Source organism: Coptis chinensis, chromosome 3, assembly GCF_015680905.1.
Source record: "Coptis chinensis isolate HL-2020 chromosome 3, ASM1568090v1, whole genome shotgun sequence".
In the NCBI taxonomy this organism is placed as follows: domain Eukaryota; kingdom Viridiplantae; phylum Streptophyta; class Magnoliopsida; order Ranunculales; family Ranunculaceae; genus Coptis; species Coptis chinensis.
The window spans coordinates 112262282-112333795 of record NC_141458.1 but is presented as its reverse complement, the minus strand read 5'-3'; the positions used below and the strand labels follow the sequence as shown (position 1 = coordinate 112333795).

The 71514-nt window shown below is 35.8% G+C and overlaps 4 protein-coding genes and 2 long non-coding RNA genes across 47 annotated transcripts; 5 read left to right on the top strand and 1 right to left on the bottom strand.

The window, feature by feature from the left end:
- Positions 1-14320: 14320 nt before the first annotated feature.
- On the top strand, positions 14321-14880 carry LOC147513046 (uncharacterized). Its single transcript, XR_015217327.1, has 3 exons — positions 14321-14364; positions 14447-14578; positions 14703-14880. It is a non-coding gene; the product is annotated as an uncharacterized LOC147513046 (long non-coding RNA).
- A 2841-nt stretch (positions 14881-17721) lies between these two features.
- Positions 17722-18681, top strand: LOC147513045 (uncharacterized). The gene is made up of 2 exons (XM_086598849.1): positions 17722-17865; positions 17974-18681. Exons 1-2 carry the CDS (start codon positions 17722-17724, stop codon positions 18679-18681), a joined length of 852 nt encoding a protein of 283 aa, XP_086454975.1.
- Positions 18682-20860: 2179 nt separating this feature from the next.
- Positions 20861-21471, top strand: LOC147513044 (uncharacterized). Its single transcript, XR_015217326.1, has 3 exons — positions 20861-21010; positions 21130-21195; positions 21313-21471. It is a non-coding gene; the product is annotated as an uncharacterized LOC147513044 (long non-coding RNA).
- A 1765-nt stretch (positions 21472-23236) lies between these two features.
- Positions 23237-31409, bottom strand: LOC147513043 (flavin-containing monooxygenase FMO GS-OX-like 3). 4 transcript variants are annotated; one of them, XM_086596032.1, is made up of 8 exons: positions 30712-31409; positions 30437-30507; positions 29867-30019; positions 29647-29729; positions 28813-28945; positions 28527-28700; positions 28071-28266; positions 23237-23599 (listed from the first exon to the last, which is right to left on the bottom strand). In XM_086596032.1, exons 1-8 carry the CDS (start codon positions 31259-31261, stop codon positions 23529-23531), a joined length of 1431 nt encoding a protein of 476 aa, XP_086452158.1. In that variant the 5' UTR covers positions 31262-31409; the 3' UTR covers positions 23237-23528. The 4 variants fall into 4 exon arrangements, with proteins under 4 accessions (XP_086452158.1, XP_086452159.1, XP_086452160.1 ...); XM_086596033.1 differs by having other exon boundaries at positions 23237-23587; XM_086596034.1 differs by having other exon boundaries at positions 28527-28637.
- A 131-nt stretch (positions 31410-31540) lies between these two features.
- LOC147513042 (uncharacterized) lies at positions 31541-49514 on the top strand. Of its 36 annotated transcripts, XM_086596049.1 has the most exons (21): positions 31541-32256; positions 32742-33007; positions 33116-33267; positions 33378-33431; positions 35310-35556; positions 36074-36167; positions 37122-37259; positions 37815-37873; positions 39558-39617; positions 40174-42009; positions 42114-42238; positions 42637-42705; positions 43096-43399; positions 43476-43573; positions 44296-44396; positions 44679-44843; positions 45093-45352; positions 45666-45791; positions 45960-46052; positions 47189-47277; positions 47507-47710. In XM_086596049.1, the coding sequence occupies exons 16-20, from the start codon at positions 44733-44735 to the stop codon at positions 47202-47204; spliced, it is 606 nt and encodes a 201-aa protein (XP_086452175.1). In that variant the 5' UTR covers positions 31541-32256; positions 32742-33007; positions 33116-33267; positions 33378-33431; positions 35310-35556; positions 36074-36167; positions 37122-37259; positions 37815-37873; positions 39558-39617; positions 40174-42009; positions 42114-42238; positions 42637-42705; positions 43096-43399; positions 43476-43573; positions 44296-44396; positions 44679-44732; the 3' UTR covers positions 47205-47277; positions 47507-47710. The 36 variants fall into 36 exon arrangements, with proteins under 36 accessions (XP_086452175.1, XP_086452171.1, XP_086452188.1 ...); XM_086596045.1 differs by lacking the exons at positions 35310-35556; positions 37122-37259; positions 47507-47710 and adding exons at positions 48623-48656; positions 48770-49514; XM_086596062.1 differs by lacking the exons at positions 35310-35556; positions 37122-37259 and having other exon boundaries at positions 41684-41717; positions 41896-42009; positions 42114-42173.
- A 4722-nt stretch (positions 49515-54236) lies between these two features.
- LOC147513041 (adenine phosphoribosyltransferase 4-like) lies at positions 54237-62832 on the top strand. Of its 4 annotated transcripts, none has more exons than XM_086596031.1 (6): positions 54237-54614; positions 54706-54816; positions 59006-59098; positions 60899-61048; positions 61539-61597; positions 62613-62832. In XM_086596031.1, exons 1-6 carry the CDS (start codon positions 54533-54535, stop codon positions 62685-62687), a joined length of 570 nt encoding a protein of 189 aa, XP_086452157.1. In that variant the 5' UTR covers positions 54237-54532; the 3' UTR covers positions 62688-62832. The 4 variants fall into 4 exon arrangements, with proteins under 4 accessions (XP_086452157.1, XP_086452154.1, XP_086452156.1 ...); XM_086596028.1 differs by having other exon boundaries at positions 54368-54614; positions 62634-62832; XM_086596030.1 differs by having other exon boundaries at positions 54393-54614; positions 60905-61048; positions 62634-62832.
- The last annotated feature ends 8682 nt before the right edge of the window (positions 62833-71514 follow it).

Sequence of the window (71514 nt, the reverse complement as noted above, 5' to 3'; positions counted from 1 at the left end):
CGTATTGGCCGCCGCTGTGGCCTTCTCCACGTACCCCGTGTACAATGCCACCTCGTCATTAGCTTCCTCCGATGCCCCAACCAAGACCATTTTCTCCAAAGTGACCTGATCGTGCTGCTTCTTATTTAGTTCGTCATAGCTAGCCTGGAGTGAGACTTTAACTATATGAACGTTCTCCAGCTCTTCTTTCAACTTTTCTCGTTCACTCTTCTCAGCCTCAGTGATCCCGGCTAGCTCTTTTAGTTTCTGGTACCCAGAAAGTACCTACATAGCAACAGTATACGCACACATCAATACATTGGTCTACATATACACAGCTAAAATAACACAAACACTTACCAGGCAAAACCCAAGATCCATTGCCCTCACGTTCGCAGCAAAGCCCCCCATGGCATCCAAGTTCTGCCGATCTCTATCAAGAACAATGCTACCTAACAAAGAACTCGCAATTGGAGCCGACTGGAAGCTACAGTCAGACCTTGTAACGCCCATATTTAAAATACGTATTTATTTATTAATTAATTAAATTATTTATTTAAAAATCGGCTGGATTGGATTTGGGATACGCGGGCCTGATTTCTGGGACCGAGTCTGTGTTGGGTTTGGGTTTCAGACCCAAGTATATAAACACATTGTTCTAGAGAATATGGTTCTTGGAGAATAAAAAAATAATAAAAATGGAGGCAGAGATAAAAGCTGGATTGCCGGAGGGTGGAGCGTGATGGTTCGGACTACGAGGGATTCGTGAAGCTGTTAATTAAGGTGAGTAGTTTAGTTTCATTTTTCTTGTCTATACAAAGAGACGACTTTACTGTAGTACCACGTTTACTATATGTTTTCGGTTCATTTTTCATTTTCTGCTCATTTTCTGTTCAGCAACGTTTCTTCTCGTTAATGTTAAAACTTGTTAGAATTATAGAATTGTCAAAAACTCGTTAATGGTTGTTCATGGTGGCGCGAGCCCAGTGAACAGAGAAATCATCTCTGTACATTGTTGAACCTTTTATTTTGGTATTATCGGTTGGTTGACGTTGGGGGTTAAGAGGTTGACAGTGGGGTTGTTGTGTATGGAGAATAGGGTTGCTGTTGGAAGCCTCACAGAAGCTCTGTCGAAGCTCTGTTAATGGCGGCGCCCAGTTTTATTTCGAACTTTGTTGTTGGTTGGTGGGTTTGGTTGTGTATTTGCAGGGATTGATTGATGATTGGGGATGACTTGGTGGTGGAGAAATGGCTGCCAAAGCTTGGTTGGAGGCGTTAATGGCGCCGGTGGTTGGGATGTTTTGGTTTAATTGGTTGTGGTGTTTTGTGGTGATGTGTTGTGATGTTGGTTAGTGGTGATTAAGTGGGTGAGGGCGGTTGAATATGGTGCTGTTGGAAGCTTGAAGGAAGCCATTAATGGCGGTCCGAAATTCCTTCCAGATCTAGTTTTGAGGATGGGTTATCGAGTTAGTGAATGGAGTTTTTGCTTTTGTTAATGAGATAGGGTTTGTAACAAGGATTAAAACCGCGGGGCTGTATTGGGTGGTCGTGTGGAGGATTGTGGTGGCCGGATTTTGGTGGCTGGTAGAGCTGCTGGAGGAAGGAGATGACGACTTGGGCTTGGGCCTGGGTAGGTTTCTCTTGGGTTTGGGTTGTTTTGTTTGGGCCCGGTTTGTTTTAGTTGTTTGGGCCAACCTTTTATTTGTTTGGATGGGCCGGATTCTATTTTAGTTGGTTTGGTCCATTTTCTTTTAAGTCTTTGGGCCAGAACTTAGATTGTTTTGTTGGGCCGGTTTCAGTTTAATTTTCAGGCCGAACTCAGTTGTGTTTTGGGCCAGTTTCTAATATTGTTTGGGGCCAGCCCATAGGACTTAATAGAGATCCAAATGGGTCTTTCAATGTTTAGACTTCCGGGTTTTAAGGTTTGGGCTTGGCCAGTTGGGTCCGAACCATTACCTTGGTCATGAGCCCATGAGCCATGCGTATTGCCCTTAGCCATGAACCATGGCGACGACCCTGAACCTGTTGAACTTGGAAACGATAGTTTGACTTTGACAATAATAGTTTGACTTCGACCATGATGTGTTGACTTTGACCATTGACCGTTGACTTTGACTTTTTCCAGTTTTTATCATATTTAAGAATATGGACAAATATAGTAATAAAATATTGTCGAAATTATATAATGTTGTTTGTCATTATCTAATTAAGATTTGACGTGAGTAGTGTGTAAAGCATATATATATTGGGCTTTGATGGTGGGCTTTTGACTGTTTAATTGTGCTACGTTGTATGTTGTAAATTGTATGGACAAATCAAATGTTAAAATGCTGTGGAGGCTTGTATAACTTTGGTTGTCAATATCTAATTAAGATTTGACGTTGATATTGTGACATTATATAATATGTTGGGATATATATATTAAATGCAATAGTTTTGGAGAAATAAATGTATAAACACTCCATTATTTTATATGTGAGATGCTACTATGAGGTAGTATAGTATGTGTGGATATTTTCCCACGGGATTATGGCTTAGTGCAATAATATATTGGCACGTGAAAGAATGAAAGTGGTTATGAGATATAATTAAGATATTTCTAAATATTGTGGCTTAGTGCAATAAAGTATTTGACTTGCACGTGATATAGTGGAATGATTATGAGTCATAAATGTATGACACCTGAATAAATTACGTAACGAAAATCCTAGAACCTGACTACCACAACTCATGTGATTTGCCCTGTGTGGGCGTATGTGATGTGATTGGCCCTTCTGGCGTTTCAGTGAATCTGAATGGCCTTCGGGCGTAAGTAATGTGATTGGCCCTTCTGGTGTTTCAGTGAATCTGAATGGCCCTCCTGGCGTAGCCGAATAGTGGCTTGATTATTCCCGTTTGCAAAATAGAACGAGACGCTAGCGATATTTTATGCCGAATAGTGGCGATACTTACATAATGGCTTCCGTGTGAGGGTTACCGGTGTCGCGCATCCCGCCGTGGTAGTTACGCACGCGGAGTGGTACATTATGTAAGGGGAGGCATGGATGGATGTACACGTTTGTTGGGTAGCGTATTGATTGGTAGCCAAGGAAATTAGGTAAGACATAGATACGACGTGATTTTAGGGACACGCAAAGAAAGCCTGAAATAATATAATTATGGTAATATGTTGATTATTTGTTTAGTTAGAACCTAAGGCGCCTCGATGGAGGAACTACATGCCTTATTTATTATGCGTATAGTTTGTTGTGTGGTTAGTGGGAAGTTAAGGCGCCTCAGTGGAGGAACTACCTACCTAACTTATTGTACTTAAGGATGTTGTATTAGTTGTTAGAAGTTAAGGCGTCTCGGTGGAGGAACTAACTGCCGTATGGATTGTGTATATATTTGGTATAAGTATATGTTGTATTTTAGAGCTACTCACACCAGCATTTTTATAATGTTGACCCGATTTGCATGTTTGCTTATCGGGTGTGTTCATTAAATGAACACAGTTGATAAGTCTTGACAGGTTTAGTGTTGAAGAAGATTGGTTGCTGCTTGTGGTTTGCGTTAGCGTCGCATTTCAAGATAGGCCTTGTTTTCCTTTGAGGTGATATAGATTTTCAATTGAGATAAAGTTATTTGCATTTTCATTTGTTAATTTTTATAATGAATATGACTTTTGTTAATTTGAAAATTTTATTGATTTTTAATTATCCGCATATTTAAACTGTTTATGGGTTTTTGGAAGTGGAGAGTGCGTCACACCTCGGAGATCGAAGAGTCGGGAACAAATTATGTTTTTCCGAATTCTGTCAAAATTCGGGGTGTAACAGACCTCTTCACACAATGAGTTTCACTAGTGTCTGGATCGACATAGGTAACCCCGTTCTCAAGAGCACCACCCTTTCCTTTACCCAGACCAGCCTTGACATTAACCTTGCTAGAAACCTTTTCTTTCCCTCTCCCACCAGGAGCAAAAACAGCAATAGTATTCTTCCCTTTCTAACGAGGGTCCAGGTCCAAATCGCTTAGATCGACTCTCTGTATTGACCTCAACCGGCCACTCGAGCTCTCGCCAGTACGTCTACCCGACCTACCACCACGTTGGTGACTCAAGTCACCCCTCACAATACTCTCCGAATGAGTTGCCTTCGACGCCCTATCATCGGGAACGTCACTATTTCTTTTCAATAGGCTTTCGGGTTCACGAACCACCACACTCATCTCCTCCACATCCATCAACACCGGGCCCCGCCTCAGAGCGGGATCCCTAGAGCTTGGTTCAGAACCAGAGTGGTGACCATTCCCACCAACTCGTTTGGGTGTACCACCATCACCACCCCCGGACCCATCTGCATTACCATCAGAGCACAATTGGCTAGGACGCAGTTTGCTCCTTTGTTCCCTGGTCATTATACCACTATCTTCTCTATCCATCTTAATTTCAGAATCAGAAGTACTATCGACTAGCCCATGAGCTCTCTGTTTCTGTTTCTTCCTCTTCGTCTTTATCTCCCTCCCACCTCTCTTAACAAAATATTCGACGATCTCACCAAGCAGGTTTCTCTTCTCAGACTAACTTAACCGGGCGAATCTCTCGATCTCACCCCTACGACCTTGATGAGTGATAGCGGCCTCTGTAGAGAACAAACAATCAAGATTAATACAAAACTCAGTACATCAAAAGTAAAACTACCGAACTAAAAACCTACCATTAAAGTTACAGACTCTAGTCTTCGCCCAACTTCCACCAACACAAAAGTTACCAATAACAAGCAATGGCGTCCTCTCCCACAGTTTGTTACTGATGCCATCTAGAACCGCTGACTTCTTAGTCAAAGTTTGGAGGCTAAAATTGTTCGCACTAGATCGCTTCACAGTGAAGTGCTCAACAATGTCCTCGACCTTAATCCTATAAGAGCCAGACTCGTTCAACAGGTCAAAAACCCTAAAAAGACACTAGCTATTCCCAAAGAACTGGCAGGGAGCTATATCACAAAAGTTTAAGAATTTGCATGTCAACTTTGACAGAGGCAAATGCAAACCAACCCTCATCTGACCATGGCAAACAACTATTCCACCACCACGAGGAACGTAATCCTCACTGAACACATTCACATCCTCACCTATATCATGAATTTCCAGGTCAGGTATGTCTATGTCATACCTCAACCTTAAGTCTCCAAAGCTCTTAACAGCCAACCGATCTATAACCCCTAGCATACCGCTCGACGACAACCCCTCATCACCAACATCAATCTCCACAACAGACTCAGAACTCTGAACCTCCTCTGAACTCTCTCCTCTCACCGACCTTACAACGACCTCCTCCGATCATGTATCATCAGAGTCTGACATACTACAAAACAACCAGACACCACTACACTAAAAAGACAGAAATGCAAGAAAGAAAGAAGATGACTAACCTGGAGTTTGAGAGACGAGAAACAAGAGACAAGCAAATAATTTTTTTTCTCTTTCCTAATCTCCAAAACCCTCTTAAACAAACCACCGTTCCAGTTCCCAAAGCGATGAGAAATGATTGTTCATGTTCCCAAAATGACATGTCTTGTTAAGCTGAATAGCTACCTTGATTTTTGCTAGCACAAAATCCGAAGCAGTTCCAACTTTTCAAATAACCTACAGCTAGCATCTCACTCGCCGGACACGTGCATGCCAACGGAGGCTCTTACCAGGTTGTTTTCCAAACACACAACTGATAACCGACCTAGTAAGAGGGGGCTATGTGAGGTACTAATATACTCGGGCATATTATCCACGTGTACTGCACATACCAAGCTATATCTTAACCAGTTCGCCATAATCTATAGTATCGAATCTCGAGCTACAAGACAAGTCGACCATCAGTGCTCACTCTCGATTTGATAAACGACCTCTCGATAGTTTGCCACCCCTCGACTCGTAGGTCGAATCATCTCTAAGTTCGCTCAACTACATATCCTCGAACTGAGGACTCTTCTCATATTTGTAATGACACGTAACGCTCGAGCACAGCTACCACCATCAATACTGTGATTTCAGGGACGCTCATCAAAGAGCTCTCATAACTCACCATCATGGTTGACCGCGCGCATTCAAAACCTGATATTGACCTGAAGCGGGAGAGGAGGAGACGTGGGCATCTTGCCTATATAAAGAAAAGGAGGAACTACGTCTGACCTGATTCAAGTCTCCCCCAGCAGAGAGAACTTGATACGTAGGCAGTTCATCCAAACGAACTCGGTCAAACCCAATCAATCAACCCATCTCCCCCAAATTGCCTACTCCGGTAAGGTTAAAACGAAATATAACCTTTACACCTACCAATGTTGCCATGTTGATAGCAATGTACCAATCTAGAGGTGCAAGTGGATATCTAAATATTCTAATTCGTATTCGAAAAATCGGATATTATCCGAAAATTTCGGATTTGGATTTGGATTCAGATAATTTTTTATGTCCGAACTGATTTCGAATACGGATTCGGATACTGCCATATCCGCATCCGATAATATCCGATTCGATTTAAAAAATTAATAGTTATTATATATAATTAATTTATTCATTTTCTATTGTATAAAATATTATATAAAATCATAAACTAATAATATATAACTATAATAACAAAATAATAATAATAAATGAATATATATATATATATATATATATATATATATTCATTTATTATTATTATATAGTTATATAGTTATTATAACTATATATATAGTTATTATATATAACTATATAAATATATATATAGTTATTATATATATATATATATATTTATACTAGTTTTTATAGTGGTAAAATGAATTATTCAAAGCAAATAAAATTTTAATTAATTTTAATTTTCGGATCGGATATTATCCGATTCGGATAAATTTTTTAATATCCGTCGGATTCGGATTCGGATACGCCTCCGAACCTATCCGTTTGCACCCCTATACCAATCAATATGTTCAAGCATGTCAATGTTTGGCTAAATAATTCACTTATGTACGTGACATGTTAGAAAGAGATTTTTTTTTAATATTTGCAGTTTTTCCATTGATTCTGCCTTAGCCAATCCCTTAATATAAAAGCTAGAGAGGTTGCAAATCATGAACTTACATATGCATCCAAAAACCCAAAAAAACAAAAACCCCAAATATCTATCTATTTAGTAATCACAGACAAAACACAACATTTATTAGTGAACCATCATTTAAACTGGGTTGCTTGCAGTCGGAACATGTTGAATAAATCAATGTCATGTATAATGTCACGAAATAAGCAAGCTCCATGATGAAAAGCCTAACCAAAATTGTACTCAACTCCAAATTAAAGAAAAAGAAGGAATAAAAAATGAAGTAAGCAAGTTAATGTCCCATGTCAGATGCTAGTAATGCTATCGTAGCAACTCAATCTAATAGAGGCAGCGAGCTATTGAAGTGGTATTAGTCGTACGAACATCATAAACAAAAGAACACATAATAAATACTATGGTGAATGCAATATTAATGACATTCTATATTCTTTCTGGTTCAAACCATTAACAAAACTTAAACTCCAAATGGAAGAAAACGCAAAAAAGAAAAACAAATTAATTACCTTAAAATGAATGCTAATGTTGGTTCTTTCCAGAATCATGTTGTGCCCATGGTTGAATTGAGTATCTAACTATTTGATAAAACCATATTTGTAAGGAGTGTTCCTACCAAGAAGAGAGTAAAAATATATAGAAGAGGAAGAAAGTCAAAGGTTGAAAACAAAAAATATTATAATAGAGTTTTCATATAAAAGCAAAAAACATGTGTGTACTGGTTAATGAACCGCCTTGAAAAGCCAAAATGTTAGAATAGAGTGTGTATCATGAAGTGTTACAGATCACCGCCCAATATACCACTCTCATCCTGAGTATCATATTATATATAGACACTTATATACGATATCAAATATTTATCACTTAACTTGATATGCACTACTAATATTCTCAATACCGTAACTCCTAAAACTATTTGCCATTCATATAAGCTAAGAAGATGCATCCCTTACAAATTAGTCGAAAACACTTTTATAAATAAGTCAGTGAAGGATAAAGTATGAACACTAACAAATAAGCTTTGTAGCAAACTTGGTTGATAATAAGTAGAAAAATCTTAAATTATAGAATCCAAGTTCCTAACCAGCCACTTTAAACAAACATAAAATCTCAAAGTCACATCATACTCTAATTGCAAAGAAAACACATGACATCCAACAACTCGTATAGTGGACATAGTGGGAAGAATCACTATATATTAAACATCATTGTAATAAGCATTGGTTGTTTATCAAAATTTGTAGCCATCAAAATTTGTTAGTTTGTAATTATTTTGGCAAGCTGGTGTGGGAGAGGGTAGTGTAAGAGAACACCTTTTTTTCTAGCCTTCAGAGTTCGTTCGTCGGTTTGCAATCAACTCTCCACTTTCTTTCCAATCGCCACTAGCACCACCAATTATATCCAAAAATTTCATGGATTAAAACAAAAAACTTGTTATATTATCGAAATATCACGATATATCTACAAATATCATCGATATTTACACTGGTATTTATCCAAATAAATATCGTGATATTTATATGCCCATATCTGATTTCTCCATATTTATGGCGATATTTTGTACTATGCTACCAAGTTCGAAGTACCAATCAACTACCAACACACCATGACACCAAGTTCTTAAATCAACAAGCAACTTGCGAGAGAGAGAGAGTTTCCCTTCTGTCTTAGTTTATACTTTACACTTTACGTCAATAATGTCGAGTTGCAAGTGTGAAGATTCTCGTATTCACGATATCAAAAACAGAATTCGAGTTGTTCCCAATTTTCCCAAATCAGGTTTTCTACATTTGTTTTTTCCTCTCCTTAAGTTTTTTATAAATGCAAATTTACTTGTAAACTTTGTTAATATTATTTTTTATTGTGTTCAGGGATTATGTTTCAAGACATCACTACTCTTCTTCTCGATCACGAAGTTCCGAACACAGCTACCTTTTGAGATCTTTTTTTTGGTTGGAGTTATTTGGGGTTGCATGGTGATTTGGAAGAGGATGAAGTTTGGCTTGTTTTTTTTTTTTTTTTAATTCTTTCAGTGCGAGGGAAACTGGTGGGTCCATGTCCAGTAAGTGTTGAATTATAGGCCTCCGATACTTAGAATATGGGTATGAGACGTCCGTTTTATGGGCCTCTGTTAGGGGTGTGCATATAAAACCAAGTTTCAGATCGGTTGTGAAATTGCAAAACTGACCGGGTCGGTTTGGTGCTCGGTTTAGATGTGGGATAACCGACAATAACCGACCCGATCCGCAATATCTCAATATACTTAGAATTAGTATAATACACTCAATAGTCAATATACGATACGTGCAATTACAAAGATTATGCAATAAAACTAGGGATGTCCATTCTGCCCGAAACCCGAAACCCGAAAAAAAACCCCGCACCGAACCCTGCCCGAGCCCGACAAAACCCGAACCCGAACCCAGACCGAAATACATAGGGTCGGGTTTGGTCACACTATCTAAACCCGGACCGACCCGAACCCGACCCGATAATTTGGCCCTAAACCCGTTAAAAGGGTTAAAAAGCCCGAAACCATATCTGGACCGAACCCGAACCCAAAACCCGGTTATAGAGGGTAAAAATGCCCGACCAAAATCCGAACCCAAACCAGACCATAATTCCCAACAGCTCTATTTTCATTTATTATCTATTTATCTTCAATAAACTTTTGGTGTTTTGCTCATTACTATTTACTTTTGGTCTTCAAGACAAATTATCTTTGGACCGTACCTTTACTACTCTTCTCCTCTTCCCTCCAACAACTCCAAACAAACAAGCAACAAACCCAATCACACGTTCCTAATGAAGAGATTGGTGGGTTTGATGGTTATCTTAAGTTTGCATTCATTTCGAAAATTTATAAAGACCTCTCTCAAATATCTCATTTTAAATGTGGTCATCAAGATCGAAAGAAATCAGCGGTCGGATTCACACCACCAAGAAATTGAAGCTAAACTCCTAAAAAGCCATCAATCTTATTGTTAAATCAACAGGTCGGATTCACACCAACATAAGAAGCCGAAACTCCCAAAAAGTCATCAATCTTATTGAGTTATTGTCTTGAAATTGCTTGCCTTGCTTGGTCTACTTTTGTTTTCTTCTGCTTTTCAAAAAATGCAATCCTGTGTGTTTTGAATCTTTGATGAATGTTGGGTGGCTTTATGATGTTAAAGTTAAACAGATCAAATCTAATAAAATAATATGGCTTTTGATTAATTAGATGAAAAAGAGGTTTTTCTTGAGATATTGAGATCTAATAGCTGAAAATGACGTTCCTGATGAAGAGATCTAATATTTTTTTGTTTCATATATTTCGGGTTTTATCATACCCGAACCCGAGCCCTACGGGTACCCGAAATATAGGGTTAGGGTAGGGTTTGGTCACATGTATCCAACAAATACCCGAACCCGAACCCAACCCGCAAAGAACAGGGCCGATCTTGGGTAACCCGATACCCGTTCAAAACCCGAAAAATTGGGTTCGGGCCGGGTCGGGTACCCGTTTGGACATCCCTAAATAAAACAAAACAAAAACTATTAACTAGGGCAGATCTAGGTGCCACCCCTCTAACCAATTCTTTATTTCTTGCTTTCTCTTCCATTTCCCACCACCATTCCTCCACCCCTCTTCCATCAGTCATCACCATCAACAAATGTAGTTGTAATTTATTTTTCTCTTATATTTTTGTTTATTATATTTCTTCTTAACATTTTTTTTTTTATCTCTATCTCATTTTAATTATTTTGTCCTTCATTCAGTTTTCTATTCAACTTTGAACTTTCCTTATTTGCGAAATTCATCGACAATATAATGAACTAATCATTTGGTTTTTTCTTCTTATTCTTTTTTTGTGTTTCTCTCAACTGTTTTTTGTTGAGTTAATAGTAGAGAATAATTTTTTAAGTTATCTTTTGGCACATGTAGCAAAAAGTATGATTTAAAATTTTAAGGTGGATGTTGTTATGACATAGATTTCTCAGTCATACTCTTTTTCTCTTAATCCCTTTTTCTTTTCTTCTTCTCGTCCTTCTCTTTTCTTTATACTCATTACACCGTAGTCTCCTCTCAACTATAGATCATGTTTTCCCATCTTGCCGTCTCTAGCACTCTCCCTGTTCCACCAAGCATCTTACTGGCTTCTATCATAGTCCACTTTGGGCCAGACCCATTAAGCTATCATTCCACAGATCAGTGGGCATAACTTAGATTATAACAGTTAACCCCAATCTTTATATATTTCGAACCTATGGGCCTCATAGGCCTAAATGGCCATAACATATGTGAAAGTATTAATTAACTAGTTGTTTTGGCGCCTTAGGGGTATTATTTTTGGGTTAACTAGTATTACCCCCACTAGATGAGCCAATTAGAATTTTCCCTTACTAGATGGGGAAATTAGGGTATTCCCCATAAGTACACAAAAAAAAAAAAGTGAATTGACCGTGTTTTTTTGGAGCGTTTTTTTTTTGTGTGTATTAGGGGGGTGACCCTAATTTCCCATCTGGGGGGGGGGATAATATTCGTTAACTCTTATTTTTTTATGAAATCAAGTGTTGGTCATTGATCATTGAATTCTAAGTTGGTTTATTAATATCAAAGTCAAGACAGAGCTTTTTGTTTTCATTTGAGCTAGTTTAAAAACTGGAGGTCATATTGTCACTTTAAATTTTTAAAGAGTTATTATTCTCTTTTCTTTCTTTATGAAATAGTGGCCCTTTCTCATTGACTACATATCTTGATTCAATTTATTTTAGTTTTATGGGCCTCTGTGAAACAAGTATGCAATACACAAACTTTCACACTTTGAGGACAGTGCAAACTTTCTATTTTAACGAAAACTCAGACAACATTGAGCCAAAAGTTAGCAACTCAGCATGAATAGTAGGGGGCAAATCTTTTTTTTATTTTCTATCTAATAAAAAGCAATGGTATGGGGCCCATAGGGCCTCCATCCAATGGTTGTCATTATCTTTTATCAAGTTGTGACATGGCATAATCAGCCGCTCCTAAGGAGTATGCTTCCTTACATCCAATACTTGGATCTACTAGATCTTCTTTCCTCATATTCTTCAAGCAAAACATTTATGCCCAATACTTCTTCCTGCCGCCGTCACTCCTTCACCAACTGCGGTCGGAGCACCAACCACCAATAGTCGTGCCTCCACAACCAATGCTTCATCTTTGTTAGGTTCCACAAGGGTCCCCAATGCCTTCAAAATGTCTTTCTCAGCAACAGAAGAAAACCGAGCACAGTAAATTTTTCTCCCATATGCTTTTCCAATAAATCTCGTACACTCTATAAGCCAGCAAGAGTGGGCTCAAAAGGTTCTATCACCTTAGTTGCTTACCACTTTCAGAGGCAACTCTGCTCGCACAACGCACAAAGGAATTTCCTCAAAAGGTTATTACCTGATTGTGCCACTCATTTTTTTTTTCTTTCAGAGCTCACTCTCAATGGCTAAAGCAAAGAATACCTTCCAAACTTTATCGAAGTCAATGTCTACTAAATGTTTTTGGATACATCTGCTCTTATTTTGATATTCAGGCTAAAGCAAATGTTTTTTTTCCTTTCTTTTACTTTTATATACATGTGTCATGATCAAGAACATACCCAACAAATTCACGTATGAGTTTACTCAATTTGTATGTTTTTCTTGTTTAATCTGTTGCACCTTATGAAGGGATGGGAGAGATTGTTGTAGGGTTTTATGGTTAGTGTTGATGTGGTTAAAAAGGGCTATTGTCTTTTTCCTTCAAATGGATCGGATGGGTCTCTTTCTGTTTTTTCTTTTTCTTTTTTTTCAATCTCCCTTTTGAAAAGGTTTCGCCAGCTTTCAATCTGAGATCTCTTGGTTCCATTTTCCCTTGAAGGTTAATATTTTTTGGTGTCATTTTTCTTTTGCTCAAATTCAAAACACTTGTGTTTTTTCATTTTTTGTTTTGGTGTAAAGTTGGGGTTGGGGCGGGGAATGGGGAAGAGGACCTCCACTACCCCACTACTTTTATATATGTGGTCCTTTCGGCTTTTAGGCTCCTCCCACTTACAATGTTGACTTGTACAAGATTCAAAAATCACCAGGATTTTTAGAGAAACTTCTGTCCTTCAAAAATGAATGAGGATATTGGATTGTCTTCCAAATGCTCTTCTTTGGGGTCCACCTTTTAAACTCGAACAAATGGCAGTGATTTTTTGTCTAGCTTGAAGATTGGATTGACTTTTGAGTATAGTAATCAAAGTTCTACTATGTGTATGCTGAAATGTTAAAGGCAATGTTAAATATGTATGTATCCCTTATAGAGTGGACTTCCAACTAATAATTGTTCGGAAAATATTCTTTAACGTAATGTGTGAGTATTTTGTTTTCCTAATTTATTTTGTTTTATCAAACCTGTTCAACCCTTTGTAGTTTGGGACTTCAGCTCATTATACTCACCGGTTCTCCAAAAAGTCTCATGGGTGCATAGGAGCTAGAGTTGGAAGGTAAGCAAGGAAACCTTTTAGAACCTTTAAATGGTCAACATTTATGTTAGTTCTCCTAAAGTTTGAAATGTATTTTTTTTGTCTTTGGTTAAAAAAAATGAAACTTTGAGTTGGAGAAAAGCAAAATAAGAGCAGATGACACCCTGAATAGTGTCCCGTGTGTGTTATATGTTTTTAGTACTCAATTTAGTCGTATTTTAAATGTGTTAATTCTATTGTTTTAAAATATAGGGGGTTAGATGTCACTCAATTAATCTAAGTAAAACTCTTTCTTTCTTATGGAGGGAAAAATTTCCACCGAAATGCGATGTGATTGATTGAAATTTAAAAGCATGAGAGAAACTTGACAATTCTGATGGGTCAGGTTATGATGAAGCAAGTAACTTACATGGGATGTTGATGGACTTTTTCCTGAAAAATTTGCCCAGGCTTAAGCCCAAGTGCCAACTAGCCTACATTAATTGAGCTTTACAACCGGTGGAGTCCAGGTGTCTTTGTTCTATATAAGTTAAGAAGCTTACCCTGTAGAGGAATGTGACCGTGGGTTTGGATAGGGGCCACAATAATTCCACTCTACTCCTTGGGGGGTGTCTCATGGTGGAGACATAGGTGTTAACACTATTCGATTGCAATATAAGAGATGATGGTTATGAACAAGAAAATTCTTTTCGTTTATCTATGATTGTTCCGGATAGAACATGTATTAATCAATTTACTGATTTAGTGTGTTTTTAAGTTGCCTTTAGGTTTTGATTAAGCTGATCAAGTACATAATCACTGTTGTTTTGTCTTTTTTTTAGGCACTATTTTTTGTTGCAGATTTTCCTCTCAATGGTATGTTATCCCTACCCATCCTTTTTATGTTTGTTTCTACAAATTTTATTGAGCATCTAGCTATTTCTATTTGTTTCTACAGGATCCCATAGATAAGGGTAAACGTCCAATGGACCCTTATAAGGACCCTTGCAAGAAAAACAATAATTATGTTCCAGTTCAAGATGGACTCTACCTTCAGCCACCTACTCTTCAACGACCTGCTCGCTCCCAGGTATTACAATCAACAATATACATTATTGATAACTTCTATTAACATACTTTGAGTTACCCAAATTATATTAACACTTTTATTGGTTTCACATCACGTTTTTGAACTCTCTTTCAAATATTTATAGCTTCTTACGCAACCAATTCTTGACAAAGGAAAACGCCCTATGGACTCCTTTAAGGAACCTTCAAACCAAAACAAACATGTCTTTGTTGCCCCCCAAGATAGGCTCAATCTTCAACCGCCTCTTGGCTTCCAGGTATTTCTTGCTTGCATTGTCTTATGCTAAGTTGCATTGCCTTATTTATTTTTCTACACGTACTGTTGCTTATGTATATTGCATTGTCTTATTTCTTCTTTTGCTTTATAAATGTGCAGCGCCCATCAGATAGTATTCCTTTATCTCATCTCCCGCCATCCGGTTCTCATGTAAGATGAGCTTTAATTAAAATGTAATGCTATAATTGCTCATGCATTGTCCAAAAGGTGTTTTTGTACACTATAATTGTAGTAAATTCACTGCAATTTAATGCCTGCTTATATGTATACTATTTACCCACTAACTATGTTGCATGTGGTCATCCATCTATTCATTTATAATTTGCTTTTGTTTTTGGGTCTTCGATCACTTATTATCCTTGACTACTTTATTCATATATTTACATTCCATTAATACTAATTGCCATATTTGCTATTCGGTTTATTATACTTATAATTAGGTGCAGATAACAAATAGAATGCTAGGACAGTGTGCTCGAAGGGAAAGAGAAAGGAGCACTAAACTAATTGGCAACTCAAACTTCACCATCCAAGGTGCACAAGTAGTCACATGTCATGTCATTGACCACCAACTAATGGGTTCAACATTGAACGACTCTCCTTCACTTCCACAGACTCCACTTCAAACATTTCTCCCGCCATCCGGTTCTCATGTAAGATGAGCTTTAATTAAAATAATACTATGATTGCTCATGCATTATCCAAAAGGTGTTTTTGTACACTATAATTGTAGTAAATTCACTACTATTTAATAACTTCCATTTAATGCCTGCTTATATGTATAATATTTACCCACCAACTGTGTTGCATGTGGTTATCCATCTATTCATTTATAATTTGCTTTTGAGTCTTCGATCACTTATTACCTTTCACTACTTTCTTCATATCTTTACATTTCGCGTTTTCTAATTTTAATACTAACTGCCATCTTTGCTATTATCCATGCATTCCTCTTTCTCCCAATCTATTCGGTTGATTATACTTATAATTAGGTGCAGATAACAAATAGAATACTAGGACAGCGTGCTCGAAGGGAAAGAGAAAGGAGCACTAAACTAATTGGCAGCGCAAACTTCACCATCCAAGGTGCACAAGGTTCAACATTGAATGGCTCTCATTCACTTCCACAAACTCCACTTCAAGCTGACAAGCATCAAACACATAATAGTCCAGTTACACCTCATGCAACACCATACCGACGTCTTTCTTCTTCAGAGTCTCTTCAGAAATCTCTATCATTCCTTAATCCCGTAAGGCTATTTATGCTCCCCGAAGAACGTGTCACATCAAGTACCCATGCTGATTCATCGGATCAAAACAACACGTGAGTACTTCACTTAGCGGTTTTCCTTAATCAAAATCTATATATAACTCACCTGTGCAAGTTTCATTGCAGTACATGTATCTCTTCTGCTTCCTCATCCTTACCTCATGCAATTCCACATTCAACCAATGAGAACTTTGTACCAACACCGTCTCACCAAAATGCAAGGTTAGTACGTGGTTTATTACAGATTTCTCTTGGTTCTTTGTGGTTTGGTTACCATAAGATCCTACCTAACATCACAAGTTTCTTCGCAGTACGCGTAACTGTAGGTCTTCTACCTCATCCCTTGTCCATCCAATATCACATTCAACAAATGCAGCTTCTGCATCATCATCAACTAACCGAAATTCGCGGTATACTTCTTCACACTTATTGAAATTGGAATACCAAAAAAATGACACCTTTGTTTAAATATATACAATTATTTCTCTTGTAAACAACAACCATTTGGGGATCCTGCACAATATTGTGAGGAGGTTCACAATAATGGTTTTGACAGTCCAATTTCTGCTAATAATGCTGACATAAATGATGATGAAGACGAAGTTGACAATATTGTTTCTAACCATCTGATTGAACAAGGAAGACACTCCTTGGGGAGAATGGATGTTCAGTGTCCATTTTGTAGTGCACTCCATTGGGTGGATGAACAACTAAAAGATTCATCATTATCACATCCTCGATTCGGGACTTGTTGTTTGCAAAGGAAAGTCAAATTGCCTCCACTACGGCCATTACCTCCAGCCCTTAAAGCTTTATATGATGGAAATGATCGCAAGTCAAAGTCATTTCGGAAGTACATGAGACAATACAACCAAGCTTTCGCATTTACGAGCCTTGGAGGAAATGAGCGTGTCTTCTTTCTTGGACGAGGTCCAAGGCCTTTTACTATACATGGTCGATTCGCCATAGAATTGGATCTCTAATTTCTTGACGGGCGGCGCAGCCAACTTACTCTCGACTTTACATATATGATCCCAAGATCGCATTGGATATCGTCAATTTCAGTAATCCCCATTTGAACACGATGTTCAAGATAATTCATGCAACTATGCTCCAAAGATAATTGTTTTCTGCTGCTTTTTTCACATTGGATCTAAGAACATACGATGTTCTTAGATCTGTCTCTCTTCAACATGGTGAGAACTTCAATGTACCTACTTATTTGAATTACGGTGCTACTAGAAACAGACGTGTTACAACTTGCCAACTGCGGATGAGATTGTCGTCATTTTACCTAGAGATGGATGGCGTGGAAAGGATAATATGAGGGATATTGTGATATATCTTAAAGGAGGGCAAGAATTCATGCAGATCGATTGAATGTCATCCAAATTACTTACTTGCCTTTGCATTATGTGCTAATGTTTCCTTACGGAGAGCTTGGGTGGTCACCGATATAAAGGCGTTCAAATACTAATGACCGATTGACACCGGATGGATTTCTACTCTTATCGATATTTGAGCGCCTCGGAGAATATTCTCGCAATCTTCTTACGGGCACAAACTGTTTCAAGAGTTTTTAGTGGATGGATGGGTAATGACTGAACAGAACAAAATGAGATATTATAGGTTACAACAAGACAAGCTTTGGGCTGAACTTTATCAAGGTATCACTGATGTTGCAGCTGAAGCTTTCGACCCAAACCAGATTGGAAGACAAGTGGTCTTACCATCATCTTGTGTCGGCAGCCCTAGGCACATGTTCGAAATTTTTCAAGATTCAATGGCCATCACATGTTACAATAAGCATCCTGATATATTTCTCACAATGACTGCAAATCCGCACTAGGACAAAGTTGTTGAGGCATTGTCTGAGCACCAAACTGCAACTCATCGACCAGAGGTCGTGGCCCGTGTCTTTGAACTAAAGCGAAGGGACTTGATGAAGGAAATTAAAAAGAAAGGTGTGCTTGGTACTTCCGTTGCACTTGTCTACACCATTGAGTTCCAGAAACGCAGGTTGCCCCATATGCATGCACTTATATATCTTCGACATTCCGACAAGATTCGTATACCTGCTCAAGTTGATCGCATTGTATGTGCAGAGTTTCCTGATCCAGAAACTGGACCTGAGTTATTTCAGACCGTCCTCACATGTATGGTTCATGGTCCATGTGGACTAAACAATCCTAACTCTCCGTGCATGGTAAATGGTAGATGCAAGCATCACTATCCCCGGACTTTTGCAGATGCTACCACCATGGATAAAGATGGATATCCTATCTACCGTCATCGTGACAATGGTAGATCATATATTGTGAGGGGGCATACAGTTGATAATAGGGATGTTGTTCCTTATAATCCTTATCTTTCTAAGATGTTCAACTGCCATATTAATGTCGAAGTTTGTGCTGAGATCCGTTGTGTTAAATACATTCACAAGTATATATTTAAAGGGCATGACATGACAACAATAGTGTTGAATGAGTTGGATGAGATCCAACAATACTTGGATGCGAGATACATTGGCCCACCGAAGCAGTTTGGAGATTATTAAGTTTCCATCTACATGAGGAGATTCCCACAGTTGTGCACTTGGCACTTTATCTCCCTGGAATGCGCCGCATAGTTTATAAAGCTAATGAACCAATACATGATATACTATCAAGGGCGGACCGCCAAAAGTCAACTTTGACTGCCTTCTTTGATTGTTGTGCATCAGATTTAAGAGCAAGAAGCCTCACTTATCAAGAGTTCCCCGAATACTATGTCTGGAACAAACAATTTCAGACTTTGACAAGAAGGATACGAGAGGGAAAATTTGCTATTGGTAGAATGTATTTCGCCTTGATCCTAATTCGGTGGCGATTTTACTCAAGCGCTTACTTCTGCATTGTAAAAGGACCTCAATAATTTGATGATCTGAAAAGGATTGGTAATGGTCCTCCACTTCTAACTTTTAAATATGCATGTGTTGCATGTGGACTTCTAGAAGATGACAGTGAATGGGTGCAATGTCTACAGGAAGCTTCAGTCATGCAGACTGGATATCATCTTCGCCGACTATTTTGTGTTATTCTTGCAGAGTGCAATCCTTTGCAACCCCAAACATTGTAGAATGATTTTTGGAAAAATATATGTGATGACTTTCCACATAAGCTTCGCACAATGTTCAACATTCCAGAACCTACCTCTGCTGAAGTGCAAGACTATGGTTTATTTATCTTAAATGAGATTTTGATAGAGTCAGGTAAATCACTGGCTAATTTCCCTCTAATGTCGCTGCCTCTGTTAACTACAAGATGGAACTTAGTTGTTGCAAACTGACTCATATGGGACCAGCGACAATTTCAGTTTGATCCTCAAAATGCAAAAGCACATGGCAACAGGGTTCTCCTAAATGCAGAGCAACGCTTTTCATATCAAACAGTGATAGATTCCGTTTCCCATTATCTAGGGAAACTCTTCTTTTTGAATGGAGCAGCAGGAACAGGCAAAACTTTTGTTTACAACACAATCGCCGCTAATGTCGTCTTTGAGGGGCATATTGTTATTATGGTCGCTTCATCGGAATAGCTTCATTACTATTGGTCGGCGGTCGCATCGCTCACTCGACCTTTAAGATCCCACTAGATATTTTTGATACCTCTGTTTGTGGGTTTAGTAAGAATTCAATGCATGCCGAATTATTCAGGGAAGCTAAACTTATTATTTGGGATGAAGTCCCAATGCAAAATAAGTTTTGTGTGGAGGCAGTTGATTGTACACTTCGAGATACTCGCGACAATAATAAACCTTTTGGTGGAATAACAGTTGTACTTGGTGGTGACTTTCGTCAATGCCTTCCAGTTATACCCAAAGGGGTTCGATAATAGATTGTGCGTGCTTCCTTGCGGTCTTCCTTCCTCTGGAGTCACATTCATGTTCTAACTCTTGCCCAAAACATGCGATTGGAAAATGGAAACTCTGCAAATATTGTGTTCGCAAATTTCTTAATGGAGGTACCAAACTATGTATTTTTCTTTGTACTATTTTGCTTAATGTTGATATTCATTTACATCATTCTTTGTACTATTTTTATTCGTACTAATATTCATTACTATTTTCTGGTTAATTAGATAGGAAGTGACCCAAGCGAGATAGTTGAACTACCATCAACAATTCATCGATGTGCAAATCTTCAGGATCTCATTTCTACTACATATCCTCAGCTAAATCAACCTACCACAGTTAATCGAATATTTAACCGAAAGACAATTCTATCTGCATGCAATGATGATGTCAATGATATTAATGCAGCAGCTTTAAATATGTTCCCAGGGGAAAGTACTCTCTTTCTAACTTCAGACAAGATGGCAGACGAGGATGCAACAAATCCAGCCAATATTAATCAATACCCAAATGAGTACCTAAACTCACTTGACCCAGCTGGTTTACCACCGTTTCGTCTCAACCTAAAAGTTGGTTGTCTTATAATGTTGTTGCGAAATATTGCTCCCAAAGATGGATTATGCAATGGAACCCGATTGATGGTGGTCCACTGTCGACCTCACGTTCTTTTCGCAAGAATTTTGACTTGTGAAAAAGCGGGTAATCATGCATTTATTCCAAGAATATCTTTGTCACCGCCGTCTTCTGATTTTCCTTTTCATATGACAAGAAGACAATTTCCTGTGCGTGTTGCTTATGCAATGACTATAAATAAGTCACAAGGACAATCGGTGAAATATGTGAGGATTGACCTTCGCATTGAAGTTTTCAGCCACGGTCAATTATATGTTGCACTATCAAGGTGCACTTCTTCAGACAGAATCAGTATTCTCCTCCCTCCAAATTCGGAAAGTCACACCCCAAACTTTGTTTACCCAGAAGTCTTACTATAATCCGTAAGTTCTTTTCATTTATAGTCACGTGTTGCGTAGTTAATCATTGAATTTATAGTCATCAAATTGATACATTTGTATTTGCTCTTACTTGGTTAATTTGCTTTGTTCAAATTATGTAGGTTTTGCGAATTGGTGTGTAATTACATTTTGTCAGTATTGCGTTGAAGAACTTTTTGCGAACCTTGGTTAGTTTTTTTTCCCCTAATTTCTTCTTTTTGATCTTACAATACCTGAATATATAGTTCTATACAAATCTATTTCAATTCCTACTAAATGGTGACGTCTGTTTATATGGTATTTAGCTGAACGAAGAAATTTCAATTCTCATATCTTCAAACTTAGTGATCTCTGCTAATTCTCAGGTATGTTCCTTTTCATTTTTTCATTTTTCCTTCCCTGGTCTTTCTCTACTTATTGTGTTGTTTAATTTTTTCATCCATGAACGTGGTGATGGGACCTTGGCCAATTATAACTTAGTGATCTCTGCTGATTCACAAGTCAAGTGAAACAGGTAACATCTCTTCTCTTATAACTCAATCTCTTTGATTTTCCATGTAAAGATTCAGTTCGTTTTAAAATCGTTTAGCCAGAGATGAATTATTTGTTTTCTTCTATGTAAAGGTTTAGTCTAAGCTTCTTCTGGTGTTGTTACAGGTATTTACTTGCTTATTTATTAAGGGTTCTATTTTTTGGTTTTGGGTTTGTCGAAAAGTATTAATTTTGATTGATCTGAGCTTTGATTTGGTTATGCTGCTTTTATAGGTATTTTAGTGCAAGTAGCATTTCGGTGGCTATTGTTTGTTTTTTGATTTATTAGTGTTGTTACAGAAAGTCGCGTTTATGGAACTACCCCAATGGAAACTTTAAGAAATATGGTATATGTATACATTGTAAATATCATTTGTTAAGGGTGTATACCTTTTGATAGTTATGGGACTCAAATGTATGTATTTTACTTGTGTTTTCGGTAATGACTTTGTATGAGGTGCTTTGATGATCTGGCATTAGTCGAGACATTCAAATACTTTGGCGTACTAAGTCATAATGTTGAAGTGGTCTCATTTTTGTAAGCCAATTATTTGATCAAGCTCGGCATCTGTGAGACGGTTAAGTAACCTGGATTAACCAATAAGAAATATATGATTGTGATTTTCAGGTTATGACAGTTTATATTTATGAAATGTCAAAAATACTGAGGAGAGATCTTTGCCAAAATTTTACTATAAAAACCACGTGTCATAGGTTTGTAATTGTTTGAGTTTTGGGGCGTTACATATTTGCTTGTTCCAAAACTAAAAAAGAGTCTAGAGGTGAATACAATCGTTCATTGTTTCACTTCTAAATTGTCAATTTCTTCTTCCCTTCAGTATATATAGTATTTCCTACTCACTCTATTTAACGAATTTAAAACAGATAATTACATATTTCTTCGATGAAGTTTTCTTAAGGCTTGGGATTTATGATAATGGCCTTGACATTGGCGAATGAGGATGGGTGGAAGAGTTATGATTGTCAACAATGTTATATGTACTTTCGCTACTTTTTTTTGTATTTGGCGTACTTTTGTGGGTGCTCTTTTTGGTACTGTTTTGATGTCCTCATTCAAACCACTTGTGGGAGTCTGATTATGTATCTGTTTCTCATATTGTTCTTATTTCATTTGGTTTAATTGGTGTTCTTCTATGTTTAAGTCCATTTAGATGAATGAGTCTAGAGCATCTATGCAAATCACTATCGGATTTATTGAATGAGAATTGTCTTTGCAGCCTTTTAACATGATCCAAAACATTGGAAAGTCATAAAATAATGGGGAGGTTCTATCCAAATTACCCCTCAGGTGGTTCAAGCTAGTGTGATGTCGAGTTTCTCAGCCTAATAATCATTCTTGACTATAAATGGAACAATAGCCAGTATAATAGAATCAAAACGAGGGAGGGGGGTGTGTTCAAGTTCAGGCTGCTTCTACAAAGTTAGAGTCGCAGCTTAATTCTATCAGTGTCGTACGGCACGGGCATACCCTAGATCTAATAAAACAGAACTGTGTGGGCTTGAAAGGCCCCATCCAATGGTTGTTATTCATTTTCAACAAAATATGACATGGCGGAATCTAGGTGTTTGAAGAGGAGTGCATCCAATTTGATATTCCATTCAACATCCAATTTACTTTTTGATGGGACAACACATTGATGGGCTATTTGGCTATATGAATTAGTCAGAGGTGCTGGGTTACAGGCAATCTAAACAAATTTCATTACTAATTCAAAAGTTCATTTACCAAATGATATTGTAATCAACATAGAGGACCAGGATTCTCACGAGTTCAAATACAATAACAATACACTTCACAACATTCAGACATTTTATATTTTGATCTGTACACAACATTCAGACAATCTCCCTTACAGATAACATGTAAAATAAACAGGCAGATAGTTTGGCTGCATGGACAACTGATTTTACAACACGTACTTTTAGTCATTATTCTCTTAGTGGAATTGAAGCAACTGCATAACGTCCATCAGTATCTTTCGCCTCCATCTCTGCTGAATTTCCGTTGTTCCAATGCTCTAGCAGTACCTAGTGTGCATACTACATAGGTGATTAGTTTTGGTTCCAATCATGTTGAGAGACTGTCATTATAAATAGCGGATGAACATGGCAAATGAAGGAACCAAAAAAAAAAAAAAAATCCTTGTACCCTTACTAGGTTTATTTGACTAATATAATTCGGATCATTTCAGAATAATAAAGGAGGCCTAAACCAGTCTAACAAACCAAGGACAGAGAGAAAAGGTGTAGAACAGTAGAACAGATTCAGGTTCCTGGCCACAAAATACACAGGTTGGATCAACATTTAAATGGCAGTCAGAAAACTCTTTTTGTAGTATACATTTAATGGTTTTCCATACATACATCTCCCGACTCCAGAAGTCCAGAGTAGGTTGAAATGACCATTACACCAAGAATCAACAAGATGTTTCACAAACTTTCATATTTTCATGGACTTCCTTTTCCAAGAACCAAACACAGACCTAGTCAAAGAGATCCTAAAGCTTAGAGATCCATGCTTTAATTAAGGATTGAATAGATCAAAGTCGTCCCTGTTTCCACCTTATCCAAGTTCTCTATGATGGTAAATGTTATCAAGGGTAGTTTGAAGGTGAGAGAAGATATCTCAAAGAAGGCCATCCCCTCTATGTCGTAAAAAAACGCATACCCTTTATTACACACTAAGCTTTATGATACATGGGCATGGAATTAATAGTATTTAGTTTAGTTAGTTTCTATTTTTATTTGTTATGTTAGTAGTAGTTTCCTATTAAGACTATGATTAGAATTAGGAACATGATTTATTATATAAAGACATCTAGGCCTTCATTGTTAGGTTGGTTGTTTTTGGATTGTTTAATTAAGATATAAGGAAATTCGTTTTCCCTTTGAAACCCTAGTTTTGTTGTGTTTATCAATTATATTCATAGGTGTTATTGATTGATTTGATTCGAAGTTGCTTCTGCTTTTGTATACATCAAATTGGTATCATATTTTTAGGTTTTTTCCCTGGTTTGCTCGTCATGAACACTCAACGAAGAGCCCAGTAAATACATGACTACACCATGTAGAAGAAGAACTACAAGGTAGCAAGATAGAATTGCGAGATTAAGATGTTGTCGAAACTCGTACCAAATTATCGACGCACCACAACTGTTGAAGAGCAACTCGTGCCAAGGGAAGAAGACAATGCCCCTAGTGATCACAGTTTGCATATTCTAGTTCCCATGTCAAAGTACGCGACCCTCCAACACCTCGCCCACGTAGCCACGCACCTTCTAGACCACATTCACCAACAAACTCTCGCAATACAGAGAAGCGTATTGCATAATGGATGGCTGCTGCAGACCCCCACAATCGCAGCTTATCACACTCATCGTCTCCAGTTCGTCCATTGCGAACTCCAGACCCTAGTGATTTTGGAGAAGATCACAGAACTCTACACCACCAAGTTCAGAATTTGGTTCCTCCACATCAAGTTGGCAACCACCACCATCAAAGAAATCAAAGAGATCGATAAGGCGATCAACAAGCTTACCACACAGATCGAGTATTTGCTCCCCTTGCAGTTCGTTTTCCACAACCAATTTGTTGGGGAAGAAGACCTTTTCCTTCTATTTATGATGGTGACATTGAAACCCCGCACTGGGCTTCTACTAACCAAACCCAATATGCTATTAGCACTGGACCAAGACCAGGTCCTAATTATGTTGCACCTAATTTCCAACTGTGGGCTTATGCAGACCAGACCCAAGGCCGAGAACAACATGTTTTCAGGCCCAATCCTAATGGTCACACCCACTAGCATTTTAGATGCCACCTTGGTGCTCCCATAGCCCGTGGTCGACGAGCTTCACCCCCAAGTTCTCCACGACGAAATCACCGATAGCCACGCCGGTTAGCACCATCTTTTGATCCTCTAGATCCTTCAGATTCTCCATCTAGTCCTTCTCCACCAAGGCGTAATAACCACAATGGTTGCAATCAAAGGCATGGGCATCAACGACATGTGCACCATAACGCAAGTAATTTTGATATTAATCGTTTATTGCACATTTTAGAGAAGAATCAGATGGGTGACATTAAATTAGACTTGCCTGAATTTGATGGAAAATTACAGCTTGATGTTTTGGTTGACTGGTTAAATAAGATTGAAAAGGTTTTTTATTATAAAAATTTGGAGGATCCTAAGTATGTTAAATTAGTTGCGACTAAATTAACGGGCTATGCACTTGTTTGGTGGGATGAGCTGCAGTTGACTCGTGCAAAATTGGGTTATAGGAAAATTACCACTTGGGATAAGATGCACCGAGAGCTGAAAAGAGAATTTATACCTCATGATTATGCGAGAGATTTATTTATGGGCCTCCAAAATTTAAAACAAAAGCTTAAGAGTGTGATCGAGTATACCGAGGTATTTCTTTTATTGGCCACCAAGGCTGATTTATTTAAGACTATGGAACAAAAGGTAGGAAGATATTTGAATGGTTTGAACCAATCAATATAGAAAGATTTGGCATTTAAAGATATTTTTGATATGTCTGACGCTATCAAATATGCTCTTAAGGCTGAAGAACTGCATAAAACATTTCTTTCTGCTGCTATACCACCTCCAGATATTGTTTCCAAAAGGGCTCTTGATGATGCTATATGTTTTGAGTGTGGCAGAGTTCAACATAAGAAAAGTGATTGTCCACAGTTAAAGAAAGTGGTGTTAGTCCATGATGATCATAGTGTGACTCAGCCTGTTGTTGTTACACCTCCTAATTATGGTGTTCCTGCTTTGATGATCCGTCAATCCTTGGTTACATCTTCTACTGAAAAACCTTCTTGGCATCATTTTGCCATTTTTGAAACTCATTGTATTGCAGGAGGTAAACTTTGCAATGTCATTATTGATAGTGGTTCTAGTGATAATCCTGTCTCGCAAGAAATGGTTGATAAGCTCCAATTGAAGACTAAACCGCTTCCAGAACCATACAAAATACAAGGCTTGAGCAAGGGTAGTAAAATTGAGGTTACTCGTCGTTGCTTGGTTTCTTTCTCCATTGACTCCATATACCAAGATGCAATTTGGTGCAGTATCTATGATTCCTCTAACTACTGTTTGCCATCTATTATTGGGGCGACCATAGCAATATGACCGAGACACAACTTATGATGGCGCTGCCAGTACCTATTCTTTCATTTTTCAGTGCCAACAGATTGTATTGACTTTACTTCCTCCTACATCTACTGTTCAAGGTCAACCACAACGTTCTGTATTTTCGTCTTCTTAAACTCAAGGATGAGTTTGTTTCTAAGCCGGGGAGTCTGATGCATGGGCATGGAATTAATAGTATTTAGTTTAGTTAGTTTCTATTTTTATTTGTTATGTTAGTAATAATTTCCTATTAGGACTATAATTAGAATTAGGAATATGATTTATTATATAAAGGTATCTAGGCCTTCATTGTTTCATTGTTAGGTTGGTCGTTTTTGGATTGTTTAATTAAGATATTGAATTAAGGAAATTCATTTTTCCTTTGAAACCCTAGTTTTTGGGTGTTTATCAATTATATTCATTGGTGTTATTGATTCGAAGTTGCTTCCGCCTTCGTATACATCACTCTATCATAGCCGTGAGATGTATATATCGATTTATTTCTCATTGGGACTACATCAAGATATATAGCAACATATGTACTACGACCGTGGTGCCAATCAATCTAAGGGATGTCAAAATTCATAATGCATTTCACAAATGAATATGAAAAATATGTGACACAATAATATGAAAAATACGACATTATATATATATGCAAAAACAGAATGTATTTATGCAAAAACAGAATGTATTTTGCATATATATATATGCAAAAACAGAATGTGTCCACATGTATTTATGGATGTATTTATCATCGTGATTGCCACGAGATATGTAGCAACATATGCATTGTGGTGCTAATCCATTTAAGGGGTGTCAAAATTCATAATGCATTTCATGATACCACATTAAGAGTTCAATCTACACTTAATGAAAAAAAAATACGCCTAACAAAGGAATATGAAAAACATGACATAATTTCTAAACAAAAACAGAATTTGTCCACCTGTAGGAAACTAATCTATTAATATATGTACATTTCCACTTTATTGTCCCCAACTAGATAAAGAGTAAGAGATTTTCTTTTTCAACCTTCCACGCAAATCAAATATAATGGATACAGCAATCTTCAGTCTTTTCCCATGCAAAACAATTACTTACTATATGATTCTTATTAGGATTTGGACCATGTTTTTATCACTTAATGTATGCTTAATCCACTGTTTATCACATCATAAAATTTAAAGAACATCATTTCTTGCTGGGTTAGACACTTGGACTATAAAATATAGATCATATTCGCCTGACCTCCCCTTGAACATACTAGTTGCCTATAGCCCTATATCAACAAATCGGCCTTTTATTTGGTTAGAGTGTTGGACTAGGTCGATCAACAGAGAGGAGAAAAAATCTTTATTTTATTACCTTTATCCAACGACAGCATGTAATATTGCAAGAACTCGTCATGTGCTTGTAAAATCAAGTTTTGATCTTCCCACTCATCACGATAAGTTTCTGGTCTAACATTCATATTCATCCCAGTTGCTGCATACATCTGGTTTCTCCACTCCTCAATCGGTAGAATTCGACATTGAGCAGCCAGCCAATCATAGTACTTAAACTGAAACAAATGATAATATCTGTGGCTAAAATAATATCCTCATTTCCTGACACTAATGTAGGGATTTTATCATTTAGTTCAAAGAATGTAAGATAACTGTTGATTTCCTCAATTTTAGAAATACAATATTAGGCTATGTTCTCTTTTCACATCTCCGGCCATTTCCAAATTACCACTTGTAAATAGATGAAGGCGAATTAATGTTGTTAAGTATGAATTACAGCCTGTGTACAAAAATACTCCTGGGCAAACCCAATTACCTGATAATCCCATATGTTATGAGTGTATCTTTTAGGAACTCCGTCGGCTTCAAATTTTAAATAAAAGGCTTCCACATCTAATATCATTTCGTCTTGTGTGGGAAGTGAAATCTTTCCTGACAAAATACCAGCCACCCACTTACTTTGAACTTCATACAGAGGAAAAGTAGCAAACTGGAAACATAAACAAAACCATGTCTCTAGCAAGTGTAACAAAATAACTTCACGAATAATTTTATTTATTTTTTTTTTTTTTTAAAAAAACATGAAGTAAATAGGGATAAACCTTCCAAGTTAACCCAACGAAAGAAAGCCATGGGGCTAATTTTGGTGGAAAGATGTGCTGATACAGTAGACCAACACGATTATCATCCACAGTCACAACGTCTCTGTCTAGGAAAGGGAAATCGAACTTGTACCTGAAAAGCAATTTCTAAATAAATGAGTTTATATGCTTCAAGGTTCAACAGTGTCTAACATTAAATTGCAGTTATATACATATATACAATTTAGAATAACAAGTCAGAGACGCTCATGGAAGACCATAAGGGTAACCATCCCAAGTGTCCACACATCAATTGAAAAGGAGGCAATTGAGCGTCAAATGTTTGGTCAATATGAACGCTGGGAGCCATGAAAATATGGTGTCAAAAATTTATAAAGGTGTTAAGGGCAGAAGCTCTGATCGAGGGCTGCGCCACCTATGAGCAAGTCACATTTATATTCCTGTAAGGTGTTAGTTATGAAGTCTATCTAACACTAGATCTGCCTATCGGGAGACAATCTCGTCATGGAATGTAAGCATATATAATTCGATGTACTTGCTCGTTATATGAACTCCACTTATATAAACGGCAAATGAACTCCACCTTCAAAAGTGGATTTATAAGATGAATTGAGGGCTGATTTTTGGTGAAGACAGCCTTCTCATAATGGAGAATATAATGGGCTTGTTCAATGTGAGCCTTTAAACTCCAAAAATATCATCTTGTAAGAATATATTCTACTGGGTCCTCAGTCGTGAAATTTAATCGATTCGAGTCTTTAAACACTTCAACTCAATTTAACGTTGAAGAACTTTCATATTCCTTTTCATCCCTTTGTATGAATAGAAATATACCCGGTACAGTGTAGAATGACATCAACCACAACAGAACTTTCATCTTGGAATATCAGAGTACCGTCTTCATGGGCACTCTCTATCTGCAATCATTTTGTCTGTATTAGCATATTTGACAAATTAAATTTACAGAATCAAGTTCAAACACATATCCTCAACAAGCTGCAATGAGCCCATGCGTACAATCTGGCTGGCATTCACCATAAAAGAGATACCTTACCATAGAATGAAGCCACAGGTTATCGTAGCCAAGTTGCTTAGTGGGGTTTGCATTGGTAATATATCTAGACGCAACATGAACTTCTTTAGCAACTCCTGCGATTTCTCTGGAGATGTCAAAAGCACTATAAGAACCACCTACTAAAACCACGACCTGTCGATTGCAAAAAAGTAATCAGAAAATTTTCGATTAAGAGAGAGAAACTTAACGCAATCCCTATGAATTTTGAAACACGTACAGACATTTCCATATAGCCTTAAGGCAATTTCCACATTCATCTTGGTTAAAAGAATCCTACATCAAAAATCATAACTTATGGAGGAGTGGAGGACTGCATCTCTAATATGTGAAACATTACGTCATCACCTATTAGTTACGACTGTTGAACCAAACTAACACACTCAAATCAACCTGACTTGTATATGCATACTAAACCTCATTCAATAATGTTAATTTTCAGCAACTTCAAAGAAAATGAATCTAAAGGTAGCCACTATCAATGTAATCCAAATCTCGAATGAAGAACATGGGAATAGGAAAACGCAAGAAGGATAATAATCTGAAGCGTACTTTCTCACTAAAGGGATTAGGAACACGATAATTGTGGCTATGAATTTGCTTCCCGGGCCATACATCGATACCTGGAAAAAGATCATACATAAACGTGTGAGCAATGATCACAGAAAGTCAGAAACGAATTGTTACTACTTACTAACATAAACAATTTTTGATGAATTGTGTCATTTCATATCCTATCATTAAACCGTGTAATTTATAAGTTGAATTAAACTTCACATGCTGACCATTTTACTTGTTACAAATCTACTTGAGGGAAAAATGTGTACCTGGAACTTCAGCGACATTAGGTACTGTATGGTGCCCATTACAAACGACCACAGCATTAAAAACCTCATTATCCACATTTCCATCTTTCGTTCGTGATCTCACTGCACATTTCCTTTGTTCCATGAACTCAATATGTACCACTTCTGTCTCAAACCGAATCAACTCACTTAGTCCAAACTCACTCACAAAATCTTCCAAATAATGCAGAACTTCCCTGTGACCCGGAAACCTTCGTGGGTCTCTAAGCTTATCTTCTTCTTTAGCTATAAATGGGTAAGCTCTAAAACCCATTGCTTCCCTAGGAAGATTGGTGCGAAGAGACTCGTAAAGACTGGTGTGAACTATGGTTCGTGATGGGTCAAGACTCAATAGGTCGGAATCTGTGTTTGGTTCATATGCCCATGTTCCACCAATCTTGTTGTTCTGTTCGAAGACTACAACTTGATGACCTTCTTGGTGGAGTTCGCGTGCAGCTACTAAGCCTGACACGCCTGCTCCGATCACAGCTACTTTTTGGGATGTTATTGTTGGAGTTGTTTGACCTTGCATGGTGATTTGGGAGAAAGTTGAAGGAGAAATTCTGAGAGCTGATCAAAGGAATGAATGATCATTAAGCATGAGATTATTGACTTAATTACATAGTAACAGGAGAATGATGAGATTGTTTTTTTGTTTTTTTTAATTCTTTCTGGAATAGAGGGAAAGAGGGTGGGTGGCAGTGGGTCCAAGAATACGAAAGGTATGCTCAATAATTATTGGTAATATGGTCCATACAACAAAGACCCGGAGGTCCAAGAGCCCAAGAAGTCTGTTTTATGTGCTTCTGTCAAACATGTACGGATGTATCCAACACACACAAATGACACAATTACACATTGAAATTTTTGAGACCTACAGAAATTTTGAAATTCCAATTAGAGGTTTTAATTGGTGAAATACTATACTACTATGATTAGAGGTTATTGTAAGTTGGGTATGATTGAAGATGCGAAAAGGGTGTTTAATGGAATGTGTTGTAAACCGAATGTGTTTACGTATAATACTTTTGTTGCCGGGTTATGTAGAAAAGGCGAGATGAAGTATGCTAGGGAGATTGTTGATGAAATGATAGTGGGTAAAGAATGTTTGCCTGATACATTTACGTTTACTACATTGATTGATGGATATTGTAAACATAATCAGTTAGAGGAGGCGGAGAAATGCATGGAAGAAATGGTGCGGAGGAACTGTAAGCTAGCCGAATGTTTATACTTACAATGCATTTATTTATGGTCTGTGTATGAATGGAAAGGTTGAAGAAGCAAAAAGGATGATGAGTAAGATGAGGCTGAAGGGTTTGAAAGATAATGTCGCAACACACACAAACCTATTGAAGGGACTTTGCATTATGGGGAGGTCTGATGATGCTGCCAACCATCTAAAGGAAATGATTAGCCTTGGGTTGAAACCTGATGTGAAGGCATATGCCGTGGTAATTCATGACTACTGTAAGCTGGGAAAACCGACCAAAGCAATAGTCCTTCTGGATGAAATGAAGTCTAGAGGTATGAATCCTCATGTTTAATTTCCTGTTTCAATTCTTTGTTTAGAGCACTCTGTGATTTGGGTGAGAATGATCGTGCAATTCGTTATTTAAAGGAGATGCCCCAAAGAGGTTCTTCTCCGAATTTTATATCTTATAGCACAGTGATCTGTAGACTCTGTAGTGTTAGAGGAAGGTACTTCTTCCCCACAACGAATCTCCACCACTCCAAACCCTTTTTCATTATTTAGCGAAAAAAAATCAAAAAATCCCAACAAACAAATAAAATAATTCTACTAGAGATGGAGGTCGGGATTCCTTTTCTCAAGGCAGCACCGCGGCAATTCAATGAGCGAAACTTGCCCTCAATAGTAGAACAATGAAAGCAGTAGTGGCTCTCCCCATACTTAGATGGTCCGGCTACGCCTGGTCCTCCCTTTTCTCTTGATTTGCTTGCTCGAGGAAATGTATTCTGATTCCCCTTTCTTTTATTTTCATTTGTTTTAGGGTTGGGTCTGGCAGAGAGGAAGTACAATCAGCTACAGAAAGAGTAGACGGTTACCGAGAGTGAATGAAATAGAATTGTCTTAAAAATAGTATAATTATGATACGAGCTACGATCCCCTATAAATGGAGTGAAATCAGGTATTATTGCATCTCGATTGGGAATAAGATTTGATAAATTTGTGATACCATTTTGTTATGTGTTTTCGAGGACTCTTTTAACTGTTGGCTTTGAGGGAGTTAAAATATGGATGTCATACTCATGCAATGTAAGTTCCATGCATAGTCCTTCAATAATACTGCTTGATTCAATGAAATATGATTTAGTTGTAACATATATTAACCTATTCTTGATAATAATTTACATTTTATCATAGTGTGATGATTAGGTCGTGGGAAAAATATTATTGAGAAGGAGAATTCCAATCTCATTGCTATTCCCACTCAAAGAAGAGATCAAGGAGATTCGATTCTTCCTCTGCAAAAAATATTTGATTTGTCACCGCTGTCTTTTATGCGATTGCTAAAGGTAATGATAAAGGGGAAGAACTTATGAGAAGACCAATTTTTTTGAACTTATTGGATTATTTAACTAATAGTATGTTGTTGTTATTGCATGTTTGGAAACCATGGTGTTAGGTATCTATATGTGTGGTATAGATCGATCAATTAACAGGTGTTGGAATCGACAAGGTATGTCATAATAATCCATTCAATTCGGAACAATGGCTAAACATAGTAATCCTTTGAAATCTCCATTACTGTTAGGACATTTTTCTTAGTCTTTATTTCTCATTGTACCTCCTCACATGTTAATAAGCCAGCTTGACCCTTGCTTCTGGAGATCGAGTTATTTATCTTTTTATTTCGCAGCTGGCACATCAATAGTTTTTATTTCGGACATTTTGGTGTGTTATCCTGGAACTTATATACTACCTTTAGATCAACTTAGTCAATCATATCAAACTGAAAAACATGAATAAGCTTAAACATGCATGGAGATAGTAGTTAGAGCTACTCATCATCTTATTTTTCTTATTTTAAATTATTTATAGCTTATTGATCAAATTTGTAGTTTGGTAGGAGTAGCTAGGTTTTTTCTGAATATTGCGTCTTCTCTAATCTATTCGGTCGCCTGCTAAGTTCCATTAAAATTATTAGAGTACTAAATGTGATTCATACTTGCTCTTTATATCAAGTTCGTCCATATTACAATGTTGTGTCTATGTGTGGTTCATTGATGAAGGTTGTGCCACGTAACGTCTATTGTTGTTTTTGTTCTATCATTTTCTTTCTCAACGATTTATTCAAACAAATATTTCAAAATAATAGTTACTTCTAATTGTGTTCAAATTATATGGTCCATTTATTTCAAGTCTCCTTTGCCAATAGAATTTAAACTATTTTTCCATATTCTTTGTTGATTTGTTGTGCTTTATTTATCTTAGAGTTGGTTTATGAGTTGCATAAAAATGGGTTCATGGCTGGACTAAGGGTAAATGGGCCTTGGATATAAGGAGAAAAGTCCAAAAACAGATATAGTTAAGAGTTTATGACTATTTATTACCACGTATTTTCATTTTTTTCCCTAAATGGTACCTATACTTTTTTTTTCACCTATTAATACCACGAACTCTTAATTTGTGTCAATTTAGTACCTCAGTCTCTTTTCCATCTCAATCTGTCAAATTTTGCTAACGGCGAGCTCGGTTTATAACACTCAAACTGGTCCAATCCAACTAACTTTTAACCCGATCCAGATCATATAAAACCGGATGCACCTTTCTAACTTGTTGTGGGGAGCATGGTATCCTCATCACCTTCATCTCCCCCAACAGCACAAAACCTCCACCGATCAACCACACAAAACTTCTTCACAACCACATGACTCCCAACTCAATAGAAATACAATCTATGTTCTAAACTCTAAAGTTCTATTACTTTTGGGATTCTAATACAACAGACCAATTCAAGTACTATAAATATATTGCAAGGATGTGCATTAGACATTGGAAGCAATCTTTTTACTTTGTTCAAATTAGAACGCCATGGAGATCGCTGCTTCCATCAAGAAATTTCATTTTAAATTGCTTAGAAAGAAGTTTTGTTTCACATCAGATGAAAAGAAGAAAGTAGTAGCGAAGTCGTCTAATCCAGAATTTGGAAAGAAGCTTTGTTTCACATCAGATGAAAAGAAGAGAGTCCTAATGAATCCGTCGTCTACTCCAGAATCAAAAGTAATTATCGATGTTAGAGATAATCAAGAACATTCGAGAAGATTTAATGCCAAAGAAACAAAAGATACGTTGTTGAAATTTGACGAACTTGTCCATGGTGGTCTGCTTGATGTTGTGTGTGAGCATTATAAACCCAAGTTACTTCAGAGGAATAAAAGTTCTCCGTCTTCAATACCATGTTGAATCAAGAAACCTACGTTTTCAGATTACTTTTGTTAGCATGTTTTATGTTTCCTGCAAGTAAGATCTCTTAGTTTATATTAAATAGAGAATGGCTAGTTGAGATTCTTATAAATATGTAAGTAGCTTTCTTAATGAATCTCTCAAATTCAAGGTACTTGTGATTCGATCTGATTGTATTCAGATTGGTGTTTGATGGTGGTTGATCAATGGAGGTTTTGTGCTGTTGGGGGAGATGAAGGTGATGAGGATACCGTGCTCCCCATAACAAGTTAGAAAGGTGCATCCGGTTATATTTGATCTAGATCGGGTTAAAGTTAATTGGATTGGGCGGTTTGAGTGTTATAAACCGAGCTCGCCGTTGGCAAAATTTGACGGATTGAGACGGAAAAGAGACTGAGGTACTAAATTGAAATAAATTAAGAGTTCGTGGTATTAATAGGCAAGAAAAAAAGTATGGGTACCATTTAGGAAAAAAAATGAAAGTATGTGGTACTAAATAGTCATAAACTCATATAGTTAATTAAGATAACGCTTTTAGCAGGATTTAAATTCTAACATGATTTGCAAGTGTACAGTTTAGGAAGAGCATAAATCGTTCCCAATTTCTTTATTTATTTCTATATTTGGAATGACATACATTACCTACTAATAAGTGTTTTACACCACGCCGTTTGTCATAACTTAATTAAGGCGTGGTATATTATGCCTCAAGTGTTGCGGTGTCGATCAACATGAAAAGGAGGTAAACCTTTTTATGTTTCCAAACATGCACTTCTCCCATGGTGCATCTCTTTACATCATTGATTCGAGATTCTGTAATGATATGATGACTGTAATTGATGATATCTCATCATGATTTTCATTTTTGTGTTGTTTTAGTGATTATTTTTTGGTTTGGGGAATTGTTATTTGCAGAAAAAGGGATTATTATACAGTAATCAATTCATTCAAGAGGTGGGTTTTCGTGGTCTGATTTTTCTGGGAAGCTCAACCTCTTCTTCATCGCCAGGTATTCGTGCCTATCAACCTATTATGTCTTCATCTTCTGTCAAGTAAGATTTTTATCTTCTGTCAAGTAAGATGTCTTCATTGTTTTCTTATCTCCTCATGGTTGATAAGCTTTTTCACACGAAATGTTCATTGTCTTCTTATCTGTTTCGGGTTTTTGAAGTTTTTTATTTTTATTTTTATGTGAGGTTTAACCCAAATTGTTGATGGGGGTTCTTACTTTCTTATTTTGTGTGTCAGTTCTTTTAAGAAACTGAAACAACATGATGAAAATAAGTATGGGAATGGTGGAGAAATTTACTGACCAGTCCAAGTGATTAATACTAGGGACTCAGTTGTTTGTTGAATTATTTATGTTGGTGAGAAGAACAAAAATAAAAGAAAAAACATCACTATTAGTTTTGTTGGTCATCGTTATTGTTGTGCTTATTTAAGCTTAACTCGGGTGATGGAAAAAGCTTTGTATTATTTTTTAGTCTCGGAATTGAACCACTAATGGCTTTTAGCGTATGTAATTTTGGTTTGTGCCAAAATGAACTACCCTTAGGGTATTTGTGTCACCTTGATTAACTTCAGTGACTGTAAGGTATAGGCAAAAGATCGAAAGTTGGTAGACTAAGCTTTTTTTGGGTACAATAGATTCCTTCTTTGTTTGTTATTAGGTTTTACATGCAAACGTGCTATCATTGGATGACACCCATTTTAATTGCTATTGAGATTGCATTTAAGATCCAAGTGAAACTCTTATTAGTTTTGTGTTTCTATGGTTCAATGTTTACAATTTTTATGACTGGAGCTTACCTAAATCATGTGTAACAAAATAATGTGTAGTATAATCCGCTTGGAATTATATGTTGATTTCTTCAGTGGTCTCTCATTTTATTCTCTTTGGTGTTCTTCTTGTCTTTCATTGTTAAGCTTAGATTAATAATTACTTTGTTTTCTGTCTGGGTAGGGGAATTCCTTTGCAATGGATAGTAAGGTTTTCTTACCATCTGATCTTTCACTCTAAGCCTGATCAAGTTGAGTAGCTTAATGCGTGTTGGTCACTAATTGATCATTGTTGAATAATAATTTTTGAAGCATGCAAAAAGTATGTAATCCCTTTCAACGGATTGGTTTTACTTTGTCATAAGGTTATTTGGTTTCATCTCAATCAGCACTATGCTAAGTTGAAACTAAAATTGTAACATTATGCTTATTTCTTCTTTTAAGCATGTGTCTAGTAGTTATTTGGTTGTCTTCCCTTTTAGGCATTATGTTTCGTGGGAAAATAAATAAAGTGTTCACAAATTTAGGAGGATACTATGGTGCATATCCATCTATTAGTGTTCTCAAATTCAGGGGAATAGTATGGTGCATATCCACGTAATAAGGCAATTATCGCTTATACATGTAATAAAGATCACTTCGGTTAACTTTAGTATATCATTTTCTAACCTAGACTCTTTGATAAATGATACCTCTTATGCAAATATTGATACTGATAGATTAGATTTGACAGTGTTACTCATACATGGAAACAGGTTTTGGTTGTCTTGATTTCTATATATTTGAATAGGTCATTGATTGCTACTCATTCAAATTCCATTTTGTACTTAATTAAATAAGGCTCATTTGATTTAAGGATTTATTTTTTTGTTTCCAGTTAAAGATGCACCAAAGTTATTTGAATGTGAAGGATCAATGTCGTCCACTATTATTTAGGTATTATCTCGCTTTTTGCATACAGAACAAATGGCTTTTCATGCTGTATTTCTTTTTGTCTTTTCTTTTTTCTCATTTATGTGTAGGAAGATTATATAGTCTACAAATTGGTAATTTGTGCATCGAGCTAATGTCTCTACTTGCTATAGTTCGTCATAAAAACACATAAATGATTGAAATAATCGAAACTGCGAGATCCCCAAGCCAGTGATATGATTCATCAAGATTGAGCTTCCCCGGAGTGGCGGAGTGGCAACAAACCGTTATTCCCCTTATGTATGCTGTTTTCGCTTACCCAGTACAAAAGGATCTAGAATTCCAGATTTTGTTTTTGGCATTAGTTACGAAATGGTGGAAAATTTCTCCTTCCATTATAGAAATATGTATTTCTGTTTTCAAAAAAATTGAGATATGCTTTAGTAAAGATGATAACTATACTTAACCAACAAAGTGTGTCTTGCCCCTTCTCTTGCTAAGTATATCTTCTACTTTATCCGTGTTTTTTTTAGGGTGTGTGGATTGAAGCTCATCTTCTTATATAGGTTTTTGTTTATGGTTCGATTATGAAGGACTATCAATTTAAGCTTATTGTTTTGATAAGCTAGGTATAGTTTAATGACAGCGGAGACTTAATTTGAAATATTTGTAGGATGTTAATTGGTACATCAGACTTCTGTGTAGTTCAAATACAAAAAATATGCTTTAGTCCTAGGATTAGTCAGCGTGGTTAAAAGCAACAACCGTAGGCTGTGTGAAAGTCGAAGCCTACATTAACTTGCTTATGAATCCAACACACTCCATTGCTCTTTATTATCTGTAATTTACAATAGGTGCATCTTTTGAAAAATACTATCAATTTTTTTTATTTATTATTATTATTTTTTAAGTGGTAATTTGTTAGCATATCTTATTACACGAAAATAAAGACAAAGAAAAGAAGTGAAGTCTTGGATTTAATCTACGTGAGCTAAGAGGATGAAAAGGTGCTGAGATGGTAGGATTGTAGGATACTACTTGGGTTCCTATAAACTTATATTTTATGCAAAAGATGCTTCTGAAGAGAGTATATGTTTTGTTGGTATTCATGTACATTGTAGGAGTCTTATATAATATGTTGTTTAGTTGGTGATTATCTAGGAAGCACGGAAATGATACAACACGACACGGATCCCACATTTTTCCGTCATGGATTGTTTGAATAATATATATATATATATATATATATATATATATATATATATATATATATATATATATTTCACCAAATTCAAATTAAAATGGCAATTCTACTTCATAAAATGACCAATTCAAACACATTGACAACTTTGTATAAGTTTTTGCAAGCAAATGCCAACAAAAAGTTCAAAACAATACAATGGATTTGTCAATCAAGTTGTCCAACTTCAACTAAGTCATTTTCCACATCTTAATTCACTTCATCTTTATTCTCTTGCATCTCTTCTTATCTTGGATTTTATTTCACTTTTTTTTTGAGTTTCAAAAAAATTTGTGAAATTACTATTCCAGCAGTATCCGCCACGTATCCCCAGCGTATCCCCACGTATCCCCAGCGTATCCCCACGTGATCGGAAAATACCCATTATCCGGCGTATCGGTATCCGTGTATCCACGGATGTCATTATTTGATTATTCAGAAATGATTCCCAATTTCCTTTTGTTGTAGTTGACCTCCATGTTTCTCCAAGAATCAGCAGTAAAGTATTTCATTGACACCCATTTTCAGGTTTGTTTTAGTGTCATTATTTGTTACTTTTAGTTTCCGGCTTCTGTGTAGTTGTAGTTTAGATTTGTTAGAAACAACTTGATGTCTCAATATGCGCTTCAAGTTTAGATTTAATGTTATAAACTGAAAGGTACAACCAAATCAAAATTACCATGCAACACTTGAATAAAATCAAGATGCATATGAACAAAAGTTTTACTTTTGATACGTTGGTCATGAGCATAATTCCTTTTGATCATATGAATAATACATTTAGATTTAATATTTTTTTCCTTGACAAGGCTAGCTACTTCCAGGTTGCTTTATATTATCTTGCAAACTTGCTTATTGTTGTTCTTAAAAGAAAACTTTAAGAATATCTTTGTCAGATTTTCTTTCTTTTCATGGACTTCCTGTGGAACATTTAAGCCTAAAAGTTGGAGAGAAACTGGATGGTAATAGTTTGAGTAGGTGCAAGGGATTAAAGTTGGTTAGACTTGGTTGCTTAACAGCATAGCTCGCAAGGGGATTGTTTGTTAGAGTAGCTGTCTTGACTATATAAGTTATCATGGTATAGGTGAAGGCAACATGCCAAGGGGTACAAAGGGTCCGGGACGCGTAAGAAGGGCACTTTATTTTAACTGTGGAAGATTGGGATTAACATTTTACCATATAGGTTTGGACTAAAAACTATTTAAGTTATCATGTTCTTTTGTCCTTCATATGTCTTTGCTCTTTTTGTGTATATATACAGTTACATCAAGTTAACTAAGGTAGGCTTCTTTCGAACTGATGTGAGAAACACTTAGGTTTGGTTATGTGTCATAATTAAGTTTTCGATAAAATCAACATTTATGGTACATGTATGTGTCCCCTATTCTACTTTATGACCAAGTCTCTCTTAAACTTTCACAAATTCGACACGATTGTTTAAGAATGACAGATAGACATCTATATGTAAAAGCTTTATGATCTTTGAATTGATGAATAATAAGAGAAACAAAAGCAAAATTGTAGAAGTGTGCTGATGAACATGGAGATGGCTTCACAATAAAGTCCATTCATATTAACATACATAGCATGCATGGGCAAGAGTGGTGTCTATGCAGACATGGCCATTCAAGGGGACTTAGCTGCGCTTTAGAATAACAATACAATAACTTATATGAACTGCCTATAGTTCTTAAGAAGCTCTGCCTTCTACTCTATGTGACTTACCTTTCTAATTTCTTACATATTTTTTGTCTATATCATTTACAATTGAAGAATTTATTCTAAACAATGGGCTGAGCTTAAAAATCTAGACTAATAATATGCTTTGTGAGTGGGCATAAATGACTCTCTCTCCATTGTTGAGTGTTGAGTGTTACGTATGATTTTCTTGGATGTAGAGGAACTACAAGTTTGGCCTGCATGTGCTTATTGGTCAAGAAAACCCAGTTTACTGACAAATTTAAAAATTATCTACTTATCAACATTAGTTGTTAGGTGTTTCCATTGATAAGATGGTCAACGTACATTTGTTCTAATGGCATACATATATTTTTCGCAATATAGATGATTTTTTTAGAGAATTCATGTATTTGTTTCCATAATTGGGCAACATATTATGTACTGCACATTAAGTATGTATCTTATGTGTCAAGATTCCAAGTTTTGCCAATTCCATAGAGACACCTAAGTCCACCTTAGCACTCATATATCTCCAAAATATTATTCTTTTACGAGGCGGATGCTGCATGCTTTCTTTATGCACTCACTTCTCATTATGGTATATATTTTGTGCCTTAAGCGCAGTCGAATGGAGAGACTCAAACCTCTGTAGAAATTTGAACACCCAAATAACATCTAATTATGCATCGTGATATATGTAAACTCATATTTAGGATCTTCGTATCCCTACGGTTTGCATCGGTTAGCCTCTGCTGTGCTCTATGCTTAGCCCATTGCTTGATATAACTTGGATCGTGGAAATATTTGTCAATTGCATGTTGCTGCTTTGGATTCCAAACCAATTATGTACATTTCTAATTGGTTTTGCTTTGTTCCATGGAAATGATGTTGAACCTCAGTTTATATATCATTAGGTTTGCTTTGCTCTGCAAATGGACTAAGCCTCAAGTAAGTGAAGTAATGCTAAACTTTGATGGCTCAGTGGTCTGACCAGAAATGCATAGGGAGAAGTTATTTTTGCTTATTGTGGCCATTCAAAAAGTAACTCAGTGATGGATACTTTAATTTTTCCCAGCTAGCATTTATTGTCTATGGTTGACTTACACAGTTTGATCTTTTACCCAAGATATTATCGAGGTTTGCCCAGAAAAATTGCCTAACTATGAGGTGAAGATCAAAAACTTTTTCGAAGAGCATCTCCACACTGATGAGGAAATTCGCTACTGTGTTGCAGGAAGCGGTAGGAGTAGTTCTGACTTACTGGTTTAATATTGAGATGTTATTACTTGATACATGTACCAATTCTTTTGAGGTCTTCTCTGATTGCTATTTATTTTTGTGAAGGGTATTTTGATGTGAGGGATCGAGATGAACGCTGGATTCGTGTGTGGGTAAAGAAAGGAGGTATGATTGTGCTTCCGGCTGGAATTTATCACCGTTTTACTCTGTACACTAACAACTACATAAAGGTATTACGTCTTTAACTTTTTGTTTTTCTAGTATAATGCACTTAAATCTACAAGAGATAATTAGAAATAATCTTTCCTGCTTGATAATGCAGAAGAGCAGATGAATTCAAATAGGTGGGTAAATGGGGAAACCCATGTATTGCTTATAGTAGTCTTCATACTTTGGGCCTTTGTTTCTTATTAAGTTTTCCTCGTCTTTTCTTTCTTCTTCTGGCTATATCTGCCTAATTGTAAACTATGCTCTGCCTTTTTTTTAACATTTGTCAAACATATCACAGGTTGCAATTTTTTCTTCTGGCTATATCTCCTCATTCCTTAATTAACATTTGTCAAACATATCATAGGTTGCAATTTTTTTTATTAACGTGGTTTTTGGTTCTCTGTTGGTTGTTACTCAGCAAGGAAGGGGATTCTGTTTCGGATTTGTTGAGTTTGAGTCATTGGAGCCCGTGAAAAGTGCACTAAAGGTAACTTTCTATGCTTGTCATTATCAAGTTTGAGTAGAATGTAGAATAAAAGGTTTGGCTCTTTTACTGATAAAGAAAGAAAAAATCTGATTGGAGAATAGAGTAAAAGATTACAATTTTACATTTTACTGGTAAGTTAAACCTAAAACTACTGATCTTACGTTCTGCGTTTAGAGAAAACTGAACCGAGTATCTTATCCAGTCAATTTTAGAAGTCTTTCTATGTGTAAATGTTCGGAAGCTTATCTGTATAAGGAGCATTAAGTTGGTTAGTTTGAAGTGATAGAGCTTTCGAATGAGTTGCAAAGTTTTGCTATATTTGTTTTCCATTGAAGTCAATTTTAGAACGTCAACTATGCATGGGAACTTATTCTTTGGCTGCTATTGCAGGGGTTTAAGGAAAAACAAGAAATATGGTGCTGCTATTGCTACAGTTGCAGCAGCATTTATGTTGTGCACCACTGACACGTGTTATGCTCCGTTCCTCATCACGCACCATTTGTTCTCTTCCTACAACGCTGTATCTGTTCCAAGTAGTAGTAAAGTGTTAACTCATGTAGACCCACACGTGCTCCTGGGCATGTCTCAACAAGACCTACAACAACTAGCTATTGACTTTAGTCAGCAAAGCTACCGAGGGAAAATCATCTTTTGTACAAGACTAAAGCTAAAGAGATTCAAGATTTTAGTCACTGTGAGTCCTGACCTCTTTCTTGTTTTATTTTAATGATATTGTTTTTGTTACTGATATTGGATAATGTCAAACACAGTGCCACAAGCATTCAGAAATGACCTTCAGGAAGCTGGATATAAAGTCGGGAGATCGCCTATTCCTCAAGTTGTTACTGCTGCTGATGGCACTATTAAGGTTTGGTTTATTAGAAAAGTTATGGTGGATATTATTATGTTTTTTTTTTGTTGAATGCCTATCCATAGTCATGACGAATCCATGTTGTGTCCATTGATTACAATTTACAAGTAATGGCTCTCCTAGCAAGATGTTATACAAGACCCCACCTACAACACACAACACCCTCAATTACGTTACAAACATATGTCAATTTATATATAACCACTTTAAGGTAGAATTAGCACATGGAAGTCATAGAGCTCCTCGTTGATTCCACCACTAACTTGTGAGTTTCTTCCTACTTATGTTTCTATCCACCTTGCGTTGCTAGAGAGTTGGAAATGTATGATCTTACTACTTGAAGCTTCTTTGAAGGTTTAGGGGGTACACATGGTATCACAAGAACATATTGGTATATTCTATTGCTAATCTTACTGAGTCGTTTATAGTTCAGAGTCGTTGGTTGGCCTGAGACATAGCTCATGTTCAGTTGCCCCACCCTTTCTCCCCTTCATGCATGAACAAATGATCTCCAGTGTCCAAGTGGACTGCTGCTTTTATTCGTAACGAAAAGGAGTGCGCTATACTATAAAGATCTAGTGCGCATTAATCTGGGGACGTGCTACTGTTTATGAAAGTAGACATTAACCTGAGTTTGTGATAACAGCTAGTATTTGATGGATTTAATGAAATGCACTCTTAGGCCTCTTCTTCTTTTCCTCTCATTTCTGATCCTTCAGGCACTTATAAAATTGGAGGATAATAGGCTCATTGAAACTGTTGGTATACCTATCGAAGATAGTAAGGTTCTTCCCGCCTCACTGCCTGCGTCTCATTTCAGGTATAATGAACACAGGTCAGGGCCGGAACCCTGCCTGTTTACTTGATTTCATAAAATTATATTTTTTATTTGGTTGCTGTATAGATGAGGTAGTTTGTTTAATTGTTCCCTTGAAAGCATGGATGCAATGCCTTATTTTTTCAACGGAAGATTATCCAGAAATTGCTGTAATACAATACATCTGTGCATTGTCTTTTTTTCCTTTCGCGGTTAATATTGGGATTCTTCCCCCTCTCCGTAATCAGTATTTGATCCCATGCTTATCACACAATGCTTTGCCAGGTTTCTGATTTTTATAAGCATCCAAGTTCGGAATTAATTCCTGCAAAAGCTGCAATGGATGAAAGCTCTCATATGTTTGAGAACCGTGGTGGGCAGCTGTTGGGGCAGATAAGGCATGATTCATGTCGTTCCCGAGCTATCCTGTTCAAAGTTCTTGTAGATACTGTGTGTTACTAGACCATGATAAGACATGTCCCTTAAATTACAAGTTTATCACAATTACACATAAAGTCCGTAAAGCCCACTCTCTGAAAGCTTGCACACGCACTAGCCAAATGAACAAAGCCTCTTTTACCTCTTTCACTATCTTGTGAGATTTAGTCATCAAACCATGATACAAATGTTCCTGTTTTGATTAATTTCTTTCGTCCTAGCTAATCTGTTAGCTCTTATCGTGTTTATTTATATTGTTAGGGTCTGCCTAGTGATGGAGCTATTGAGCGCGCAGATTCTTACAAGCATATGTCTGTGATAGTTGTACTGAAGTCTGTCGAACTACTTGTTGATCTTATGTGGTTCCCTGGCCAGCTAATACTCTGTTCAACCAGGGCAATCTTCATGTCTCATATTGCTGCTGCAGGGGAAAGTGACTCTGCTGAGAATGACTCCTGTGATTCTCCACTTGAACCGAACAGTCCCCTTTATGGATATGCAGATAGAGCAGACGCCGAATGGTACAAATATTATACTCCCTGGCCTTTTCTTCTATCAGAATATGAGTTTAATCAGCAGTTCATAACCCAAAATAGAAAGAGAATGGTCAGAAACCTTCTTCAGTGGAACCCCACACACAAGACAATAACACAAGAAACCCTACCTATAGAAGGACTCCATCTCCTTGCACTAGGCAAACAACTTCGAACAAGAAAATCTAACTTGCAAAATAAAAATAACTGCCCTTCCCGGTTTATATCTACTCTTTGTTCTGAGATGCTTGTTCTCTTTATCTTTGTATCTTCTGGCCAAAATATGTCCATTTTATTGCAGTCTTGAACAAGATGAGGCAATTCAACCCTTGCACCAACGGAGACTAGAAGCATCTTCAAATGTAGCAGGTCCTTCATTACGTAATGTAATGTTGCGGCCCACAACTTCTTTGGACCGAAATCTAAGGTAGGGTTACTCTTAATGGTTGCACATCAAACCAGAAATAATTTTGAATTACCCTTGACACTCTGTTCAGTCTTTCTGGACTATGTTTCCAGCTTAGTGCATTTGTCTATTGTAGTGAATGGTAAAGTTACTTTTACAAGACCGTAACTTAATCTTTTTTCACTGAAGCAGTTCATCACATAGTGAACCCAATATTTCCAACACTTTTTGGCGTCGTAGTCGGAGGAAAGTTGTTGCGGAACAACGGACCGCTAGTTCAAGGTCTATCTTTCTCACCCTTTTTTTTTTTTTTCATCATTATAATTACTTTGTTAAATTTCTCTTAGTACGAGTCTATTTGCTTTGCTTATGTAAGTTATGCCTTGATACATTTGAATACTTCAAGAAATATTGGAAGTTACGTCCTGTTTTGCTGTATATGACAAGAATTTTAGAACTTCCATTTCAAACTGTTGTGAGATAAACAATTGGTATAAATCCTGGGGCCCTTCCACTCATTTCCAATCGGTTTTCAGTTGGCTGCTCCAAAGTTTGTATGGTATGAGAGCAGGCTATGTTTGCTAAATGCTCCATGTCACACATTAGAATAAAAGTCCATGTTTTAGGCTCAAGTCTCGCCACACATGAGGGGGCGTGTTGAGATAAATAGTCTCACATCGGTAATTTAAAGCCGTGTATCAAAATATAATATAAGTATGCTGATTTACAGAAAAGTTTATTCATCATTTGCATCAACACTAATTATTCCTTCAAATACTAATCACCGTTGGTTATTTGGTGATATTCAATGGTTAAGTCTTTCTTTTGGCTAGATATGACCTATGAGAAGTTATGTTTGAAGGTAAAAAGTGGTATGTTCTAAATATACAATGAGTCGTTGATATAGGAATCTATTTGTTTTTGTGTTCTTTTCTCCTGATTTGTTTATAAAGTGGCTTGAGAACTAGGGTGTGTTTGATTGCACGAGAGAATTTGCACCACTGAATCCCACATTTTAGTGCAATTCTCAAGAGATAGGAATCATATATAGGTAGGTATGGGAAACTTTTGACATCCTCAAGAACGTCTACGGAGTTGTATGGGAATTCTTACATTAAGAGGGCATGAAAGACTTTTCTAAAGAAAATGATCCTTTGATTGGTAATCTCCCATTTACTTGTTAGTTTTTCTTTTTTGATCGACAAAAGTCCTATATGTGAATCACTATTGAATCAGGTTCATTTGCATATCTGATGAGATTTGCATAAGTGAACTAATTCATAATATATTTATGTGGACTTTCGGAAATCTATTTTTGAGTCATGGGTACAGGATCCTTTACATGTAAGACTTATCACTCGTGCAAGTTCTTTCTTAGCTTGATAGATCATTTTGTTGTCGTTCGGTGTATTGTGTAGGGTATCAATTTTATGAAGGGAAAAACAAGAAGGCCAAAAAATTGCTTCCTAATCTGATGAGTCATGCTCACCTCAAGCTCCTTGTTAAGGTAAAAATTAAAACCCCACTCTATTTTCAACGCATCAAGTTACTACAAGATTTTCTTTTTATGCATCGATTTTATATAATCATTGTTTTATGTCGTCGAGATATGGGAGTAGACAACAAATGGTCTATCTTTGTGGGGGGGGCAAGTAATTTAATTAATTGCATGAATTTAATTAGTATGATTGTATTTCTAAGTTCATAATTTGTTTTGTGATTTTTTTTGGAATTAGATAGACTTTGTGGAGCGGCACTAGGATTTATATTGAGTGAAGCCATCGTCACTAATGTTTGTTATTGCATTTTGAAGATTTGGAATTGCTTGGAAAATCGTATAGAAATTTGTAACCCTTAGAAAATCTAAATTTGTAACCCTCAAAACTCTTTTGAAGTTATATATACGGTTCAATGAATATAATATTTTTTTCAGGTGTTTATTTTACTTGGCAAATGGTATGAAAAAGCATTGGTAATTTTATTGGTTTCTATATGAAACCAAGTGGTGCAGGTTTAGGGCAGGAAAAAAATTAAAATAATTTTTTTAACCATCTCAACACATTAGTAACGGTTGTAAACTGTTGCAAAGCAAAAAATAAATATTAAAGCATCATCAATAATCGTTACAAATCAAACTATGCAATGCTTTTTAACCGTTAGTAATAGTCACTATGCAACGGTTAATAACCGTTAGAAAATTTGGTTTGCAACGCTTTTTAACCGTTAGTAATTGTCACTCTGCAACGGTTAATAACCGTTGGAAAATTTGGTTTGTAATATTTTTTAACTGTTGCAAATATTTCCAACACTTTACCCACATCCTATTTGCAATGCTTAAAAAGCGTTGCAAAAATTATTCACAACGGTTTTTTGCCGTTAGTAATAGCCTGTTATGGTGTAGTGGTATCTTATGCGTCAAGATTCCAAATTTTGCCAATTCCATAGAGACACCTAGGTCCACCTTAGCACTCATATATCTCCAAATTATTGTTCTTTTACGAAGCAAATGCTACATGCTTTCTTTATGTACTCACTTCTCATTATGGTATATATTTTGTGCCTTAAGCGCAGTCGAATGGAGAGACTCAAACCTCTGTAGAAATTGGAACGCCCAAATAACATCTAATTATGCATCGTGATATATGTAAACTCATATTTAGGATCTTCGTATCCTTACGGTTTTCATCGGTTAGCCTCTACTGTGCTCTATGCTTAGCAATATAACTTGGATCGTGGAAATATTTGTCAATTGCATGTTGCTGCTTTGGATTCCAAACCAATTATGTACATTTCTAATTGGTTTTGCTTTGTTCCATGGAAATGATGTTGAACCTCAGTTTATATATCATTAGGTTTGCTTTGCTCTACAAATGGACTAAGCCTCAAGTAAGTGAAGTAATGCTAAACTTTGATGGCTCAGTGGTCTGACCAGAAATGCATAGGGAGAAGTTATTATTGCTTATTGTGGCCATTCAAAAAGTAACTCAGTGATTTGGCAGGAGCTAAATGCAATTGAAGCATGTTGGGGATGAAAGAAATGGAGACTAGAGAACAGTGCTTGTGGGAGAGAAGGCCCCCTCGGTAGTGTTGTAATGTAGTAGTAGCATTACAATTTCACAGAGGATTGAAGCGGAGCTAACTATAACACACACCTATAGGGAGCGAAACCAGGCAGCTGACTACCTGTCAAGTGATGTAATGCACAAGATGATATTATAATTTTTTTGCTCCCCCTCTAGACTGCAGATTAAAATACTATAGTAGTGGGAGATAGGAATGGTACCATGTATCACAATTAATCTAATACAGGTTGACATCTGGCCTAAACTTCTAATCTTCTCGAAGAACAAAACTACCATAGCTCTCACCAGACTGTGCTTCTCTTAATAGATGACAGATTGACAGCTTCACACTTTGAAGGGCAACCATTGCAGGAAGCAAACCCATCAAAGCAGATTCAGTAGAGGAAGCCAAATTGCTTGCGCTAAGATAGGGTTGCAACATGTATCGCAACAAAAAATTGACAAATTAAGTGGTGGTATGCTCAGCCAACAAAGCAATTGTTAATGAGTTGAACGGAGGAGCTTTAGAAGTCTCATGGAGTCTGTTAAGTCTTTTGGTGGAGGTTCAACATCTCCAGAAATCTTTTAGGTTTTGTAAGGTTGTCTTTTGTCCCAGGGAACTGATCCCTCATGCACATCTTATGGCCGAATCAACCAAGTTTAAGGTTCAATTAGTTTGTAATGGCTTGGTGCCTACGTCTGTAAGGGCAAGTTTTAGTAGAGTCCAGAACGAGTTGCATAACATATTTGCTATATGTTGATGAAACTGTCTTATGTTAAAAAAAAGGGCTAACCAATATTACCCCCCACTAGATGAGCCAATTAGGATCCCCCTAGATGGGAAATTAGGGTCTTCTCCCTAAATACACATACAAAAAAAAGTCAAATTGGGTTGACCAAAATTTTTTTGTGTGTATTTAGGGGGGAAACCCTAATTTCCCATCTAGTAGGGGGAAATCCTAATTGGCTTATCTAGTAGGGGGTAACACTAGTTCACCCTAAAAAAAAATACCCTCTCAAAGAAGAAAGTCCCAAATATGTCATTTTTTGCTTTATACAAATTATCTTGGGTACCCAATTATCTTTAATCTCACCGTTAGTATTACATTTACTTAATCCTGATTTATTTTCTTTTTCTAGGATGCGATCTAAATGAAGAAACAATTTGAATACTTTAATAGTATAAGAACAAGAATCGGGCTGAGATAATATGAAGAGAGAAATGAAATCTCACATCGAAAAATCAGCTTTCACTGTCAATGCTGGAATATATAACTTTGTGGACAATTATTTTGCTATTCCAATTCAACGTAAACAGCACAATATCACTGAATATCATAACTACTTAATTCAGCATACTCAAAATTTCATGAAGGTTTGTTTTAACTTTTTCATGATTTATGTTAATTAGCCACTGTGACCTTGCTTAGGCAACGTGTCATACATAGTAAGTCCTACAGGCAACTTTGTTTGATAAATAATGTCTCCATGATTGTATATGAACAAGTATGGATATGGTTTTCAATAGTTTCATTCTTTATATATGGTCCAAATTCTGGAATTTTTCTCAAAGTTCGAAATTCACCCTATAGAATATAAGCATTCTTCATACATGGCCTGTTAGTTCTTTTAGTGTCATGCCACATTATTTTTTTCTAAATAGCATTAGCAAAAAGAGTTAATGTGGGTTGTATTGCTACCAACACCTTTTGATGTAGGCAATTGCAATTTCAATTTAAAATTTTCATTCAACCTCTCAAAACCAACAAAAACTTCTGTGTGCATCTTCATGTTTGCGTTGGGCTGCTGCAAGTCGGCAATGTAGATCATCTTGAAATGAATATTTTTAAAGTAGAAAATAGTTTTCATTCAATGGATTGGGGCTGTGATATCCATTCGACTATTTTTAGGTTTATTAGTATTAGTATATTATTATTATGACGTAAGCATCAATGGGATATCTACTTTTCAAATTACTATATTATTAATTATTCAAAGTCTTCATTGCGATTGCAAGGACATATTACAAGTAACGGTATACTCAATCTATTTGTCTCCTTCTCATTTTTTTTTATAGAATATCAAAAGAAAAATCATACAGAGGTAGTATGGGACAAGCTAGCGCGCCAGAAGTTGCTATTGAAACAATAATTGTATTAGTGCACTGTGCACAGATGTTGTGTACTCGGTATGAGAAGAAATTATCAGCCATAACTCACATTACGTAATCAAGTGTATACCAGTTTGGAAGTCCTAAAGTTTCATAATTATACATACAAACATTTGAGCTTATATTTTGTAAAACCAATCACCAGCTTAGCAAACAATTTTAGTGGCATTTCACATTGGGCTCATCTTAGAGAACAATGCATTCCACATCAAATAGGGAAAAATATTCACAATGATTATCTTATAATTCTAGCATATCTTACTTAATGTTTCTACTATACGTGATCTTTAGAGACATTGAAGTTACGTTGAAATAACCTAACCCGCCTTCGCCGCTCCTCTAATGGTAGAGACAATTTCGTAATTTCATGCTTAATAATTGCTTGCATTTTTTTTTTTTTAAAAAAAATGTTATTACAATGCATTTATCACATCATTATCTAGGAATAACCAGTTTTTTATTAGCGACAATAATGTAAAATTACGTACAATGTGTTTAACGTAATTTTATCTCAAGACAGGGTAAATATGAATAGGTCAGTGAAAGTTCTTTCTTGGTTCACATTGAGCTTATTTAGTAGTTATTATTGGTGAGATGGCTCTTACATTTAAGGAAACTACTTGTCTATTAAACAATGCAAACCGATTTAAGGAAATTGATGTTTCACTACACATAAACTCAAGGTAGCTAATTTTCTATTCGCTTTGTTCTTCCATCATTAGGTTTATGGAAGAAATGCATGAAATTAGCTAATTTTCAAGTTCATTTTCTAACTCTTCTCATATATAGCCTTTATGATAATTAAGTTCTTACAACATGATTAGCGATTATGTAAATTGAAAAGTTATTATGTTTTCTAACTATTTTCATTAACGGGTTACGGATTGTTTAATAAATCAATTTTATTATAATTCAAATATAATAAAAATACATAAAAAGGTACCCGTTTGTTGAATGGGTATGAAATGCTTAAGTAGCGCTCTCAGATTGCATAATTAGGCAGAAAGATATGTGTTTGAGAAATTCCATCTATCTCAAGTTTTTTGTGCTTTTAATCTTGGATAATTTTGATTATTTGAATTTTGATTAATTTATCTACTAACTCTAGAAACATATCAAAGGTGTATCCACTGTTAATATGTTGAATGCATGTTAGCTAACATGCTATATTAAAAAGGGTAGAAAAAATGTATCACATGTGTGTGAGCATCAAAAGTTTGCATTCTGAGCTCCATAATCTGTCTAAAGATTATTTGATTTTTCAGATAGTGTCCAATTTAAACTTAGAACGGTCTATACAAGTTCCGGAAAAACAGTGCCACAAGACTACATGAGCCATGAATACATACACATAGTAGTTCTACAAACAAAAAAAAAACAGCCTTTTAGTTGACAGCCCAAAATTTGGACATCATAAGGCACATTGATACAAAAAAAAACTTTTTAGTCTAACAAATTATTGGGCACTGGGAACTTTGATAAATTAATTTACTGTATGAGTTTCACTATAGTTTGAAAATAAGATTTTTGATACATAATAAAAAAAATTATATAAAAAAGGTCTCCGTTAGTTGAAATACCAAAATATGGGTTTATGCTTTAAGAACAATACCAAAAAAAATAACATGCCCAAACCCAAACATAATGGGTTTTAACAAAACAAGCCCGACGACATTGAATGACTTTAAAAAATTAAAATCAACTTTGGAATATATAACAATTAACAATCAAAGTAAAAATATTATTTTCTTAACTAAAATTTGGGAATTTAAATCATTTGCTATCAAAGACAGGAAAAAAAATATATATATAGGACACATTGAATATTTCAAAAAAAAAAAAAAATTGTTTTGATCAAAACTAGAATCATTAAAATATTTTGAACGAAAATGCTGCTATGGAGGGGAATTTATGCAACTTATGATATCACCAAAGATGCATTTTATTTTCATGCACCAATACCCTCTTTCTTCCCAACATGACCTTCGGTTTTCAAGTCAGGAACATGTTAAATCATCAAACTTGGAATAAAACTCGGGGATGCCAGATTCCCCTCTTTCTTCCCAACATGACCTTGGAGGGTTTTCAAGTGGGGGTGAGAACATGTTGATATGGATTCACAAAAACTTCTAAATTCTTGGATCTTTTTGTGGAACCATGAGCATGATCAATTAGGTCATATATCAAAATAAAGCTTATTATGTTTGTTGAGCTATTTTTTCTTTAATTAATAATATAGCCCATGCAGAATTGTAATATTTGTATTTTTATAAAAAATTTAAATCATTACCATATTCTATAGTTAAAATTTTATACGAAAACAAATTAATTACATGAAAATGGGACGAGAACTAGTTGTGCCAAAAGCCAGCACGGACGAATATTTAAAAAATAATAATAATAATATAAAAGCTCATTTAAAAATCAAGATGATCAACATGCATAGTCATTTAAAAAGTGTACGCTTTTCCTGATTGGAAACCGTGAAAGAGCGTGATTGTCTGGTCCCAAATTGTAAGGTCCACGAGGTCAGTCATGGGCCTCCATACCGTATAGTGTATACTGCGGTCTGGAGAGATTTTGTGATCTCTATAAAACACGATTTTTCTACTAATCCTGCAACAAGCCAACAACGTCACAAGTTTAGAACTCACTCACGACTGACATAATGTTTTGTTTGTGGAGAAGATTAAAATTAGTAGAGGTTGATGGGACAGACACGAAGTACGTTTTCATCGAGTCTTGAGGCTCAATGAAGTCCACTACGCGTCTTAATCCTGAAGTCAAATAATTTTATTTCCCCTACTAATTGATATATATTCTCTTGAGATGAGATCATCTTCACTTGGAATTAGTGTTGCATGTTTGCATCCATCATCCTTCATATGTATTTTTCAATGTTAAGATTCCTTATTCTAATTAACCACCCATTTTTAAACAATTTTATTACTTTTATACTTTTGACAGCGTAGGTTCACACTTCATAGTGACACTGCGTTATTGAATCACTTCAACCTCCCCAGGGACAACACCGCGTACATTTTATGGAGATCTGAACTTTCATTGCAACAAACGACTCATACCCGCCCGCTACGCCTTGTGTTGACCAAACCCCCTTGTGTATTGTGTAGGTAAACTAATCACAATATTAAACCAAAATAAATAATCAATTATTTGCTTCTGGCTTTTCATCCACGGATGACGGATGCACCAAACAAAGCGCGCCTAAACTGGAAAAGCTGATAAAGACCCTTCCTCACTCTCGTCCCCAGCTGTTTTATTATTCCTCCAATTTCCAACTCTCTCTCTCTCGTGCAGTGAGCCCCCTGCCTACCTCTCCCTTTCATTCTTGTCTGTCTCTCTCTCTCCGTTCTAAAACAGACTCTTCTTTTAACTTCTACCAAGTACGAAGTACCAATCAACTACCAACACACCATGACACCAAGTTCTTAAATCAACAAGCAACGTGTGTGCGAGAGAGAGAGAGTTTCCCTTCTGTCTTAGTTTATACTTTACACTTTACGTCAATAATGTCGAGTTGCAAGTGTGAAGATTCTCGTATTCACGGTATCAAAAACAGAATTCGAGTTGTTCCTAATTTTCCCAAACCAGGTTTTCTACATTTTTTTTACTCTCCGTAAGTCCTTTATAAATGCAAATTTACTTGTCAACTTTGTTAATATTATTTTTTTATTGTGTTCAGGGATTATGTTTCAAGACATCACTACTCTTCTTCTCGATCACAAGGCTTTCAAGAACACTATCGATTTGTTCATTGAACGATACAAACACAAGAACATATCGGTTGTTGCAGGTAAAACAGTAAGGGGTTATCTAATATTGATAAAACTAAAACATTGTAGCGAAATGATTTTTTTTTTTCCTTTATTATCATTACAATGTAGAAAGTTCATTTTTACCTTTTTGAAAGTTCGTAGAAATTATTTTTGTCCTGTGTGAGTGTGTGCGTGTAAATATTCTAAGTTATTCTGTTTGACTAATTGTTCTGTTAGTGGGATGTGATATCAAGTACTAGTTTGAAGCTCATCAATGGTGCGAACCTATTGTACGTCTTGATCCCATTTGCACGTTGGGTGTGACCCAACTTCTAAAACTGACCCCACGTAAAAAGTTCTTTTCTGTTTATTATTTCGGAAGATGATTACAATGGGCTTTATATTGTTTTTGTTAATCTTTCATTGGTTTTTAGTAGAATTTTCATGGAATGAATATTGTTTTCTAGTACGAAGTACGAACAAAGGCTAAGTGAAGTGGTTCACTATTTCTTTTGCTCAAATAAAACTGAGGAATTATTGGGAACTACAAAAGGAATCACATGATATTTCGATTGAATGAGATGAACTCTCAAGAGAAGAGTACGAAAAATTCTGTAAGGATTCACATGTTCGAAAATATGATCGGCCAGCTTGTTGCATCGGTGGTTGACCGTTAAACCCGTCACCTTAGCAGGTTGTCTCAACATTGACCTGGTACTGTCATGCAATCTGCCTGATCCCGTACTCAGAACAGATCATATCCTTGTTGCTGGTTAACGGAAACTTATTTCCACTTCAAACATATTAATCACACCACCATAACTATCACTTGGGTTTTAGTCAACCTGCTAATGTCCTATAGGCTTACAATTAGTTTCGTGGTCAGAGTATAGGTGTATACCGTATATGACACATAGACATTGATGCAGGAAGAACGCCAATTGGAAATTCAAGCTTGTGTGTATCTTATCTGGAAAAACAAAAGGGAAAATTATAATATATATATATATTGAATATCAAAATATCGATAACATTTCGAAGTAAGGAAAATTTTGTTTGATACTAAATGAAGCATTGCATGCACATTTGTTTTAATTTACACTTTTGATTCATAAATAGTTTGATGTATGCATATAACCTTCTTTTTTTTTTAGGAAAAATAACCAAATATGGTAACGAACTAACCCCTAAATTTCAATTGAGGCAACACATTTTTTTTTTGTCAATTTAGGTAACCAATTTATAGGATTGGTCAATAAGGGTAATTCATCAATTTGCCATTCAAATTCGCAGTTATTTATTAATAATAAAATAAATAATCAATAAAATAAATATTTATCTAAAAATAATCTTTAAATAAAAATTTAATATATTCTTTTAAAAATTATATTATTTATAAAATATTAATAAAATAATTTATCCACAAAAATTATATTCTTAAAATTATATTTATTTATTTATTTATTAAAGAATATATAGTTTCCATTCCTTTTTCTTAAAGATACATTTTTTTAAATAATATTTTTTTGGATAAATATTTGTTTTATTAATTTTTTTAATGATTTTTATTATTTTTTAGATTTTTTAAATATATATTTTCAATATATATATATATATATATATATATATATATATATATATATATATATATATATATATATATATATATTAACTTAAAATAAGTAGCTTAACATTAAAACTTAAAATACAAAATGAATTAAAAACCTACCTACAATTTTTATTTTTTTTTTTATTTTTGTGGTTATGAAGTACTCACCATAATGATTATCTTCCCAAAATTTCAGCTCATTTGGAAACCTCTAACATAGATAAAAATTGTTGTCATCTTTAAAAAGAAATTTAACGGTCTAGAAATGTAAAATTTTTGTAATTGTTTTTTGCCAATGTTAGAGGTTTCTAAATTAGCTAAAATTTTGTAGAGATAATTTTAATATTGAGTATTTCATATAAAAAAAAAAAAAAAAAATAGGTTTAAATTCATTTTGGTGGTGAAGTTTTACTTACGTACTTATTTTAAAGTTAACTTAAATAGTTACTTTTTAGAGAAGGACAAATATTTTAAAATATATATATATATATATATATATATATATATATTAAGAATATTTTTTTGGGTAGATATTTGTTTTTCTGATTTTTTTTTGAGAACATATTTTTCTAAAAGAAAATAATATAAATTTGTACTTTTATTGATTTTTTTTAATTAATAATAGATAACGAATAATTTGGGATGGCATGTTAACGGATTACCTTTATTGACCAATCCTATAAGCAAGGCCGACTAAACCCAAAGTGTGGCCTAAGGCGGATTTCATATCGAGGCTTTTTTTCTCAAAATTTTAATAAAGAAAAATAATACGTACAGCATAAGAAACTAGGAATTGAGCCCTATACATTTTGGGAATTTTTTTTTTTCCCCACATACTGTGTGTGGAGTAAGGGTGTCAACGATCCGATTCTAGTCCGGTTCTTAGTGTTGTAAGAATCAAGAACCATTTAATTTTACAGTTTTAGTTTTGGTTCCGATTCTTCACGGTTCTTAAAATTGTTGAACCATACCCATAACCATAGGTTTCTAGCGGTATTCCCGGTTCCGATTCTTTATTTCGGTTATTAAGATATTCATTATTTACACACATTTTTTATTGGTCTTATTAAAAAAAGTGTACTAAAAATACAAAAATACCACGTAAATGAGTCGCTTTTTAAATATTGATATAAATAATGATGTCATTCAATAATAAGTTAAATAAAACCATATATTTCAGGTTGTAAACTATACATTTATATTATTTATAACATTAAATACTATAAAAACTACATATTATACTAATAAATAAAATTCAGTAATATATAAATGAACATTTTGAGTTTTTATATTCTTTATTTCAATATTTTTTATGTTAAAAGTACAATAACGTTTGGTTCGGGTTCTTGTCCAAGTTTTTTTGTTTAAAAAACCATTCGGCTCCGGTTCTATATGGTCTGGTTTGTTTAGTATCCATTTTTAAATGGTTCCTAAAAATAGAAACCGGAATCATGATTTTTTCTACGGTTCCAGTTCCGATTAAGCGAGTACCCATCGACACTCTTAGTGTTGAGGCCTTTTTTTCAAGAAGGGATTTACATGTTTAGAGTCCTAGTTTTAGAGAAAAAAAATTTGGATTTATGATATTAACAAAATTAAGGCCTATTTTTAAGGTGAACTTTGGGGATTTTCCAACAAACTAGACAACTTACCAGGCCTTTCTCAGAGAGAGGCCTTAGGCGGTTGTCTTTTTTCTATAAAGGATGAGTTGGCACTGCCTTGCTATAAGTTGGTTACCCTAACTAACGAAAAAAAAAATTGTTGCCTCAATTGAAATTTAGGGGTTAGTTCGTTATCCTATTTGGATATATTTCCTTTGTATGGATAAAACTTATTTATTGGATTTGCATATACGTAGTGTCCTTTTAAAAATGATGTGTAAGGGAATATAAGATTTATGTACAAAACACCCTAATCGCGTCCAAGCTTGTAGCAAATAGCAAGTCATGCACTCATCTCTTATGCCCCATCCATGTCAATGTCCTTATATGTAACCAATTATCCTAGTCACAAGCAATTCCCTCACACCACTTGCGAATTTATATTATTCTTCTTAGTTCTCGAGATGTGAAAGTCTCAAATAGAATTTCTTAGTTGCATGGTGTCGTAGTTCTAAACCTGAGTTTTTGAAATTGTCTGGCAACATTTTGAACTCTAGGAAGATTTTGCTATGATAATATCAAGTCTAGGCATTTATATATATATACAATAAGTTCAAACAAGTATCAAAGGCGAATGAGATAAAGCAATGTTGGTTTGTTACGTTGTGCAAACTATCTCATGTTTTTCCACTTTCGGTGCTATTGTCATTAGCAGCTTGACTCACCTTAAAAATACCACTGCCAATCCCCACCATTTAGGATACTCCTATTACATTGACACATGCATGTTTACCTTCAGATCAATTGTAAATTAATACATATGTTGGTCAGAGGGTTGATCTTCCTTTACTATTATTGGGGTCAGTGAGGAAATTGATAGGGTTTCTTTTTTCCCCTTTTCCTTTTTTTTTTGTTCAAGTTTTATTTGTTTGTTGTATGTTTTTGTGCATTTTCTTTCTTTCTGATGCCGTTTCTCTCATTTTTATTCTACTATACATATTGTTTTGACTATTCCAGGAATTGAGGCTCGTGGTTTTATCTTTGGTCCTCCTATTGCACTGGCCATTGGAGCAAAGTTTGTGCCAATGAGGAAACCAAGAAAGTTACCTGGTATTTATTTCACCCTTTAGTACTTCCTTCCTACTTCGAGTAATTCATAAATCCATATATATATATATATATATATATATATATATATATACAAATTGAATTAAGCTAGAATGATATCCTTATTGTACATCCTATTGGATATCCAAAAAATGCATTTCAACAATATATATATATGGCTGATTTTTGTAGATTAGTGGCTGATTTTTCTACCCACCATGGATTATATCCCTACAAAAAATTAGCTCAATCCAATATGTGGAACTTTGTAAAAAATAGTGTTTTAAGTTTGCAATTTTATCTAACGGTCTAGAAATAATTTTAAGTTTGACAAGGTTAGAAATATCGAATTGAGCTAATTTTTTGTAGAGATATAATCCATGGTGGGTAGAATATATCTACAAAAAATCAGCCACTAATTCATTGTTGAAATGCACTTTTTGATAGGATGTACAATAAGGATGTCACTCTAGCCAAGGCGATATATATATATAGTCATTTTCTAAAAAGTAGTTATTTAAGTTAAGTTTAAAATAAGTGCGTAAATAAAACTTCACCTACAAAATGAATTCAAATCTATTTTTTTGTGGATATGATATACTCAATATTAAGATCATTTCTACAAAATTTTAACCCATTTGGAAACCTCTAACATTGACAAAAAAAACAATTACAAAAACTTAACATTTCTGGACTGTTAGATTTTTTTTTAAAGATGTCAACAATTTTTATCTATGTTAGAGGTTTCCAAATGAGCTGAAATTTTGGGAAGATAATCATTATGGTGAGTGCTTCATAACCACAAAAAATTAGATTTGAATTCATTTTGAAGGTGAAGTTTTATGTACGTACTTATTTTATGTTAACTTAAGTAGCTACTTTTTAGATAATTACCATATAATATATGGGGTGGGGGGTAGAGCCACATTCTTATCCGCACATTATAACCATATTTTCGACATACAAATGAATTAAGGTCTGGTTTTTTGTGGAGATGATCTCCCCACCATGAAGATCATTCTCATAAAAAAATTATAATATTTGGATATGTCTAACAATATAAAAATTAGTGTTCATTTTTTAACTTTTCATCTAGCAGTCCAAAAATTTTGTGAGCATGTTCTACTTCTAAGATTAAATTTCTTTGAATGAGCTGAATTTTTGTAAATATGTTCTCCATGGTGGAGAGATCATATCTACAAAAATTCTGTCTTTAATTCAAATTTTAAGTCCACTATTTTACATGTTCTTTTCTTTGCATGACTTTTGACTATTCTTAATTTTTTTTTTAGCTTTGTGAATGATTATATATTATTAGAGCATCTCTAGGTGGTTGTAGTATCACCTCCAAATTTGAAAGCCAATTTTGAAGAAATTGGACGCAAATTTTGACCAACTCTAGGTCATATATAAATTTCACCCCTCAGGCGCCATTATGGTGATCGTGACACTCCCCAATGTAAGCCCCAAACAAAAAAAAAAACACAACAACAACATGCAACATTTCTACTGTCGCACTAAATTGAAAAAGTAAAAAAATAAACCCCACGCGACCTTTGCATTGGTGCGTGACATTACCACTGTCGCAGCTGCATCTGCATCCGAAATTCCAAATTTGCTTCCAAGGATGCAGCTAGACAGATGATACGACCGAATTTGCTTCCACCTAGAGGGCAAAATTCCGAATTTTAGAAGCAAATTTGGAAAATTTGGATGAGGTGATACTACTACCTAGAGATGCTCTTGCATTTTTTACTAATACTCTTGATTGTGATCGACTTATAATGTTGCTTATTATAAAAGGAGAAGTTATCTCAGAAGAGTACATCTTGGAATATGGAACTGATTGTCTTGAGATGCATATCGAAGCTGTCAAACCCACTGAACGTGCCCTGGTAGTGGATGATTTGATAGCTACAGGAGGTACTCTTTGCGCTGCTATTCGGTTACTTGGTAAGTTTCATAAGAATTACTTGTTTTATGAGCATTTAAGTGCATGTAAACGCTAACAATCACCTTGCGGGCTTACTGGCTTAGACTTTATATCTACACTGAACAGGGTATTTGCTCTTTACATGCTTTTTAGTTTTTCACGTTACAACCATGCGGCCATGCCCTTTAGTGAAGATTGTTTTCCGCGATCCAAATTCCAACTCGGTAACCACCACATTTAGGTTATGCTTTCCCATAGGCCATTAGGCCCAGAGCCAACTGATGCAATAACTAGCTGAAGATTAGAGCCTCTCAAAATATCATTCTATCTTAGAAGACAAATAATACGGGTTTAATTTTGTCTAGCTTGATGGACAATATAGACTCTTGATAAAGCTATAGCATTTCGAAACCCAAATGAAGTTGAATTGCACTAATCACATCTGTCATGTTGGGATTTAGTTAACATGGTCGATTCTTAAGTCCAAAAACCCTGTGCTTTTGATCACAGAGCGCGTTGGAGCTGAAGTGGTCGAATGTGCGTGTGTAATTGAACTACCTGAGCTAAAGGTATGTGCATTGCATTTGTTTTTTATTTCTGTAATGCACATTGCCTATGCTTAATGTTACGAAACAGTGTGACTATTTAACCAGGTACATCTTTTTCAGCCTTTTGCATACATCTACAACTAAATATAAAAATCCCCTCTGCGCTCCACTTGCATTCGGCACTTTACTAGGTGCCTTCATATGCATATGCCCATGGCCCTTTAAGTTCACAAGTTGATAAAATATAAGATAGTATGAGGAGAATTGAATCATTGTGACGGCTTTGGCAAGAATGGAATGGTGGATATCTAATTATATCATTTTAGGAATATCTTATCTTCTAGATTAGGCAAGTTTAGATTAGATGGGATTTTATTTCTATATCAGTCAATGCAATTCCCAATAAAATCCCTACAAGGGTTTATGGCTTATTACATCTTGAATTAATCAAATTCATCCTAAACAACTGATATTATCATTTACATTTTAAACTGGAAGAGTAAGCATGTAATGAAGTGCATTTAATTATAATAGGTCAGAAAGATATACAAAAAGGTAACACTATATCAGAAAAGAAAGTGTGAACGATCAAGATGAAGAATATATAGACTAGCAGATCCTATTAATTTGGAAAAGAGGAAAAAAAAAAAAAGTAAATGAGACGCCATATTTTTCAAGTTCACTCCTGCCTGTGTTTTGTGAACTGCATATTTCTTCCAGTATCCAGCATCATATTAAATTTGGTTTGTGTATACTTTAGGCTTTCTTTTAAACGGACTATCCGTTAAGGGACATGTTATATAGTGTCTTGAGCAGTTTATATAGTGTCTTATATAATAAACCACCTATGAACAAATTAGTAAGTGTAAATTAAAAATTGTTCAAAGCACTATAAAAACTGCCCCCACAAACATATCCATTTAAGAGAAAGCCTCTACAATATACATTTTCCTCTTTTCCAATGACAGGCAATCCTTTGGAACTTGTATATCTGGGATTTGGCAGTTCTTAGTTAATTTTTCCTTTGTGACCATAGGTTCTATGCTTGAGATTGCAGGGTCGAGAGAGGCTAAATGGCAAGCCGTTATATACATTGGTGGAATCTTACTAAGGATGGTGCAGTGCGACATCTCAGCTGTAACGGACGGAGAGCGTGACATCCTGTATGTTTAGTGGGCTTCTGTACGCTGTTTTTTTTTTTTGTATCTTTTCGAAATCAACATTCATTTTCAGATGAAAGCCGGTGTCTGTTTTAATCGTGCCTGCCTGATTCTGATATTTACGCAGTAAATCCCACCTTGCTTAAAACAATAGCAACTTTAGGGATCTTCTTTCCCTCTCAACCGGAATAGTTGGGAAATTTACACTCTCTTTCCAAAAAAGATATTTAGAATCGGAGGTGAAACCGTATATATTTGTCTACTATCTCTATATACTAAAGGACATATCTCTAAAAATTTTTCTCTTTCTAGGTGGCATTCTAATATAAAAGATAATATTTTATCTTTCCTACGTGACTTTTACAATATTTTCTTCCATGCCACATGGACTTTTAGAGTTTTATTCAATTTCCACTTTCAAAAAGTCCCTTTTGGATAGAAACCAACTCTCCCAACTCCAAAATAGAATTTTTTTCAAATAACTATCAATTTTTGGATAGAAAATTTATCCAAAAAGAATTTTTTTTTTTTTACTAACTATCAATTATTTCCTCAAAAATAGGAAAGAAATTATCACATAAATTTTGTACATATAAAGAATATATCAATTATTTCCTAAAAAATAGGAAATATGATCTTATTACCCCCAAATTATGTACGTATAGATTTTTCTTCAATGTTGGAATTAAATATCAACATAAGCTATTTAACAAGAGGTACTATTTTAGTACAACTCTCCCAACTTAAGTGCAATTCAAATTAGTATGTACAATTATTTCCTAAAACATAATCATTTTTCTAGCTATTATTTTCTCAAAAATATAAAAGAAATTACCCCACAAATTCCGCAAAAATAATTATGTTTAACTAACAAAGAGGATGTCATTATAAAATTATAGGCATTGACACCACCAAAATAAATGTGCATAATGGGACTTGAAATGAAACACTCATTAAATTCAAAGTTGTAAAATAATGACCACCCTTGCATTGAATTAAGCAAAACTTGGTGCACCAAGACATCTCTATCCGCCCCTGTGAATAGATTTAGGTCTTTCATGTTGGAATTAAAGAAAATAAGATCATTATTGTTGTGGCCAAGTAACCTCATTGCCAGTTAAGTAACCTTTTGATCGGAACCAAAAATTAAACAAATGAAGTTGTGTTGCCTAGCGTATAATTGAGTCCCGTTTTGTGTTTTCCTATTATATAAATTCTCTAATTGACTTAGAGAAATTGTGTTTTTGTCAAAAAATCATGAAAAAAGTCTAGAAACTATATTCTGTACCTGTCTAGGTTCCATCTTAACATAGAATCCATTTGACATAACATTATAAAAACCTTGATTGGAAATGGGGCTTTTGCTTGTACTTCAAAGGGGCTTGGGGAATGGGACATATGGGATAGACTGATGATCGGCGCATTGGAGCATAAAACACACTTAGTCCAAATAAATACCTATTTAGAAATATTGACAGGTGGCCAGAATACTACTAGGGATGAGATCGACTAACTGTAACTTGAAAAAAGACCATAATTTATTCAAAATCTATAAGAAAAAATAAAGAAGAAGATAAATTGAGTAGGGCAAATACACAAGGAGACTCTTAATTGTTGAGATGACCAAAAAAATTCAAATTAAGCTATCAAGTTTAATATTAAGGGGATTGGGGAAATAAAAAAACTTGAATATATATTTTGTACTTATAACTTATAAGTGTTTGCTACAATTTGTACCTACATAGATTAATTGTAATGTATTAGTTAGGGTGTTCACGTGTGGTGTCAGGAGTTTCTACCAAATGCATAGTTAAAACTTTTTGTATATTAAAGGGTTTAACTAAAGTATCACATTTTGTATTTGAATTAGATCGTAAAAATTTTAAACGTAAAATCTATCACAATGAAGCATTTCCTATTAGGAAACTCTCGATCTATAGGGAAAGTTTAAATCTTAAATCTTATTAGCCTTAGGGATAAGGTGGATGCAGGTGCCAACTAGCAAAATCAGTAAAACCTTTGGGTGATGATACCAGAGGTCTGGGGCTCAAACCCCGCCAGCATCAAAGAGTTACTGATCTCATTTAAAACAGGCTTGCCAACCAAAAAAAAGAAAGGGATAAGGCGGATAAAAAAGAAACAAAAACAAAATCGACCGTTCAAGTAATAAAAAATTATAGGGAAAAATTAGAGTAAAAGAGACATATATATGTGGTATATATCCATCCATATTGAATTGCGGATACATCAATGATAAAATCATTTTTTATTGGACTAAATACAAATATAGGTCCTCTAATATATGAAATACAATAAAATAGAAAAGAAATCAAACAAGGGAGACAGATGACTACGGATTTTGCTCAGCATGTTCTATTCGATATGAGTAGGAGAAGAACCCGACTCGGTAGTCATACAAATTGGTTGATGATTTTGAAAAATTGGAAACTAAAGAAAAGTCAACTGAGGATCATGGTAGTCGTTCACGAAAAGCCAAATTTTTAATCATTTTTAATGATAACTAAGTTATAAAGTCGGTTGTTGAATTGGACTCCTTATGGACATTACCTTGAGTATCAATTCCCAAACCAATCTTTTGCAATACCTTATCACTCAATGCATCAAAATATTGTCATATAACCATGCATTTTGTAAGTTTACAGTTACTTCGAAACAAAAAAACAAAGTTAATATATAGTGTCTGACCACCACATCAAGACATAAATAGTACTACCTATTACGACATACGTAATTTTGATGTCTAGAAATTATAGATTAATTTTATGAACAACACCACGAAAAGCACAACCGAACAAGTAGAAGACGAGTCAATAAGCACAAGTGAATAACTAACATATTGGGATCCTATTTCCTAAATAATAAAAAATAATAAATGGTTTCAGATCCATAAGTGGACAACATGCAATGATTGATTAAGTGTAGTCAAAGTACGCTAAGAACAAAATCTACCTACAATTCCAGAAAAGTATTACAAGAGATCAGTTATTGCCTGTTCAATTTCAGAGAACTTCACAAAAGAGTCCTCAGGAATCGACCAATCAAAGTAGTAAAGATTCTCCATCATCCATGCCTCTTAGGCAACACATTGTTACCCATTTGGAGTCCCCAACTAAGAGCAATTTGTGCAGGAGTCTTCAACAATTTCTCTGACACCATACTTAATCTTAGATGCTTACGCACAATACTCTTTATCCATGCTGAACTAGGGAAACCTAATGGTTAATATCCCTGCAAAGTGAAGGCCATGAGATATGGAAAAAAGCTCTGCAAAGAGGGATATAATACTAAACTTAGAAGCTTAAGTTCCTTAAAACTTATAACTAGATGTACTCGCGGCATGGCTGAATCCCATTTGTTGCCAATTTGGGTGGCATTCCACGATTGGCATGATAAGGACACACTTGAAACTTCCAAAAGCTCTCCCAACTTTTTTGACAAAAAAATTATAATACCAATAGCACAAGACTTGCCAAAATCATAAAGACCCTCCACTGCTTTCTAAGGTATTAGGAAATTCAGGTTGGAAATTTATGTGAATCAATTATAGTTTTCACACATGGGCAATTGTATGTGGCGGTTTTAAGAACAACATCTAGACAGAGATTGAGATATATATATCTAAATTATCTTGACAATGTAGTTGAATCATTAAAATGTGAGAATAAGACTTCATTAATGATTTGACCTTATTTTGGATGTAGAAACTGGAGCATGTATACTTGTATACTGATTACTCAAAGCAGCATACATGCAAATATACAATATAATGATATACACTAATACAGTGATACACAATTACACATGACCAAGTACAATAAAGATTGGAGAACAAAATTTTTTTCTCTAATATAATAGGCCCACACAGGAACACAAACAACTTATCTGGCCTATTAGTTTAAAAATCTCAACAAAAAAAGAATGGGCTTCTCAGAACATCCCATGGCATCAATGTTACTTAAACAATTCAACAACCGAACCATTACTTATATCACATTACTGTGAACTCAATTCTTGGTTTAGTTGTTAATGGGGACTTCTAAGGGGTGATTATTAACCTTAGGGGTAGTTTAGGTCTTTTTACACAAAAAACAAAAAAACATGCAAAAAACAAACGGTTTAGGTTCTTTAGAGGCAGCAAACCCTAGCACACCAACACGAGAGGAACAAGACAAAGAGGATGGAGAGATACTAGCAAGGAAGTTCGAACAACTATGTGGAAAGGGATCAATGGAAAAACTGCTGACACACAGAATGTTGAAAATACACCAAGATCTGCTGGTCGGAGAGGGGGATGAACCAACAAATCAGGAAGAAGGACAGGAGATAGCTACTAATGATCAGAGTAAGGTTAGCGAGAGAAAGGAACAAGAAAAGATCCCACGAACTGAAGTTGTCACCTTAGCGTTAAATTCGGATCAAGAAAATACGGCAGCAGAAGAAATAAAAGGAAAGAAAAGTTATGCAGAATCCCTAAGAACAAGTTCATGGGTGGAGCGGATGGGAAGGGAAGCAGTAGGTAAGGAAAACCTCAGATATATACCTCCTACTATAGTGAATGGGAAGCCGGTGGTTCATGTTAAGTCATCTCAGTTCAAGCATGTTCATAAGAAATATGAAGAACTGGTGGTAGGGTATTTTATTGGCGAGGCATACAGTTATGGGTATGTTAAGGAGACCTGTTGGGAAGACACGGAGGTGCGGCCACATTTCACAATGCAAACTTATGGTGAAACCATGTTCACTTTCAAGTTTGACAGTGAAGATGATAGAAGAAAGGTACTTGACATTGGGTCATTTCATATAGCGAGCAGATTGTTCGTTATTAGACCATGGAAACTTTTCATAGAAGCAGAAGTGACAGAGATGAAGACACTACTAGTGTGGGTCATAATGAAAAGGTTTCCGATGGAGTTATGGGATAAGGAAGGATTTAGTTTGGTGGGCGGTTGCAATCGGTGTACCAATGTTTTGCGACAAGTTTACTGAGGATAAGAAGAGAACGAGCTATGCAAGAGTATGCATAGAAGTGGATGTTGATTGCAAATACCCAGATGGCTTAACAGTGGTGGTGGATGAGGTGAGGGCCATTGAGATTCAGTTTGAGTACAACTGGAAACCACCTCGATGTCTAACGTGCAAGATGTTTGGACACACAGATAACACTTGTAGCAAGAATGTGGGGAAGAGAGACACCCAAATAACAAAAAACGAGGTGTGGCTAAAAAAAGATAGAGCAAAAGAGAAAATGATGACAGGAGAAGCCAATAAGTCAGAGATCAATGAAGATGGGGATCAGACATTGAATGATGGGACTGAGGATGGGGTATGGGAAACACCCACAAAGAAAACTAAGGCAAGTACCAGTCACGCAGGAATAGGAGAAGAGGAGAAAGCAAAAACACAAGGAATAGAAAAAGAGAATAAGGCATGAGCTGAGGTACAGCAGCTTCAAAGTGAGAAAGAAGAAACAGAGAATAACTCAAAGAAGATTCAGAAGCAAAGCGGCACTGAGAGTACAAGCGCAAGTTTGAAAGTGCAAGGTGCAGTATTGAGCGGGAATAATCAAAAACCAAATAGAGTTATAAACATACTCAAAAGACCTGACAATGGGGGTAGTCTTAAAAAGAGCACAACACAAGGAGGGTCTCGATTTGGACCCTTGACGACTCAAAATCCATCTTAATGATTGGTATAGGATGCTGGAACGTTAGGGGACTCAATCAAGCATTTAAGCAGTTTGAAGTAAAGGAGATGATCAGACGATATGAGTTAGACATTTTTGGTGTGGTGGAAACAAAAGTGAAACAACGAAACATGCAAGCAGTTCTTAATAAGTGTTGCCCAGGATGGCTGGCAGAGCACAACTACGAATATAGTGAGCTGGGCAGAGTATGGTGTTGCTGGAATTCCCAGAAGTGCCGTATGAAGATCATGGAGAAAGATGAGCAAAGCATTACTATGGATGCTGAACTGCTAAATGGGAAAACATGTATAGTAACAGTGGTATATGGATCCAATGACAGAGAGAGAAGGAGAAAGTTATGGAGGAAGCTGATTCAGCTATCTTGCACGATACAAAAGTCGGGCTTGTTCTGGGGATTTTAACTCAATATTGAATGCGCAAGAAAGAGTAGGAGGAGATGAAACAAGGGTATACCATTTTCAAGATTTGCTTCATTGTGTAACAATGGCGGGGTTGGTGGATTTGAAATATTCAGGGAATATCTTAACATGGAGCAATAAACAAGCTGTTAGGAAGTGGAGAAAATTGGACAGAGTAATGGTTAACGCGGAATGGAGCAATGAGTTTGGAGACACAGAAGCAACATTCTACAACCCAGGAGCAACCTCAGATCACTCATCCATGGTGGTAAAAACAATAAGAAGTCGAGGTATGACCAAAAAATCTTTTCGATTTTTTAATTATTGGATTGACAAGGAAGGATTCAATGAAGTGATACAGGAAGCATGGAGGATTCCAGTGGTTGGGAACCCAATGTACACGTTCATGAAGAAGCTAAGGAGTGTCAAACATGCGTTGATCAGTTGGAATAGAGACAAAGGAAAGGCTTGCACAAGGAGAAAAGAGGCTGAGAAAGAGTTACATGAGGTACAGACGCTGCTACAAACTCAACCTTTGAACGTAGAGTTCATCACAAAGGAAAGAGTGGTTACAAGAGAGTATATCACAGCGGCAATAAAGGAAGAGAAAGAATGTAAACAGAAATCCAGAGAGCAGGTCGTAACTCTTGGGGACAGCAATACAAAGTACTTCTTCAACTCAGTGAGGGAAAGGAGGATGACCAATAAGATCACATGCCTCAAAGATACACAGGGAAAGGTTTTGGAAGACATTGAAGAGATTGGAGAGGAATGTGTGAAGTTTTATAAAGACTTATACAGCCCGACACAGATGGAGGATATGGATTTTAGCATGATGAATGACATTCAAGTAGAGCAAATTGATCAATTAACTCAAGCAGAGCTGATCAAGGAAATTACTAGAGATGAAATCATAGAAGTTTTGGCCAATATAGACAGTGATAAAGCTCCAGGAAGTGATGGGTTCTCGTCTTTATTCTTCAAGGCAGCATGGAAGACTATTGGGGATGATTTTGTAAAAGCAGTGAAAAACTTCTTTCGTTCAGGCATGATGCTACAAGAAGTGAACTCCACATGTATTACCTTAATACCAAAGGTACAGAAACCAAACTCTCTAGGAGACTACAGGCCCATTGCATGTTGCAATGTGATATACAAATGTATTACGAAGATTATGACGTGCAGAATGAAAGCATTTATGCCTCAGATGATTTCTCTTAATCAGTCTGCTTTTATCTCTGGAAGGAGTATTCAGGATAATATTCTGCTTTCACATGAGTTGTTGCATAACTATCATAGGGACAATGGGCCACCGAGATGTGCAGCAAAAATTGATCTAAGGAAAGCCTATGACTCTGTAAGATGGGAAGCGGTCAGGTTTGCGTTAATCAGAATTGGGGTTCCATTACAGTTTGTGAAATGGATTCAGAAATGCATTGAAACACCAAGGTAAGCGAGGGATTCGACATGATAAATGCATCATGATAAATGGCACACCTTTTGGATATTTCCAAGGTAAGCGAGGGATTCGACAAGGAGACCCAATGTCCCCGTATCTTTTTGTCTTGGTGATGGAGTTCTTCACACAAATGCTAAAAAGAAGAGTGGAGGAAGGAGAGTACAAACTTCATTATAAATGCATAGATCCACAAATCACTCATTTATCATTTGCGGATGATCTAATTGCTTTTATGAATGGAGATCTAAATACAGTGAGGACATTGAAGGACACCCTTACAAAATTCAAAATGTGCTCGGGATTACAAGTAAATTTACAGAAAAGCAACATGTTCTATGCGGGTATGGATGCTACTAGAAGTGCTCAAGTGAAGAACATCATCCAGTTTCAAACAGGAGAGCTTCCAGTGAGGTACCTCGGGCTGCCATTAATAACAACAAGATTGAAGGCTACAGACTGCTTGCCATTGATAGATAGAGTCAAAAACAGGATACAAGCATGGAAATACAGAGCATTATCTTACGCAGGGAGAGTGCAGCTGTTGAAGGAAGTTCTAAACAACATGAGTATCTATTGGACGGCATCTTTTGTTCTTCCGCAGCAAACAATAGATCATATAAATTAGTTGTGTCGAAATTTTATGTGGTCTGGTCCTGAATGTGCAACGTCCCATGCTCTTATTAGCTGGGAGAACATGTGTGTCCCTTATGAAGAAGGTGGACTTGGAATTCGATGCCTCAGAACAGCAAACACTGCAGCAAACTTGAAGCATGATTGGAATCTGGTAAGTGGAAAGGATAATCTGTGGGTACAATGGATTAAAAGGAACTTGATAAAAGGAGAAGAATTTCGGCAGACTAAAGATACGAATGATTGTAGTTGGGTATGGTGAAACATATTGAAGAACAGAAAAAAGCCAAGCTGATTGTGCGACACCAAATCGGAAATGGATTAGACACAAAATTCTGGTTGGAACCGTGGCATCCCATGGGTATACTCAAAGAACACTTTCCCTTTGTCACTTCTATATGATTCAACATGTAATCTCAATGCCCCGATTCTTAATTTGGTCGAAAATGGGAAATGGAGCACTCCTTGGCATATTCGCGAACACATGGAAGACATTGTTATGAGAATGGAAGGCGAAATCAAACCAGGTAGAGGGAGACGATTATACTATGGACTGCCTCACAAAA

Excerpts from the sequence above, each read along its gene's own strand:
- LOC147513045 (XM_086598849.1), top strand. The coding sequence starts at position 17,722 with ATGACTGAACAGAACAAAATGAGATATTATAGGTTACAACAAGACAAG. Across the intron at positions 17,866-17,973 it reads TGGTCTTACCATCATCTTGT|GACAAAGTTGTTGAGGCATT; the intron begins GTCGGCAGCCCT and ends AATCCGCACTAG.
- LOC147513043 (XM_086596032.1), bottom strand. The coding sequence starts at position 31,261 with ATGCAAGGTCAAACAACTCCAACAATAACATCCCAAAAAGTAGCTGTG. Across the intron at positions 30,508-30,711 it reads TAATGTCGCTGAAGTTCCAG|GTATCGATGTATGGCCCGGG; the intron begins GTACACATTTTT and ends ATCTTTTTCCAG. Across the intron at positions 30,020-30,436 it reads CTAATCCCTTTAGTGAGAAA|GTCGTGGTTTTAGTAGGTGG; the intron begins GTACGCTTCAGA and ends TGCAATCGACAG.
- LOC147513042 (XM_086596039.1), top strand. The coding sequence starts at position 44,733 with ATGGATGAAAGCTCTCATATGTTTGAGAACCGTGGTGGGCAGCTGTTG. Across the intron at positions 44,844-45,092 it reads TCAAAGTTCTTGTAGATACT|GGTCTGCCTAGTGATGGAGC; the intron begins GTGTGTTACTAG and ends TTATATTGTTAG. Across the intron at positions 45,792-45,959 it reads TCTTTGGACCGAAATCTAAG|CAGTTCATCACATAGTGAAC; the intron begins GTAGGGTTACTC and ends TTTTCACTGAAG.
- LOC147513041 (XM_086596031.1), top strand. The coding sequence starts at position 54,533 with ATGTCGAGTTGCAAGTGTGAAGATTCTCGTATTCACGGTATCAAAAAC. Across the intron at positions 59,099-60,898 it reads GAAACCAAGAAAGTTACCTG|GAGAAGTTATCTCAGAAGAG; the intron begins GTATTTATTTCA and ends TTATTATAAAAG. Across the intron at positions 61,598-62,612 it reads TTGAACTACCTGAGCTAAAG|GTTCTATGCTTGAGATTGCA; the intron begins GTATGTGCATTG and ends TTGTGACCATAG.